Source organism: Mastomys coucha, unplaced genomic scaffold (assembly GCF_008632895.1).
Source record: "Mastomys coucha isolate ucsf_1 unplaced genomic scaffold, UCSF_Mcou_1 pScaffold15, whole genome shotgun sequence".
Taxonomy (NCBI): domain Eukaryota; kingdom Metazoa; phylum Chordata; class Mammalia; order Rodentia; family Muridae; genus Mastomys; species Mastomys coucha.
This window is the reverse complement of record NW_022196897.1, coordinates 159,344,545-159,414,102: the sequence shown is the minus strand read 5'-3', so window position 1 is coordinate 159,414,102 and position 69,558 is coordinate 159,344,545. Positions and strand designations below refer to the sequence as shown.

Below are 69,558 nucleotides of genomic sequence, written 5' to 3'. Positions count from 1 at the left end.
CACCCTCCAGCACTCTGTCAGCATCTGGACACAACTGGATATTCTCTGCCTTGGACACCTATCTGACACAGGAAGGGTCAACCTCCCATGGGGTGCCGGGGTCTCAGGGGCGTGTCAGATGAGGAGCCCACCAGTTCTCAGACTCCAAGGATAGCCGGAATTCTGGATACATGAGGCTGGAGCTGGTGGCGGTGCTGTGGATGGCTGGAACTGCAGCTACTCTTTCTGGGGAGCAGGGGCCTTAAGCTCAAATGGCTTCGTGGGAATTGGGTATAAATCTCACTTCTGCTGACTGCCCAGTCTTGGGGCTCCATAAGATGAGTACCCACCTCACACCAGACTCTACTGGGCAGCTTACCTAAGCCATCCAGAGAAGTGGGACTTGGTAATTAGCCAGTTTATAGGAGATCTAACTATGGCTGGGTCAACCACCCAAGCATCAGCATGGCTGCTGGGCTCCAGCCCTCATGTCCAAGTTCTAGAGTGGTAGGGCCGGAGATGGCCTGCACATTGGCCCCTCCCACTGTATCCTAACTGCAGTAGGTCCTTGAGGTCGGTCTGAATACCTAATAGAGAAACGGGGACAAGAGGAAGGACTGGTCACAATGTCCCACCTGGCACCTGTGGGCGCCACCTGGCCAGTGGACCACAACATAGATGTATAGGCAGGTAGAAGGAGCTGAGCCTGGATCAACTCTGCCCCAACCCAACTCCCTTCAACAGAATCCATCACACTCCCAGACAAAGCTGGGTATGGGTGTGACATGCCACACTTGCCTGCCATGTCCAGGGCCCAAGTCCCCACCCTAGCTAGATTCCTGCAGCTCAGGGGTAAAAAGTGCTACCCCATTTTTTGTTGTCCTGGACCTCAACCAACCCATTAGCCTAGGCCGTCAGTTCCTCCTTCATAAATGTCTATTTTTATTTCATGTGTATCGGTGTTCAGCCTGCACATGTGTCTGAGGGTGTCAGATCTTCTGGAACTGGAGTTTTAGACAGTTATGAGCTACCAAGTAGGTGCTGGGAATTGAACCTGGGGCCTCTGAAAGAGCAGCCAGTGCTCTTAAATGCTAAGCCATCTCTCCAGCCCAGTTCTCTCTTCTAATAAGACTCCAAATGACCTCCTCGCTTCCAGTTGGCCTCCCTTCCAGCCACTGTGAACACATCTCTGCTCCTCCCATACATCAAACTCATCCCACCAGGACCTGTGTGTCTCAAGCTGTGGAGCCAAGACAGCTGGGAGAACCATGGGCAGCTACTGTCCCAACCCTGCCGAAGATCGCAATGCCTACTCTGGGACAAGGCAGATGTACGTTTGAGGGCCATCCTCTAGTGAGTGCAAAGGGGAAGGAGTTGGCTCTTGTTGAAAACAAACATGTGAGGACCAGCCTCAGGACAACTGAGCCTAGGAGCCTCACAGAGGTTACGGAGACCATTTGGCTCTCAGCTCTCCCTCATCAGCCTGTCTCGCCTCCCTGACTAGGGCTATCTGTTCCTAGCCTGCTTCCTCCAGAAGGTCCAGAAATCTGTGGCTCCTGTGAGACAGGCAGGGCCCATATCCACTCCTGGCCCAATCGCTGGGGTAGGAGTGTGACTGACTACTGCTCAGCTGGGGGCACTGGGTGGCAGGAGAAGGCCCCTTGACCCCACCCAACCAGTGGGCCCAGGAAGGCTGAAGCTGATGCTAAGTGGAGTAGGGTCAGCCTAGCTTGTGCAGAGGAAACTGAGCCCAGGGAGGAACTAGGAACACATACGTGCAAGAGTGTAGGGGACACATAGGCACAGGGGACAGAGTGAGCCTGGCAAGGAAGGCATCAGGAGGTGATTTCACAGCCACTGTGCACTGGAGTGCAGGACATGGATGAGTTAGGGGTGAGGAAGGCACCTAGGGCCACAGGCTCCAAGTGCAGATCTCCGGACCCTGAGCCTGCATGCTCCCACCCCTAGCCAGTCTTTGGGCTGCGGAAGGCCACCCTGAGAGTCCTCAGCTTGAGACACTGGCTAGAGGCAGACTCGATGCTTGGATGCCCTGCTCATACTGAGCCTCGAAGCCTGAACGACGAACAGGATCTGCCAGTGACTTGCACATCTTGAGCCCTGAGAGGCTCTTAGCGGTAGGTGCCCAGGGGAGGGGATCCAGGTGAGCAGGGGTAGGTTCCCAGAGAAAGGTGGAGACTGTGTGGCCCACCAATGTGGCAACTGGACTTTAGCTAAGCTCTGGGCTGGGGACAAGCATTGCGAATGATGCCCAACTGAACTTTCCATATAGGATAGCAGTGGGGCTCCTCCGCTCGACTCTTGCCTGATGACCACCTGCATTTAGCAAGAAGAAAAAGCTCCAGCAGGGAATAGCAACTAACGGGTCCTGCACAGAGAAGTCCAGTCCAGGGCCCTGGGTCCTCCCTTCCTCTACCTCCCAGCCAGATGCGGCTCCTCACCAAGTGACCCCAGCTCAAACTGTGAGTCCCTACCTACCATACAACACAGATGGCATACATGAGGCCTGTTCACATTATCCAGTATACCTGGCCTTGGGGTGTGCTGTTCTGCAGATAACGGCTGCGAGTGTGCACCGGAGCTGAGTCAGGTATGTGTATCCACATACCTGTGTGTGGAGTGTGTGTGTATCTCTCTGCGAATGCCCACCCATGGACACAAGTGCCACGTGTCCATGGGTCTGAACATCTGAACATGTTCTGTGGAGGATGAGCACACTAATGTGTGCTCCGTCTGTAAGCAAGTACTTGCATGGGTGTGGCACCTGGAGACACTAATGAGAGCAGTCCTGTCCTTGGGAAAAATCCCTGTCCTGGGACAACATGGCCTCTCGTACAACAGACCTTTCACCAAGCTATACCAGGGTTGATGGTGACTCTGCAGCTTGCCACCTATACCCAAGGACACCCATGGGAAACTGTCCAGTAGCAAGAGCAGCAGTTATCATTGCCTTCACTGATGGTAGTGTGGTATGCTCCTGGCTTAACAACGGCCTCCGACGTCTCTGAGGCTTGCTCTGTCAAGAGCCAGGAGGGCACTCTCCAGACCCAGGGGCTTCCTGAGGGCCTGCTCTGGTGCTGCCACCAGCTGATAAGAGACAGGAAGTATACTGGCTTCGAATGGCCTTCCTGATAACCCTGGCACTGCCCGCCACCCCTCCTGGCCCCACACTCTTATCAGCAGCAGCAAATGTCAGCTGTGGGTTGAGAGCCCCATGCTGACCTCCTGACCCTTCAGTGTTTGCAAACTGACACTCGGAGGTAGAGGCTTGGGATGAGAGCAAACCCAGACCTGATAGCCCAAACGGGCATGGGCCACAGGAGCAGGAAGAAGGCACATCTCAAAGTCAAGTCAAGGGGAAACCAGAACAGGTCCCTGAGGGATCAAAGGGACAGTGCAAGAAAGCAGTCCCAGGTCCCTTCTAAAGACTTGAGCATCAGGTCAGCAGTGGTCCATGCCCAGTCCTGACTCGGCAGATACCTACCTTATGGGGCTGGAGCCCTCCAGTTCAGATGGGCCGTACTGGGGCAAGCCCTGCTGGTCACTGAAGCTAGTGACCAGCAGAAGCTGAAGGAGAATAAGGTCCCATGAACAGCTGGCAAAAACCCTGGACACAGGGCCACCATGCCACTGAGAGAAAAACCTCAAACCATCTTTTTCTTTAAAGAAAACAAGTTTTATTTTTTATAATCAGAACATTCTAATAAAAATATTATTATAACATTACTCCCTCTGTCCTCCAGGCCTTGACTAACAGGCATGCTGTGAAGTGCCTACACACTGGCTCCCTGAGGTAGGTGTGGAGGGACCCACTGCCCAGCCTGCGGGCAGCCCATGCTGCCAGAGATGCCCACTCCTCCCCTCCCAGACGTGGGTGGACCTTCTCTCTGTGCAGCTAGGTCATGCTCCAGACTGGCACAGGTGACAATGGGAGGGTGGGTGGGCACAGAGCCTGCCTGAGGGGCACAGGGCCAGGAAGAAGGCCCCCATGGCACAGCAACAGACACCTGAGAATTCGCCCTGATGGGCACCTCTGCAGGTGAGGTGGGCAGCACCAGCAGACAGGAGCCCAGGGCCCTGCAGGGCTGCGGTCTGGTGATGGCAACCCTGTGGGGTAGGAGGAGCTCCATCAGTGACACCAGCACAGAGAAATACTGTCATTGTCTCCACAGGGAACTACTGACCAACGCCAGTCTCTAAGTAAAAAATAGGTTTGGGGTTCTTGGTGATGATGGTCTTGCCTGCATGGCAGAAAATTCCCAGCAGGACATGGCACAGTGCTTCGACTGAGGGGCAACTGGGAGGGGTGTCAGGAACCCGGTTCCACCAAGAGGACAGTTCCCAAGGAGGAGGGAGGACGTCTGTCCACACCCAAGTAAGGCACCTGGCAGGGCTGGCTGCAGAGCTTGCTCCTTGAGCCCTTCCTCAGGCAGGGCAGGCTGCAGAGGAGCTTGCTGGTGCCTTCAGGGCAGGGAGCCCGGGGCCTGAGGAGGAGACGCAAGTGGTGGTGGCTCCCGAGGCTGGCAGGTAGCGGCTGTGGCCCTGGGCAGGACGCACCTCACTGCATCCTGTCAGGCTGTAGCTGAGGTGCCTGGTACTGTACGAAGGTGCCTGCAGGTGCAGCAGCAGACAAGGCTTGGGGCATGGCAGCAGGGTAGCCGTAGCCCACGAAGCTGGTGGCCGCGGCAGGTGAGGCAGCGTACGGGTACTGGTCGTAAGTGGCTGGAGGGTACTGGGCGTAGGCTGGGCTGGCTGGTGTATACTCAAGGTAGGGCGAGGACAGTGACGGGACGGGGGTGGCAGGGATCACCACGCTGGGCTGCACAATGGCTGGTGGGTAGATGTAGTGGGGAGTCAGCCTGTGGGCCAAGCAGAGTGTCAGTGGCTGTCGGCAGAGTGGGAAAGGCCAGGGGTGCAGAGAGCATAGATCCGTGCCCTGCCCTAGCCTGTGTACCCATCTACCAAATAGATGCAGCAACACCTCAGGTGTGTGCCAACCCCAGGGTCTTTGCGTGGGCAGTGTCATCACTCCATAGGCCACTTAGCGCCAGTTCTCACAGTACCCTCCTCCTCAGACTTGACTCCCACTCTCCCACACTTATCTCTTGTAGAACCTACTATCCACTGTGCAACGTGGCCTTTGTTTAAACTGATAGGCCGAGGATAGGGTAGCCTACTGAGCACAAGACTGGTGGGAAAACCACTTGGGGAATGGTACAGCTCACATGCCAGGTACCTACCTACCCCCCCAGATGCCCACACTCCTTAGCCACCTTCCCGACAGCCAGCAAGAGGGCAGCACACCCACTGCAGTCAGGGGGCACAGGCTGGCTATTGCGCTTGCGCCCTGCTGAGCAACAAGGTGCCCCAGAGGCCTTATCTACTACCCTACCAGCAGGAACATTTTAAAATCAGGAAGGCCAAGTGTCCAGTGTCAGGTGACCACACAGGTCCTGTGGCTTAGGAGGGCACCTGTAGACTGGAGCCCCTCCCCAGACCCCACCTACTGTGGAAATGCATCGGGTGCCACTTGCTGCCCTTGGCTGTGGCCTCCCCGCAGGAAGCACAGCGCAGCTGCAGGAGGAAACAGGCTAGGCCACGGGAAATGACACAGAGGGCATTGGACTTACGCTGGGTCTGCTTGGCTGGCCAGCCTCCTGCTGAGCAGGCCCGGGGAAAAGGGCTGAGCCTCTCTGGGCCTCAGGCCTGTCTGCAGCAGCACCCCCACCAGCAGAGAGCCACTGTCAGAGCAAGATGCCACCAAGGTCAGCACACAGGTTTCTCTCATGACTTGTCTGAGCTCTGCCTCTGAGACACTGGGGCCTCGGCCTCCCTTAATATCTAAGATAGGCCTAGAATCCTGTCCAACTCCAGGGAGGCTGTGCTCTAAGAGAGAAAGCAAACAGCTCCACAGCCCTCGTGTGCAGCAGGACGTGCACATCTCTATGCAGAGATCGTTCCCAGAGAGGTGTGGTGAGCTAAGTCCCAGCAGCTTGTGTGAGAGCAGAAGTAATCAAGGTCACGCAGGGGACCAGTGCAGTGGCATCCCACACCCTTCACGGTGTTGGTGCCACTCCCCAGGCCAGGCCATTGCCCGTATAACATTGCTGAAAGAGAAACCTGCGACAGGTGAGGTCCGCGCTGAGCCCGAGCCAAGTACACCTAATACACAGGTCTGAAAGATGAGGGCTGCCCAAGGCTGTCCTGGGGGGGTATGGTGCAGAGACTGCCCAGCAGAGACCAAGGGAAGAGCTAGTACTGCTGAGGGCTCCCCAAGGCCATGATGATATGCATGAGTTAAGACCCCTACCCACCAGTGACAAGAGCTGCATCCCAGCACCCACCAGTCATAAGTAGGCTAGGGATATGTGGCGCGCGCGCGTGCGTGCGTGCGTGCGTGCGTGCGTGCGTGCGTGCGTGCGTGTGTGTGTGTGTGTGTGGTAGAGCATCAGCCAGCCATGGCCAGTGGGTGGCAGAGCAGCAAGAACAAGCAGCCCACAAGGAACAGTGGGGTAGTGTGTGCAGGGAGACAGACCACAGACGGTGGCCAGGTGTCTTCCTGGAGAGTCTCCATATTATATATTGAGGTAGGGTCTCTCCTTTGAATCTGGCCCTCATAGACTCTAATGGTCTAGCTCTGGGGACCAAGAATTGTCTCTTGCCTTTTCCATGGTGAGATTACATGTGAGCTGCCATACCCACCCAGCAGCTAGGTTCTGGGGATCTGAACTGTGGTCCTCACACGTGCGCGGCAAACACATTACCCATTGAACCACCTCCCTAATCCCAACAGCAGCCTCCGACAGCACATTTACCAAAGGCAGAGCAAGGCCGGGTGGGGCTGAAGTAGCACCGGGGTGCAGGCCGACACTCACTCTGTGCCCATCACCTTCACAGCTCCCCTCTCTATTATCAAGGTGCATGGGCAGCTGACCAGGTGTTGCCAGGATGACATGCACCAGCAGTGATTAGCACCCTACACATCCCATGGGCACAGACTGCAGCTTGAAGGCCAAAGAGCCCATGGCAGGAGCCCCAGGTAGCTGTGTGCCCTCCTGGCTGGCTGTGGTAGTCCCTTGATTGGAATAGCACTGTCGTGGATCCAAGCACTGCCTCTGAGCTGCACGGCACCTTCTCAGGTTCATACCAGCACACGGCCATGAAGAGACACATGGCTGGACTCTGCGGGACAGAAGTCAGAGCTCGGGGAGACTGCAGGAAAGTGGGGTCTGAGGGGACCGCAGGGAGGAAGCCCAGGCAGGAGTGTGACAGACTCCTCCCCCCCCCAGCATCACTCAGATAGCCCACCAGATCCTCAAGCCCTGGCTGAGACCAAAACCTGCACAGCAGCAGATTCCCCCTGCCTAGCTCGGACCCAGGACCACTGCCTGCTCTACTCACAGGCCTGACCCTCCTGGGTAGAGGGTGCTGCTGCTGCCGACTCCCCGCCATCAAGACAGGGTCCTAACTGGGTCTGAGGCCTTCCCAGAGAAGCACAGCCTATCTTGGTGCCCCTGCTTGGGCGTGTGTGTGAGGGGGAAGCCCCTACCTGGGTGGGTGAGGTCCCCAGCCCTAAGACTCAGAAGCATTCATCAGTGTGAGGCTTTGAGCGTGCTGTGCTCTGAACTTCCCTAAACATGAGTAAGAGGCAGGGAGACACAGCCTTACCCAATACCTCTAGGGGTGGAGTTTGCTAACGCCGAGGCTCTGTGCAAGGCCACCCCACAGCCCCATGCAAGGACATGTGCCTAGAGTCGAGGCTGGTTTCCTGTATGCCCTGAATGCTGGGGTCACCCATGTCTCTGCCTATTCACCTGAACTTTCTTTGAGGTCTTGGCCAGGTACCACTGTGGTGCCTGATACCACGCCACTCCAAGACACAGCACGGTAAAAGGCAGTGGCCCACGACATCACCCACCTATGCCACACTCCAATGGAACGTGGCTCTACACCATTACTTGTGCAGGATGGTACTGGCAGAGAACAGGGACACAGAATTACCCAGCTTCCAATGCCACATGCAGCCCAGTGCAGAGCGCACTCGCTGGAGGACTACACTACCACCGGAGAGGCAGCAAAGATCGCATGCTATGGCTACCACAGGCACTCAGGCCAACGGCAGCAACAGCGAGGACAAGGGCCTACACCCCAGAGAGCACACTGTACAATCACATTCTATACTCAAGTCACGGTCTGCACTCCAAACCCACCTGGGTCCTAGCCCTGTGCCCTGTCCAAGGGTGGCCCTGGTCCCAGGCTGCACACTACCACAAGCCCCAGCCCTACCTGCCGTGTGTGTGTGTGTGTGTGTGTGTGTGTGTGTGTGTGTGTGTGTGTGTGTGTGTGTGTGTGTGTGTGTGTGTGTGTGTGTGTGTGTGTGTGTGTGTGTGTGTGTGCCGCTCATTCAGAGATGGAGAGGTAAGAATGACAACCACCACCTGACCTTTGACCTTCATTATGCCCAGCCCAGCAAGGGCACCAACCTCTCCACCCACCTCACACCAGCGACACAGGGCTCTGCAGGACTCATTGTCCCCCATGTCTCAGTGTGCCCATCCACCCAATGCTCCAATACTGCACTTTTCTCCCTCCTTCTAACTTGCAGGGCCAGCTGACTCACCTACCTGCCTAGCTCAAGGAGCAGCTCACATACGATCTCAAGTGTTTCCTTAAAGATTTCAAGACCATGTCAGTGCAGGGCCCAGAACTCTCACACCTTCCTATTGGACCTAGGCGCAGATCCACATTGCTCCTGTGCTTCGCCTCCAGGGCAGCCCCACCTACCTACCACTCCATCTGAATCTCTACCTGAATGAATGCCTACTGCCCTGGACTATACCCACTCAAGGGCACTGGCACCTGGGGCACACAGCCTGAAGGTTTCTTCTAACACCATCCTGAGGGGCCTCTTGACCCTGCTTTTCTTTCCCATACAAAACCACCCCATCTCTTACTCCGTGTGTACCTATATGACCATCGGGACAAAGCTTGCTTGTATTCAGGGTCTCCAAGGGCCTAGCACAAGCATTTGTGGATACCTGAGCATCCTGGGCAAGCCAGAAGCCCCAGCCATGAGAGCGCAGAGGCTTAAAGACACCACTCAGTTGATGAGACACAAGGCTGAGTTCTGCTCGTCAAGTTCACAACAGGCAGTGTGACCTGTTGTCCTGTCTACCTGACAGCTGCCTGGTTCGGCCCTAGAATGTCCTTATCATGACATGCCCACAGGCTGCTGGATCCTCAACCCGTGTGGGAACCCATCCCCTTGGCAGCACTGGGGCCTGGGGAAGGCCAAGTGGACAGAGACCTTTCACACCCAAGGCTTGGGCAGGTACAACCTAAAGGCTGGGTGACCCACAGACTCCAGGGCAGCTGCCACAGCCAGCTCAGGGGGCTCTGCCATCAGCCTTCTGATCAGTCTCAGTCCCACCCAGGCCTCTGCTAAGTGCAGAAGCCAGCGTCTCCTCACACCCAGGGTTCTGTTTCCCCATCCTCTTCAGGGAACCTTTTGCCCTTTCTCAAGCCAGGGTGGCCCCGGACAATTAAGCCCACCACCCTATAGCAGAAAAAGAAAAGACTTTCTAGGCCAGAGACCACCAAAGGAGTCTAAATCCTAGAGCCTGGAGAGAGTCCTCCTGCCAGGGAGGCCCATGTGACACAGGGGAAGGATGACTGAGGGAGCTCTGGAGAGTCCTCCTGCCAGGGAGGCCCATGTGACACAGGGGAAGGATGACTGAGGCTCTGTTTCTCACTGGTCCTCAGTTCTGGGCAGCACCCACGCCACCACAGGCTGAGGGATGCACCCACAGTGGGCTGATATGGGTGCTGGCCAAGGCTGACAGCTGAGCCGTGAGAATCTAACCCACTGGGAGTGGTGGAAAAGGTGGCCTCTTCTTATACCAAGTCCAGAGTCAAGGTGGCAAATGGGCAGCCAGGAGCTCCTGGCTCACTGAGCCTACAAGAGACCCAGGGTTCAGATCCCACTGCCTGTCTGTTTCCCAACCAGTAAACTAAGACGCCACAGGACACCACAGGCGCATCCCCGGGCTCCTGGCTGCCTAGAAGAGGGGTGGGAACTCTGCAGTGACATTTGAGACATCTGTCTCCCCACCACAGCTACTACTGGAGCTGATGGTGAGCAGTGTCAGTAGAGGCCCTGGCCCTGTGCTTACCAAACTTAGAAAAAGGAAAAAAATATATCACTGCTGTAGCCCAGGGGGCCACTTCCCGAACACAAAGCCACCGCTGAAAATAAAAATGAAAAAGGCAAATGAGCCCATTTCACTTTTTCTTCTCCCTGGAGGCCTTACACCACGATGCTGGAGGCAACCTGGCAGCTTACCAGCAGCCCTGGTCTTGGGGTGGGGTAGCAGCAGCATGCCTGGCAGGCCTCCTGGAAATCTCCTGTGATGGGGCACCAGGCTCCTGGGGGTTCAGGCAGCTGTGAGTGTTGGGGCAGGTGGATGCAGACAGGGAGAGGACAGGCTATTGCGGGAGGCACTGGGAGCAGCAGGTCCACCTGAGCCTGCCTGAACTCCACCTCCTAGCTACCTTGCAAGTTGTACACTGTGATAGCCTGCCCCGCCCAGGCCAAGGCCATCCCGTTGGCATCTTAGTCCTTCTCCCCACTGTCTCAGGCTGGAGAGCTGCTGTCCCAAGGGGAGGCCTTCTGGCTCAACTCTGCACTAGAGGGAAACCCTCAAAACAAATCCAAAGTCTAGCCCTCAGGAAGCAGGGGGATGGCTCTGTAGCCCAGGGACAGGGAGGCTTGTCTGTCTAGCATGCATGCAGCTGGGCTCAAGAACCACCTCCAGAGGAAGCAAGAGAGGTGGAGGCAGGAGAGTCAGGGAGATGAAGGTCTGCTGGGCTATAAGACTGTCTTAAAAAGGAAACAGAAAGTGATGGCACACACATGCCCTTGATCCCAGCACTGACAGAGGCTGAAAGAGGCTCACTGCCGCCTCAAGACTAACCTGGGCTACACACCAAGACCTGTCTCAGAAAGAAAAAGAAATCTAGACAGACCTGTTTTCTCCTTAGCTCAGCTCTCCCAGAGTGGGGGGGTTGTCTGTTACTGAGAACCCCCACACTGGTCCCTGCTCTTCTTTACCATCCTATGTTCTGTCACACCATGCTGCCAGCCTGGCAGGGGCACTATGGTCACAGCAGGGGACCTTGGGTCTCTGGCCTGACTCTGCCAATTCTCTGCGCATTCCCAGCTGACCACGGAGCCTAAAGGAGGGCAAAGTCATGGGTCCAAGGGACATCTAAACTCCTGGGCCAAGATCCATCGTGGGCAGTGGGCCACCGGGTGGACTTCCATGCCATGGACACATCTTTGGGGCTAGTAGCCTCCACAAGCCATGGCCCCTCAGCCTGGGCTTCAAAAGAGGGCCTTCAGGCACCTGGCCATAACTGAACTCTGAGGGGAACCTAAGGGGCTGGAGGCTAGCTTCTGTCACAGCAGACAAGGACAAACAACAGGTGCTGCAGCACAAGTTACATGCCCCTGGGAGGGTCAGACAAGACACAGCCCTCGCCTGCCTCCAGACAGGCTGACAAACAGGAAGTGATGATGGGGGAGCAAGCAGGGCCACCCCTAAGACACCCCCCAGGTACCCGGTGAGCGTGCTCGCACCTGTTGCTCTGGGTCTGGCTATGTGCCTGTCTGCACTTCCAACCCTTCACTGCCAGCAGCCCTAGACAGGCCTCCTGAGACAGAGCAGGTTACACACCTGCTCTACTGCGGCCTCACTTTTCACTGTGCTCAGTGAAATTAGGAACTCTCTCTGAAGGCATAGAAACAATGCCCCGCCCCCAGCCTCCCCTCTACTCCATGTACTGTCTGTGCAGGAAATGCCTGGCCCTATGGGACTCGTTTATACTGGTGCCAGTGTGTGGCACAACTAGCCAGTCAGATTCAACACACAGCTCTGCTCATTTCCCTGAGGAGCAGCCCAGCGGCACCCTGTTTAACAATGTAGTCCTTGCTGGGCTCTGGGGTGGGCATAACCATCTCACTCAGAGCGCCTGAGTCAACATGCGCATTCTCACCACCACCACCCTCCCCCAGTCTTTGGGGGACAGACTGCTCCCCGAAACCTCTCCACAATCCTCATGCACAGGCCTCGTGACATGGCATCAGGACGGACACCCCTGTCTGTGTACCAGGCCCATCCCACAGAAAATGAGGTCTCAACAACACCTGCAGGGAAGCCCAAACCAGGGAGAGGGTCCCTGGATGGTGTTGGTCTCAGAGACAGAACACAGTTCATCCAAGAACTGTCCCGTGAGGGTCTAGGAAGGGAGGGACGGGCCTGAGTGGCCCTCAGGAGAGAGCAGGCCACTCATCTGTGGCTCCAAGCTTAGGCCAGCAAAGCTTGCTGCTGGGCCTGTTGTAGCACCCCAGCACAAACCTTCCACGGCTTTGGGGTCAACACGCTCCATACACCACGATCCATTAGTCCTTAACGTGGCCGGGCCACCATCACTACCCTACAGAGGTGTAGCCTGACACCCAGGACCTGGAGACCATGACCTGACCTCAGCCCTCAGGACCTGAATCCAACATGAGGAGAAAGTGAGATGGGATAAGCAGGCATCTTGCCACAGCAAGGTTCCTCTAAGAGCAGAGAGCAGCCTTCTGGAGTGAGAGGCCAGGAGAGGCCCTGACGGCTGCCAGGCTGGAGACAAACCCCAGCTCCCATGAGCCTTAGGCTGAATATGGACTGACACCCTTGACCGTGGGAGGCCCCGACAAGCAGGGCGGGAAAATCCCCACTGTGCTGCCCTCCCTTCTCAGCTCCATCACTGTGCCCCAGGGCTGGCAGAGACCCCCTTGCTAGAAGGCCCTGAGTCACTTATCCCGCACAGGCCTGGAGGCTGGAAAAAAGCTCTTTCAATGGCTAAGAAGGCTTCACCAGATATAGTTACATGATGGACAAGCACAGGCTGTCCAGCCAGCGAGGCCTATTCCACAAGCAGGCATGCAGCAGGCAGGTGAGGACAAACAACAAAGCTGGACTCTCTCAGAGACTCTCTAAGCTGACGGGGGGTTCTGACCAGACAGAGGAGGGCTCAGTGGTTTGGCCTCCAGGTTGGCTGTGGGGTCTTGATATAGCCAGGCGCCTGCTGCCAGGGCAGCCCCAGGATGACCCGCTGAGTCAGGCCCATCAGGGCAGACCAGATTGTGTAAAAACAAAGGGGGCCGCCTGCTTGCTGGCAGCTCAACTCTGCCTCCCAGCTGGGCATTAACAGCAACTGGCCCAGGCAGCAAGGCCTGACCACACCACCCGGGCTCCCCAGAACCTGGAAAGCTCAGGAGGTGGGGTGTTCCTCACAGGACCCCAAGGATCACTGGCAATGTAAACTGGCCAGTCCCTTGTGCCCACCTGTCTGTCTGTTTGGGTCTACACTCCTTAGCAACCTAACCAACACTGTAAGGCCACTTTGTAGTCAATGTTAGATGACCAGCCTACTAAGCTAGTTACAAATCACTGTGGCTCGACTCATGGAATCTGTCTACCCCTAAAGACAACACGTGTGGCCCTGAGTTCAAACCTCAGCCCTGGGGAAGTCACTAGCCATCTGAGGAGAGCCTTTCCCTGGAGACTAGAGCATGCTGTCCCCAGTCTCCAGGTAAGAAAAGGCAAGTAAAAGGGGCTCAGTCAGATCTGAGTAACAGATCAGACCTGTGAACCCAGGCCTGAGGGGTCACAGAGGCCAAGCACTAGCGCTCCTCAGGCAGTAGCCACTGTCGGAGCCAGTGGGAGGCCCTGTCCCAGGGTAGGCAGCTGTCTGCTCCTACACAGCTCAGCTAAGCCCAGCACTAGCCTGAAGCTCAGCCCCAGGAACACAGCGAGCCACCGGAGCAGGCACTCTCCTCAGAGCCAGTAGGGAGAAGCTAACATGAAGCTTCCAAGGCTGGGGTGTTCCCACACTCCTTCCAGACAGCCATTACACATAGGAAACAGATCCTGGGGGGCGGGGGGAATGTGATCTGGAACAATCTGCCACAGCAGCACCCCAAGCACTTCCCCAAAAGAACCCCACGGCAGGAAACACAGGCTGGGGCCTAGACCACAGTTCCCCATAGGTAAACTCCCCAAGGACAACTGTGGAGAACCCTGGTGCCACCCCACACGACAAGCACCCTCTCCAGTCATCTGCTGGTCAAGCTCAGCTCCAGTCCCAACAGACACCCAACTCTACCCCACTCCCCAACCTGAGACATAAAACCCAGCAGCCAGGATTTGACAAGATTGCCACTGCAAAAGGTGGGGTCTGTGTCAGAGTCCCCACCCACTGGCCCACTCACAGCTAGTCTACACTGAATAAACAGCCGGAAAACCAGGGTCCAACTTCTGTGTCCCTTAAGCGTGTGAGTCCTTCCCCAGGCAGCTAGCAGGCCTATCAGTCTTTTCAAGACAGAAGGAGGAGGACACAGAGCAAGTGTCTCACACAAAGTTACCCAGTGGCAGGCACCTACTATGCCATTCACAAACCTCTCAGCGGGTACAGACCTACAGCAGCTACTTCGTGGCATCTGCCCACACCAGAAAGCACCCTGGGAAGAGCCCAGCCCAGCAGGTCCAGCCTTAGCATATACTTCAGAAGAGCGGCCCCTACTACAAATGGGCCAAACTCCCCAACTCAAGAGCTAGAAAAGCTGTCCCCACATGCACCGCACAGGTAAGGGAGTGGAGGCACAGGTGTCCATGTGACACCTGGCTGAGGAGGTGTCCCATAACTGGGGGCAAGGTATGCACCAGGCTTTAAGACATGTGTTCCCCTTTGGGTTAGAGAAAGGCAGTGGGTCTTATCTCTTCCTCCACACCCCCAATACACAATCTAATTTCTGAAAACAGCCATTCCCCAGCCTGTGGGTCTGAGACTGGGAAGCTCACAGCTGTCCCACCTCAAGGCCTTCCCACCCACAGCCAGCTATAGCCACTCACCCGTAGGTGCGCTGGATCAAGGTGGGGTGTAGCTGCTGCACACCAACAGCAAAGCCTAAAACAAGAGGGCAGTTAGGAACAGCGCGCTGCATGGGTAAGGGCCCAGGGCCACACACAGGGAGGGCAGACTAACACATGCCACCCTCCTAGTCACCAAGGACAGTTAGCTTGCTCTCCCGTCCTAGCCACCTCCTCTGTCCCTGCTAGTGAGCTCTCAAAGAGCATCAAAGCACATTAAACCCACAGGCTGTATCAGCTTCTCTGGATGTCCCCTGCCTGGTCGGTGGCGTCTGACTTCTTCCCTCCCCAGGAGTAGGAGACTTTGAAAGTTAGTATCCCTGGGACCATAAGCTCCCGAGCTAGGGGTGGCTGCCCCGGGCTGCCTCTGCAGACACATGACTGCTGGCTGCCACTCTGGGACAAAGGGGGAGTGGGGGCAGCGTTTTTCCATCAGACAGATACCAAAGCTGAATATAGAAACAAGAAGGGCTGTTAAGAAAACCCAAACTCTCACCCGTCTGCAGGCTCCTAGGCTTGGCACCCAGGTAGGCCAGGTTCACATTGGCCTTGCGGCCATCGATGATAGGGTTAGGGTCTTTGCAAGCCCTATCAGCTGCTGCCCGATCTGCCATGGTCACCTGCAGGAACACAGAGGGTCAGGGGCTTCGGGGGCTGGCTGAGGAAAACAGGGCCTGGCATCAGGCCATCTCTGGGGCTTTCCTCCCAGAACGGTAATCTGGTGTTTAGGACCCTTGGGAGCACCGTCTCGTCTGCCTCTGGGACTGCAGCTCCTTCCCCTAAGTTCAAGTGCTGAGTGCCTCCAAGGACAGTGACGATCCCCTGGGAAGGGGAGTAAAGTGAACCCTAAGGGGGAGTCCTCCCCGCCCCCACCCTCCAACCCCCGCTGTTCAGGCCATCAGTAAGTACCGTTAACTTTCTCGGAGAATTAGTTTGGGGACCCTAGAGTGGAAGGAAGTGGGAAACCGTCCTCAAGTCGCTGGCGCCGAAGCTTACGCTTCTTTGGGGCAGCTGGGAAGTGTGGGGGAAGGGCCGACGGCCCCGGGAAGCCCCGGAGTCCCGGCTGCGCGCGGCGGGTCTGGGAGGCGGTGGGGGAGGGGCGGCGGCAGGTGCGCGCGCCGCGGGCACTCACGAAGCCGTAGCCGCGGGACTTGCCGGTCTGGCGGTCGGTGATGACCACGGCCTCCTCGATGTCTCCGAAGCCCTCGAAGTACTTTCTGAGCGATGCGTCGGTGGTGTGGTAGGGCAGGCCGCCCACGAAGATCTTGGTGAACGTGGTGTCCTTCTGTGAGCCGTGCATGGCGCCGGGGGCGGCGGACGGCCGCGGAAACACACTCGGGGCGCACGAGGGCTGCAGCAGCATCGGGGCCGCCGCTACCGAGCCGGCCGGCGCATGCGGGGGTGTCGCAGGCCGAAACCGAGTTCCCCACGCCGTCCCGCGCCGCTTCTCGGTCCGCCGCGAAGCGACTACTCCGCGCCCTGCGAGCTGCCGGCCGTCTTTGTAGCCGGCCACGCCCCGCAGGCACGCCCCCTCCCGGTTAAGACACGCCTTTGAAAGCGGGGGCCGCCGGGAATTGTAGTTCTAAATAGGTCCCTCGTGCCGGGACGCCGGGCCGGCGAGCGAGGTGGCTTAACCCCTGTGTGCTCGCCGGTATCGGCTTGTGTGCCTCGTGGGGCGCACGGTCCGGTAGATTCCAAGAACTGCTTGAGTCAGTGGTTTACACCCGAGCGACTAGGGGTGCAAACGTACTTGTTAAAAGGTCCGGAAAAAAAAAGGGTCCGAAGGACTGCCTCAGCCACTCATGCACGAACCCTTGTGTTTGATCTCCGCATCACAAAAACCTGGCTGGTGGCCCACACCTGTAAACCCAACACTCAAGAAAGAGAATCAGTTCAAGGCCACCCTTGGCTATATACTAAGTTTGAGGTCAGCTGGGCTAAATCATACCCTATCTCAAAAAAAAAAAAAAAAAAAAAAAAAAAGCAAAGTGGATTTGCCATGTATATAGAAATAATTCACGCCTACTTTGGAGGTCCTGTGGTGTCAGGCATTCTACGCTGGGACGTCAATAAAGGCATACCCGGAACACTAGGTATTCTGTGAAAATGAGGGCTAATCGATAGTGAATACACCCTTTACAGTCTTGTAGAAAGCTAAGAGCCATGACTGTGGGGGAAGACAAAGGCGGCTGGGCTCCCTTGTCACTGGCATGGGACCTCCTGTGGGGTCACCCTTAGCAGGAATACAAGCAGAAGGCATAGCCTAGCGTGTGTAGAACGTGGGCCAAGGCTGGGACCAGGATGCCAGACTGTAGAACCCTTGTCCACTAGCGCAAATGCAAACGTGAGGCCCCTTGTTAAAGAGACATGAATTTCAAACAGCCCAGTGGAATACACCCTGGTGGTCCTGATACTGAGGACCCGGGAGGTGGGAGGGCTACGGATCCATCCCCTGCTACACAGAAAGTCAGAAGCCAGCCTGTATGACAGGAAACCATAAAATAGAAAAAGGAAAATGGGAATTTCAGCACAGAAGTAGGCACGATGCTTAGCCTCCGGGCCAGAAGCAGCCCTGATCCAGCGTCCTTCGTGTCCCCATCTCTGGCTATCACACTGGGACCTGAAGACCTGCAGCTTTTAGTGGGGTTAAAACTGGCCTGGCCCACTGGTCCAGGGGGGACAGTAAGGCAGGCAGGTAGGCAGCCTCTGGGTAGGCTCAGCCCCATCAGTCTAGCCCGTTCACACAGAGCAGAAGGCCGCGCCTGCTAGGGATACCCCTGCCCAGCCAGTGCCCCACTTTCTTGGCTTTGCCCTCCTCGCTTCAAGCTTCCCTTGCGGTGGGGTTTGTCTTCCCCCATACGCTACCCAACCGGGGCTTCTTTTTGGTCTAAGGTCTTCTGCTGCTGACTGAACTCTCTGGCAATTGGGCTCTAGCAAGTTTTGCTCAAGTTGTAGGGATAGGCAAGAGAGGCACCTCCGGGACATGCCTGTTGAGTGAATCCATGGTGGAACGTAAAGAGGAGGGGGACTCCAGACCAAAGACCCCTTAAGAAGCGCCTCTTGAAAACTGGTTAAACTGTGTTTTTCACTTATTCCTAAAGCGTTGAGACTGCCTGGCCCTGAAGTCTTGAGCCACCTCGATTCCTTCCTGGGGCCTCAGTTTCCCCAGCGTGTCACACTGCAGCTGGTGGCAAAGACTGTTGCTTTCGGGGCTCTTCGCCTACAAGTCCCAGCGCCGCCCCTGCCACTACCCAGCCACGCCCCTCCGCTTCCCAAGGGCTCCGCCCCAAGAAGCTCGCTGGGCGGACGCTGCAGGCACGTGTTGGGCGGGAGGAGGGGGAGGGGATCCCAGAACCTGCGAGAACGCGGCGGACGGGCGTGACCCCTGGGGGCAGGCTAAGCCTGCGAGTTTGAAACTCTGGCTGTCGGAAGTCGGTCCCCGTTCGTAGCTCCTCCTGGTTCTTTGGGTTTTCCGTATCACCCACTTTTGCACCTGTTCAGGGTCTCCACCTCCCCGCGCGTCCATTCGCCTTGCTCTGAGAGCACAGACGCTCTAACGGCCGCGACTCCGGGCCAGCGTGGCTATGAATGGGAAGCAGACAGCCGCCAAGCTTTCATTCCCGAACCGCGCAGCTGCAGCAAGTCTGCTCAGGAAAGCATGCCCGCTAGGCACAGTTGCCCAAGTGGGTACTTAGGAGGGGACAAAGAGGGCAGGAAAGAGCAAGCACGGCCAGTGGGGAGTAGGGAATGGTGGCTGCAGAGGCCCAGAAGTGACAGCTGCAGCTACTAACGAATCCCCACCTCCCTGCCGCCTCTCACTCTGGGTCTCATTATGCAGCCCAGGCCAACCTCTAACTTTCTGTCCTCCTGCCTCAGCCTCCCACGCGCTGGATTACAAGCCTTGCACCTCAGTGCTTGACTCAGTGGTATGTTTTAAGTGCTGGCAACTGCCTCACGTATCACTAAACACGAAGTTCATTTGGCCTTTGTGGTGCTTAATCACTGAGGATTTCCCTAGATCAGGTGACTTAGCCCAGACGCAGCCTTATACCATTATGGTCAGCCTGGTTCTCAGGTGGGGTGGACTGAGGTTCATTCACTCACAGAGGATCCTAAGCCAATTCCACTCCAAGGCCCCACTTCATCCTCCCGATCTCCTTTAGACGCTGCCCTGGTCCCCTGCTGTGAGCTCTGGGAAGACAGAATCCCAGAGAGGTGGGCGCCTGCTCAAGGACAATACAGCCAGATTGGGCAGAGTCAGGATTAAAACGCAAGAGTCAGGGGGAAAACTTTGACACCTCATCCTCCGGGCTAGAGTGGCATGCTGTTGGCCTTAGCCCAGCTGGTCTGAGTGTCAGTTGATTAAGGTTTCTCTAAACCTGTGTGTGTGCTGGGCCAATAGCACCTGACAAGGAGAAACTCTTCTCTTAAGCTCAGAACTGACCAGGCTTGGGCTGCCCCATTCCCCAGCTGGCAAGGAGCTTTAATGGTGTAGGCATAGACAGGCTAGACAGCTAGCTGGCCCTGAGAAGGACAAGGGGCGGGACTGGGGCTGGCCAGTCCCTGGAACCCTCCTGCCACCAGGGGATAATTATAACTCTCACAGGGTCAGCACCTCTGGAGACAGAGCCCTTGGCACAAGCCTGAAACCACCATCAGTGCCCTGATGCTGTCAGCGCTGGCCTGTGCTGTGGTGGATCCCGTTTCAGTGGGGAAATCCTGCCCCGGGAGCCAGCAAAGGAGACCGACTGACCAGAGATTACACCATAAGGAAGTGGGAGACAGCATCTTGGAGCAAGCCAGTTTTTTGAAAACCTTTGTGGACCTAGGGGATCAGCAAAGTGACTCAGGAAATCAAATGTGCTTAGCTGAAAGCCTAGAGACCAGAGTTCAATCCCCAGAACAGGAAAAGGTAGGAGAGAACTGACCGGACAAAGTTGTGTTCTGACCTGCACTTGGATGTGTACACACGTGCACACACACACACACACACACACACACACACACACGCATGCACACACACAGAGCTTCTGAGGCCAATGCTTCCAACAACAACAACAACAACAAAACAGTTAAAAAAACAAAACAAAACAAAGCAAAAAACAACAACAACAAACCAGGAAAAAATTCTCACACACTGTTCTAGAGACAGCCTGAATGTGAATCTCTGCTGCTGCTTTTCAGGCACCTCAGACAGGATGTGGGTGGCATCAGACACCAAGGCAGTGGACATGAAGACCTGTTGTGAAACCTTGCGACTCTGGGGCCGACTGACAACGCCCCAATCTCCTTCCTCTGTGGAGCACTGTGACAGGAGAGGCTGAGAGGATGCAGTTACTTTCCCAACTGCTGTGGCTAGGGAGTCCCCCGTGGAAGTCTGTCGGGGCCCCGAGAAGCTTTCCCCTTCCTGACTAATGCCATCAGGTACTAGGCAATACTAGACCTTGGCAATCATTGTTTTCTTTTTCCATACTTTTTTTTTTTTTTTCGGTTTTTCGAGACAGGGTTTCTCTGTGTAGTCCTGGCTGACCTGGAACTCTGTAGACCAGGCTGGTCTTGAACTCAGAAATCCACCTGCCTCTGCCTCCCAAGTGCTGGGATTAAAGGCGTGTGCCACCACCACCCGGCTCCATGCTTTTTTTGTTAAGGCAGGATCTTGTGTAGCCCAGGCTACCCGCAACTTTGCTAGTAGCTAAGGATGACTGTGAGCTCCCATCCTCTTACTGGGTTTGCAGGAGCTGCACCACCACACTTGGTTTACATGGTACTGGAGAACAAGTTCTGGGCTCTGAGCATATGAGGCAAACACAGTCAACTGAGCTCTGCCTCAGCCAAACCTTAGCATTCTTTCTGTCCTGAGTATGTGTCAGATGTCCGGAGCGCCGAAGACGTCTTGTGACCACGAGGCAAAGAGCAAGATGCAATCGTACTGACTTAACTAAACACAGAGGCACCCTTTATAGTCCCAGCTTGGTGGGGGTGGGCGCCGGGTAGGATATACTGCTGTACCTGGGGGCAGAGGTCAGGGTGTTTCTGCATCGTGGAGTGGAGGTCAGGGGTGGTGCTCTGTCCTGGGGATGGAAGTCAGGGCCCCTGGGCCTGGTTCCAGCTCTTCTCCCCACAGCTCACTTAGCTGCAGTGGCACAGCCTGGGGTCAGCCTGGACTCGGATCTCAGCCCCGTTTCTTACGCTCTCAAGCCTCCAGTGACTGGTCGATGGGTTGGTTGGTTGGTTGCAGGGCTGTCTTCTGCTCTGGGGTTGGGGGGATGGAAGTAATGTGCACAGGTGTGGAGGCTTGAGTGTCCCATGGCGTGGGACACCAGTTCAAAATCCCCTTCTCCCCAGAGGACAGGCCTAGACTCGTGCTCCAGATATGGCAGATGAATGTGGATTCCAGTGAGAACCCACTGCACTCCACCTAGCTGCACGCCACCTGCCCCAACCTCGGCCACCCTGTTCGCCAGAGTTCTGGAGGAAAATAGCATACTGGCATGTAGCAGAGGGTGCCTGCGAGCCTCAGAGCTTGGACTTGCAGGAGGAGGCACAGCCTGACCCTATCTGTCCCTCCTGTCCCCTCGGGTCCTGGCAGGGCACCTCATCTTCTGTTGGTGGCATTTCCCGCTAACCACTGGTCAGCCTCTAGGCTCTCGTGGGCAGAGCACAGGACCTCTCTCGCAGGGCTTTTGCCGATGGTTCGGGGTTGCTCTGAGAGAGCATCCAACTTGTTCTCATCTGCATTAGGAGTAACAACTCATTAATTTGTGTCCCCTCCCAAGTCCTCCCAGGTGCCAATGAGTGTCCCCTCCCAAGTCCCCCCAGGCCCTGGAGCCTGGAGCCATCCACAGAGACTGGAGGAACTTTCTCAGCATTGTGGCTTAAAGACTCAAACAAAGGCTTCTGCGTGCAAAGGAAACATATTAAAAACCCAGCTGTGAGGGCTGGGACGTGGTTCAGTGAGTGGGTAGAGCACTTGCCCAGCATACATTAAGTCCTGAGTTCGAGCCCCAGCACTGCATCCCAAGTATGGGGCTCCTCCAGGGGACCAACATCCTCTTCTGACCTCTGCGTACATCTGCACGTGTGTGGCATAACACATACTTGAGAACATAGTAAGATTTTAAAAATAATATTTAAGAAAGTGTAAGATTCTCTTCAGTCACATAGCAAGTTCAAAATGAGCCTGGGCTACATGAGACACATCTCAAAAAATTAAATTCAGTTGCTGTATTAATCTCACATTGTATTTCATGTTACTATTCCTAGTTCACATTAATGAATAACTTCATTACATGTGTGATGTAGGCACGTATGTGCTCTCATACTCGTGCATTATAATGGGGTTAATGCATTGTATCAACCACCATGTCACCACGTTGGTGATGGATGCATACTGGAATGCAGCCTCATGCTTCTTCTGTCTGCCAAGGCACCGGTTCAGCTGAGAGTGCCGGTGTGTGTGTGTGTGTGTGTGTGTGTGTGTGTGTGTGTGTGTGTGTGTGTGTGTGTGCCACACGCACACAATGATCCTGGGTCACTTGAGCTCTGGCTGGGGAAGACAAGGCTCTTCTCCCACCCACATCCATGGGTCTGAGTGCAAGAAGCTCCTATATACCTCTCCTGTGCCCTGTTACCAACTGCCATACACCTAAGGGCTTAAAGTAATACCACTTACCCCTCTCACCATCATGGAGGCCAGGAGTCTCTGAGAGGAGCTGTGACACCTCGGTATAGAGGTTCCTTGACAGTGAGCTGTCCCATGCTCTCACTGGCTCCAGACTAAAGTTCTCTGGCTTCATGGCTTCTCACCGGCTCTGTTGCGAGCCCTGGTCCCTAGTGGGCCTCTGGGCTACGCAACTGCTCCTTGTTGGCCATATCCAAGTCCCTCAACGGTGGATACTTTGGAAGTAGCGGAGGGGGAAGCTATCCTGCCTCCTCAGTACTTTTGGGGGTGCTTTTCACCTGTTGGTTCTTCAGTGTGCTGAAGGCACAGGAGCTGAAAATGAATGGGATCAGGCCAGTTGTTTGACAGAGAGGATCAAGCTGGCTAAATCTGGTCCCTGAAGTGATGGTTAGCTTTGACAGTTTGACACATCTAGAATCACCTGGAAAGGGAGCCTCAGTGAGGGGCTGTGTAGATTAGGTTGGTCTGTGAGCATGTTCGTGGGGGGTTATTACGAATGTTAAATGATGGGAAGACCTGTTTGTGGGGGCGGCACCTTCCCTAGGTAGGGGATTTTGAGGTGTGTGAGAGAAGTATGCTGAGCAGACATGCATATATCCACTGTTTCCTGATTATGGATGTGATGTGATAGACTCCTCAGGCCCCTGCTATGATTTACTGTAACTTACAACTGTGAGCTAAAATAACCTTTTTCTTCCCTAAGTTGCTTTTGGCAGTGTTTTATCATAGCAACAGGAAATGAAACTGACAGTTTCCATGTTCACCCAGTCCTGTAAGCCATGTCACTCTTGCCAGCTCCTCTAGCTAGGCAGGATCATGGGGGTCCAGCAGCCACCCAGGCTGCCTCTGCCCACCCCACTCCTGGCCTTCCAGGGGCCAAGGCCCAACCCTATACCACTACTGTCGAGCCACCCTGGGAAGGCTCTCCATTAGAACATAGGTCCCACAATCTTCATAGCCAGCACCTGCATACATTTATGGGCATATATTTAGCCACAGAGGCCACAAATACTTAAAACACAAAGCTTTGCATGTCAAACACATCTTGGTAATTGTGCAATGAACCTAGGGCAGACCCACAGTTATGATCTTGTGCCAAAGTGCTCATGTGGTGGTTTAGCCCATCTCTAGCACTCTGAGACAAGGTCTAAACTGAGTTGCCTGCCCGACTCAAGTTCTACCTCAAGATGAGTAGCTGGGACTTCAAGGGCACCCCAGGCCAGTCACCTGGGATCCACTGTCTCCCATTTCTGTGGGATAACTGAGCTATGGAAGGAAGACCCCCAGTGCTGGGAAAGATGGCCTCTCTCAGGACATCACACCAGCACCTTCCCTCAACACTGAGGCAGGGGTGGCGTGGGCTCACACAGCTTCTCAGGAGCTGACAAAATGATGAGAAACTTGGAACACAGCATTGATTCTGGGATTGATGGCTATTTCCTGAGGAGTTGAGGAAAGTGATGAAGGGGCAGGCCATCTTCAAAATATTTTATTATAAAACACAACACAGAGCTCACCAACAGTTCCCACCCAACACTGTCAAATACACACTGCTGGACATAGTGCCCTCAAGAACTGACTTCAGTAAGAATCTCAGAAAAACCGCAGCAGGGAGCGGAATGGAGACAGCAAGTCCCCGGGATGCTGCGGGATGCTGCGCTGATGCTCAACAAGAACACAGTCCCTCCAGAGAAGTGGAGACCCAGTCAGGGCTATGGGCCACCCAGAGCTGGAGCCCAAGTTTGGGCAGAGATGAGGTGCAGTGGAGATGAGACTCCAACAGTCCCAGCTTCAGGCCACTACTTCTTATTCCTTGGCTTTAGCTCTTCAGCTGCATTACGCAAGAAAATGTAATTCTTCTTTTGGGGATTATAAAACTCATGTCCCTAAAGAAGAAAAAACAAACAAACGACTTTAGTATTAAAAGCAATAGCCACACAAACATCAAGTCCTGCTCTGAGGAGGCAGAGTAAGAACAGAGAGGAGTTGACGGTTCTGTTACACAGCCTCTTCCCTCAGAGAGGAGTCAGTGGTACTCCGTCTACGATGTCACTGTCAAGGCAAATGCTCAGGGTCTCAGGCTTAGCATTAGCCCTGACCAGAGATTTCACAACAGGCTGAACTCATCCATGATGCTTTAGGGTAAGGGCCTATTCCACAGAAGGGACGGCTCCCAGGAGAGCAGTGTCTGTGGGCATCACTGGGTGGGGCCGAGAGACACAGCCAGCCTGCACAGGCTATGAATGCTGGGCACACTCTTAATTAAGATCCCAGAGTGAGGAGGAGAAGCAGCACTATCCCAATCAGGTGAGGTGAGACTTGGGAAGGTGTGGCCTGGAGAAGTGACACAGCTGCAGCACTCTCTTGCTATTTACAAAGTTCTATAGTGTGTCAGTAGTCAACAGTAGCTTATCACAGGATGTGCAGTCCAGCTTTAGGGAATGGCTATGTCCAGGCTGCACGCTCATCTATGCAGCCACGGCTACACAGCGGAGACAGATGCTCCTGTTCTGAGCGGATGACTCCTGGACCTGTCCACCCAACACTGGGAGCCCACACACTTCCAACAAATTACAACCTCAATTGGTTTTTCACTTTTGGTTTTTTGAGACAGGGCCTCACTATGAAGACCAGGCTGGTCTTGAACTCACCGAGTCCACCTGCTTCTGTTTCCCCAGTGCTGGGATTAAAGGTGTACTCAGCTGTGACTTCAGGCTCTGGTCAGCACTCAAGAGCATAAGCATTCTGTGGCTCCCAGGAGGATGCAGGAAAAAAAAATTTTTTCCTAAACATTTCTTGTCTTTGGTGGTGCTGGGGACTGAACCAAGGGCCTTGCCACAATGCCAGGCAGCACTCGGCTACTGAGCTATCCGCACAGATGCTTCAAGTCTGAGGAGAGTCTTGCCAAGGCACTAAGGCTTTGTGATCTGTCCACCTCAGTCTCATGCTCCTGAGTGCTGTGACTGTAATGGGAGCCATCACTCCAGAAAAATGCAGGTGTTTTTTACAGCTCTGTTTATGTGTGTGCCCATTCGTGTTGAGCGTGTGTACGTGAACTCCATGGCGGAGGGTGAGAAGAGGGCGTCAGACCCCAGAACTGAGCTACAGACACTTATTAGTTGCCATGAGGGTGCTATCCCAGTCGTAGTGGCCATTCCTGGTTGTCAACCTGACTACATCTGGAATGAACTACAATCCAGATTTGGAAGGCTCACCTGTGCTCCTAATCTGGAGGCTGGGAGATACATGTTTCTGACCTGGAGATCTTGAGGCAGAGCGGCTATGAATCTCAGAAGACTAAGGCAGAGGGACCTCTGAGGTCAAGGTCATCTGGGACAAAGCAAGTCCCAGATGCAGGGGTGGTGGCACACACCTTTAATCTTGGCCACGACTTCTGCTGGAGACCTACATAAGGACACTGGAAGAAGGAAGATTCTCTTCTTTGCCTGCTTGCCTTGTGGGACTGAGCAACTGCTAGATCCTTGGACTTCCATTCACAGCTGCTTCTGACCATTGTTGGGAGTTGGACTACAGACTGTAAGTCACCAACAAATTCTCTTACTATACAGAGACTACCATAAGTTCTGTGACTCTAGAGAACCCTGACTAATACAGAAGTTGGTACCAGGAGTGGGAAGGCTGGGAGCATAGTAAAGAAATGAGCAGAACAGCCAGGAGGCAGCAGCTGTGCACTAGGACTTGTGCCTCGGGACAGAAACAGCTAAAGAACCCCAGGGCACCCTTAACTGGAGAATGGCTGGCAAGCAGTGGTGTAAACAGCCTCCGAAGGATGCTTTAAGCAGCTGTGGGAAACATAGTGAAAGCAGGGATGAAACAGAAGGAGGCTTCCAGACCAGACAGGGACAGGGAGGAAACTGGGTGCATCTCAGCACTCCGGCCAGTGAGTACACATGTGCACACGGGAAGGCAAAGCCTAGGTAGGGCTGAGCAGGTGGGCATGCAGACTCTGCCAATGGCAGTGAGAAAACTGTAGAGAAGTGGAGTGAGAAACATGGGGTAGAAGGGGGCAGCAAAGGTTGAGACAGATGGAGAAGCCACCATGGCAAGGCTGGGTGGGAAAGGGAAGAGAAATGAAATCCATGAGGAATGAATTGGAGCCATCTCCCCAGTAGACACTTCACAGAGAAGTTTGTGTGATGGCCGCAGGCCCACACTCTACTGCCAGCAATGCCTCAAGATTCAGCCAGAACCCCATCAGCTCCCTGCTCAAACCAACCAATGCCACTGGAGCAACACCTTGGCGGCCTGGACCTAGCTTCATCCATGTTCATGTGTTGTGTTCAAGAACAGGGAGGAGCTCATGATGGTTCTCCCTGACATAGCACCCTCCCTCCCCCATGCAAGGTTAAACCCCACATCAAGAGTCAGGTTGCTGCCCACAGGGAGGTGGCAATGGCCTGGGGCACACATGTCCACAGAGAATCAACTCAAACTTAGGCCTTTGACCCCAGAGCCTGAAAGGGAGATCCCAGAACTGGTCTGGAAGTTCTCACCTTGGACCAGTCGTAGCTGGAAGCATAGGCAAATATGTTTCCGTTGTGATTGAAGCAACACGCTGCTATGGGCTGGTCTAACTGTTCTGACGTCTTTAGTTTGGTCCTGGCATCTTTGTCCCAGAAGCTGAACCTACCATCAGAGCCCACAGTGGCAAGGGTGCCATGGACAGGATGGAAGGCAATTCCGTTCACCTGTGAAGGGGAACACAGATGGTGAAAGGCAGAAACAGGTTCCTGTAAAGTCAGGAAAACTAAGACCTGGGCACATTTCACTCCCCGGCCATGCTGCCTGAGGCAACCAGCAGTTTAGACCTAAACCCAAGCTCAGGTGCTCCCCAAGTAGGAACACATGTTTGCATCCACTGGCCACACTGAGCAGCAACTTCAGGAATAAGCGTGGGATTTCTTTTAGCAGACTAACTTCTTGACCATCACTATGTGTGGAAATTGTCTATGGACACCACAGACAAGTTGCAACCTCGCATTCCAAGCACATCAAGAAAAGAGTGAGTCAGTGGGTTTGTAAAAGAGCACTGAAGTCTACAAACACAAACACAGGCTCTCCTTTGACTCCCGGTCCCAGTGCACTTGGATAGCCAGCTCCAAGTCTGCTTCCAGGGGGTTTCTCTTCAAGATAGAGTGCTGCTAAAACGTACCGCATAGATGTCTTGAGGAGCGGAAGTGTTGGTACCGTTGGATCGATGGCATTTGAAGGTGAAGTTATCTTTGGCCCTGAAAAGCAAAGGCGTGTGCCTCAGTTTCCTTCAGAAGCAGTTGGAGAGAACCCCAGGCAGTGGGAGGCACTTACGGGTTTGGAGGGTTGATGTAGTGAATGGCAACTCTTCCCTCAATGCTCCCCAGAGCAAAGCCAGTCGGCTTGTTCTGTTTGTCTTTAAAGATAGCCACACACCGATGCTACGTTAAAATAAAAGGGGAGGGACCATCAGCAGCACGTAAGTAAAGATCAGAAGATCAGTTAACACGAACATAAGCGTTACCTTATTCTTTTTTTTTTTTTTTTTTAGTTTTTCGAGACAGGGTTTCTCTGTGTAGCCCTGGCTGTCCTGGAACTCACTCTGCAGACCAGGCTGGCCTTGAACTCAGAAATCTGCCTGCCTCTGCCTCACAAGTGCTGGGATTAAAGGCGTGCACCGCCACGGCCCGGCACCTTATTCATTCTTAGGTTTTGGAAGAACTACATCGTGACTCAGAGAGGAAGGTGTTTTTGTTCTCAGCACGTGCTACTCTCCAACCTTCTACAGCCCCAACCCCAGGACTCACGTGTGCACACACAGATGCCCTGCTCAGCACAGCCCCTTGGATTAGCAGGTACCTACAGATCAGACACCCAGCGTCTGTCCTCTTTCCCTCAACAGGCCTGGAAACGGTGTAACAGCCTGCCATCCCATTCCTCTTACAGGGAATGCTGGATAAGCTACACACAACAGAGCCAGTGTGGTGGTTTGTGTAAGCCTGGTCTGGGAGTGGCACTATTAGAAGGTGTGGCCCTGTTGGAGTAGGTGTGTCACTGTGGGTGTGGGCTTTAAGACCCTCATCCTAGCTGCCTGGAAGCCAGTATTCTGCTAGCAGCCTTCAGATGAAGATGTAGGACTCTCAGCTCCTCCTGTACCATGCCTGCCTGGATGCTGCCATGACCCCATGATGATAATGGACTGAACCTCTGAACCTGTAAGCCAGCCCCAATTAAATGTTGTCCTTATAAGAGTTGCCTTGGTCATGGGGTCTGTTCACAGCAGTAAAACCCTAAGACAGTATTTTGGCTATCACGTATAAGGATCCAATTACACTAGGTCTTCTTGCCCTGGCTCACTGCACTTAGTATACCAGACTCCAAGTGGTGCCATGATAAGCTCACTTCATTCTTAGGAACTGCTGGTCTGACAGGTCTACGGACTGTGTCTAGTAGAGGAACCTCAGGTACTTCAGGCCACTTCTAACATGCAGGAGGAACTTTCAACACACTCTCGCCAACACTTGCTATCTTACTGTTTTATTTGTATTTCTTGTGTGTGTTCACACATGTGAATGATGTGGTATAAATGTGCAGACATGAGAGCAAATGCACAGGAACCAGAGGAGGGGGTAAAGTGTCCCCTGTCACTTTCTGTGTATTCTCTCAAGGCAGAAGTATCCACCCAGGGTTACTCCTGTCCCCAGCTCCCACAGAACTGAGGTTACAGGAGTGCACTGAACCAGGCCCATCTTGTCACCTGAGCAGGCTCACCAAGTCAGCTATGTGCTGGGATCTGAATTTAGGCCTTTTTTTTTTTTTTATTATGCATCCCGTGCTCTCAACCATGGAACCATTCCTTAGAGCCTGCACTAAGTTCTGAGTTTCTCAAAACGATGTGTGAGGTGCTGTCTGCGAGCTTTCCTGGGATAAAAAGAAAACACTGACTGCCTTCACATACTCACTGGGCAGGTTGTTACCTTCAGAGTTTTTAATTGGGTCATTAGTTTTGCCAAAAGTTCTTTTTTTTTCCTTGTTTTTTTTTTGAGACAGGGTTTTCTCTGTGTAGTCCTGGCTGACCTGGAACTCAGTCTGTAGACCAGGCTGTCCTTAAACTCAGAAACCCGCCTGCCTCTGCCTCCCACCACTGCCCAGTACTCAAAGCTCTTTATACTCTTAAAAGGCAACATGTTAGCACCTAGACTCCTCACTAGTCTCTGTTCCCTGCAGTTCTTTATTGCTGGCTGCTCCTTCCTGTGAGGGTCAAGTCTGCTGTGGTCCTGCTGGGTTATTATTTCTTGCCCACTTTTTCTGGTGTCAGTGTGCAAGACTGTAGTGCAAGGACAAATGGCAGGAAGTTTTTCTCTAACTCCTAGAAGACTAGGGACTGGGAGTGGCAGGTAGACAGAGAAAGGAATGAAGCCTGAGGGCGAGAGGTGGGGGGTGGGGGGAAGAGGTGACTCAAGCGTGACCTCTAGTCTGAAGGGCAAAGGAAGTCTGGCTAGAGATGATGACCACCAGGACCAAGGTGTTCTGGAAAATTCTGCTGCTGCTGCTCTAGGACTTACACTGAGTGCTATGGGTGAGTCCACAGGGGACAAAGAGCGAAGAGGGGGAGGTGTGGAAGGATCACAGGCAGCCCTGGAAGGGCAAGGATGGTGTTTCCCAGGGTCAACCAGACCAAGCACACTTGGGTAAAGTGCTAGACACGTCTTGGTGAAGGCCTACGTCAAAGGCTGCAGGGCAAGAGGGCGCACCATGGAAACGGCCTCCAAAGACCCGTGGTCAGCACCTAGCAGGGAAGCTGCAGCAGGAAGGAGGCATGGCTGGCTAAGCCTCCCTCCTCTGTTCTGACAGGACTGATCCCTTTGCTGAGATGTATGCTAGGAGACTTAGATCAGGAAGCAGGAAGGACTCAGCCCTGCGGCCAGGGGAGGACTGAGCTGGAGGAACACCGAGAAGCCGTGAGAGTGAAGGCAGAGCAGAAGCTGAAGGGCAGAAGCAGTCCGCTCAGACGGGCTGGGAGCACACAGGAGCACTACGCTACTCCGGGATGTTTGGGGGACAGGGAAGTCTGGCTCTGTCGTGCTTATGGGGAACTGTGTTTGCTTCTTTAAATTCACCTCCTCTCAACATAGCAGCAACCTTTTCTTTTCTTTCTTTCTTTCTTTCTTTTTTTTGGTTTTTCAAGACAGGGTTTCTCTGTGTAGCCCTGGCTGTCCTGGAACTCACTCTGCAGACCAGGCTGGCCTTGAACTCAGAAATCCGCTTGCCTCTGCCCCCCAAGTGCTGGGATTAAAGGCGTGCACCACCACTGCCTGGCTAGCAGCAAACTTTTCAAGAGAGACACTGCATACCTGTGTGCCACACATACAAGCACCACCCTGCATGTGGCAGGTGCTCAACGTATGCTTCTCAGTGGTGTGTGACCCACCTGGTGCTTCAGGGGAGACTCTATTCGCCTGAACTCAGAGGGCTGATTCTCTAACTGATACACAATCAGGCCCCTCTCTGCAGTGGCCACCACAGCCATCGGGTATATCTAGAGAGAGAAGACAACACACTTGACGTAAAGACAGGGCTTTCACACCAAAGTATTCCGTCAACATTTTAGTCATGAAATTCTAATGTTTTAAAAGTTTAATAATTTAGTGATATCCAAGTGTTTGTGAAAACCTAGAGAAGCCCCACCTGTAAGCAGAACACCCATGGACTTACTTAAGACGCTTCATGCTGGTGGTAAGGATTTCTACGCGGCCCAGTGTGATCTCTTATGAACCCTAGGTCCCAGGCTTTCCTTACTATGTGCTTTACTTTTTTTTTTTTTTTTGCTTTTCGAGACAAGGTTTCTCTTTATAGCCCCTGCTGTCCTTGAACTCAGAAATCTGCCTGTCTCTGCCTCCCAAGTGCTGGGATTAAAGGTGTGCACCACCACTGCCCAGCTTTTTTTTTTTTTAAGATTTATTTATTATTATACATAAGTATACTGTAGCTGTCTTCATACAAGTCAGAAGAGGGCATCAGATCTCACTACGGGTGGTTGCTAGGATTTGAACTTGGGTCATTTGGAAAAGCAGTGCTCTCACCTGCTGAGCCATCTCACCAGCCCCACTTTACAGTTTTGTTTTGTTTGTTTGTTTGATTTTTGAAGATTTATTTATTATATATAAATACACTGTAGCTGTTTTCAGACACACCAGAAGAGAGCATCCAAACTCATTACTGATGGTTGTGAGCCACCATGTGGTTGCTGAGATTTGAACTCATGATCTTCAGAAGAGCAGTCAGTGCTCTTAACCCACTGAACCATCTCTTCAGGCCCCTTTTTTGTGTTTTTCAAGACAGGGTTTCTCTGTATAGCTCTGGCTGTCCTGGAACTCACTCTGTAGACCAGGCTGGCCTTGAACTCAGAAATCTGCCTGCCTCTGCCTCTCAAGTGCTGGGATTAAAGGTGTGCGCCACCACTGCCAGGCTTCCACTTTAAGTTTTTAAACTATACAATATGGATATTTAAAAAGTACACTGAGTCACCAGTGAGAATGGATGGTCACCTCCACTCTGTCATATGATGTGTTTCAGTGATTTCCTCCTGTCCTTGACACCAGGTGTCTCTTTCATTCCTTCCTTTGTTAAGACAGGATCTTAACTGTCAGACTCTTGCAAGCCTGGAATTGCCACTATAGAGGGGGCTAGCCTAGAACTCAGAGACTGTCCTGCCTCTGCCTTACAACCTGGGATTACAGGATGGGCAATCATGCATGGTCAGGCATGTTTCTACATGCAGTTTGTGAGTGTCAGCCCCTACCATGTACTTTTCTGAAGATGGATCTCCTCATTGTGGAATTACTGGGGCAGTTGCTAGAAACCCTTAAGAAACAATCAAGACACTGAGAAAGCACTTCAGTTTCCACACCACTCAGAGGCATGCCCAGGCACGCACGCACGCATGCGCTATCTGTCCAATCACACTTCGCTCCCTCCCCACTAGGGAGGACAGGTGGCTAGTGCGCATGTTCAAACAATAGCCAAAAGTCCAACACTTTCATCTCCAGACTCAAAGACAACAAAGGAAACTGCCCCAAACTTAACACTTGGCACTTTTAGGACATGCAGCCCCCAAATGTCATGTATGAACAAGTCTGTTGAAGTTGAAGGATTTAGATTTCCTATAAACGGCAAGGTGCCACATAAGCCATGCTCAGTTGACTGTTGAAAAGGAAGTGAGATTCCTTACCACATCTGCACAGTAACAGCGTTCAGGGAGTTGCAAGACCATCATAGGATTTGACGACCGGGTATCCCAAAACTGAAAGCAAAGAGGAGCAGCAGTAAGAGACCACTGAGGGCTGAAGTCTGTGTGGACCCAGCGATTCCAATCTTCGAAAGGCACAACCCCTTAAGCACACGCATACCTTCAGCGTCTTATCCCAGCTCCCGGTCATCACGCAGCTGTAGTTTGGGGCTTTGATCCAGTGTATGGTCTTCACAGGAGCGTCATGCTTTTACAAGATAAGAATCAGGGGACAGCTCAACAACTAGCACAACAGCTCTAGTTCTGGAAAACCAAAGGAACTGCCTTCTTCAACACTGGTTACATTCAACACTAACAAAACCATAGGGCACTGCAGTGTTCTCTCTGACCCCAGGGCTTAGCCCAAGGACTTGCCCCATGTGCTGCTCTGACCCCTGCTCACCCTCACTAATGATCAGTGGTGATGACCAGGTCCTCACCAGGGAACCATTGGGAACTCTGAGGGGAAGCACATCTGTCACTAGGATGCATCCATCAGAGACTCCCTGCAGTGCAGGCGCTGCTGTGAAAGTGCTTCAGGAGCCTTCCCACCCTCACCTAAGATGGACTCTAGGACCCTTTCACCCACTACTTAAGTGGTCTTCGCACTGAGAAGCAGCCTTCTGCTCCTCAGGTGATGTGGTGGTCTGAATGCACATGGCCTCTGTAGACTCACAGGGAGTGGTTGTGGCTTTGCTGAAGGAAGTGTGTCCCTGGGGGGTGGGCTTTCAGGTTGAACTGTAAGCCTGCTCTAATGAAATGTCTCCCTTATAAGAGCTGCTACGGTCATAGATCTTTCACAACAACAGAGCCCTAACTAAGACAAGTAATAAATGTCCCATGGGTACATGGTGTCCTAACCCGAGGACGCTGCCCAGCACATGGCAGACACTTGACCAACACTTGCTGAATGACAAGCAAACACGTGTAACTGACAGAGGCCAGTCACACACCCACGCCAAGAACTCTTGTCTACAGATCTCGCTGTCACTACTCCCATCATTACCTTTGTGTACATGGGAGGGTTGTGGCTAAGTGCTCTGAGAAGTAATAGCACAAATGTGGGAGCTTACAAAACATGCTATGAACACTCTGAAGAGGTTTCCCGGGCTGTCTAGTAAGCCCACACAAAGGCCTCTCACCTGTGCTATCTGAATGGCCTGGTTGCTGTTCAGGTCCCACATCTTGGCTGTCTTGTCACATGATGCTGTGAATACTTTGCTCCCATCCTAAAATAAAAGAGTCTGCTGAGTGAAAGTAAGTCTCCATGCTCGGAGCTGGGTTAAGCATCTGCGGTGCGTAGTGTTTTCCTATTACTGAAGGCCAGCACACTGCAGACTAGTTCCACAGGCAGTACACTCACAGCTGGAAGCTGGGCACTCAGCTCAGACAAACAGGATCTCAAGGGGTGGGGGCAGTGCAAGCTTTAATCCCAGCACTCAGGAGGCAGAGACGGATCTCTCAGAATTGAAGCCAGCCTGGTCTACAGAGTGAGTTCCTGGATAGCCTGGTCTACAGAGTGAGTTCCTGGATAGCCAGGGCTACAGAGGAACCCTGTGTCAAACAAAACAAAACAAAACAAAAAAAAAAAAAAGAAGAAACAGAATCTCTAAGAATTTGAGTGGCTTTGAAAGCTAGCACATGAAAACCAAATGTGGCTAGCGAGACACTCAATGGATACTGGTCACTGCCAAGCCTGACTGACTGATCACATGACCCTCACCTGTCACATTTCAGGACATTGTCAGGTAACCAACAAGTATCTAGCTTGGCCTCTATAGCTCACACTGTTATCTAAGTACCAAGTCTGAAAGGTTCTGCTCTCTTCAAAAACAACACAAAAAACATACTAAGAACCCATAGTCACTTTATATTTAAACCATAACACACATTATTTAAAAAACAAAACAAGCTGGGTAGTGCCATCTGCAGCAGTTGAATCTCTAAGTTTAAGGCCATCCTAGCCTACAAACAAACAAACAAACAAACGAACAAACGAAAAGCCCAGTCTCAAAAAACAACAACAAAAAAAAGTCTTAGAAAACCAGGGTGGCCACTCCTGTCACAGAGCTCTTATCTAGAGCGCAGGCCCAGAAGGGGAAAGGCCCACCTCTTCTCCGCCATGAGAGGGAGAGGGAAGCAAACCAATCTTTGGTGAACACCTGGAAGTGCAGACTGCCCACCTCAGGGTCACACCCTTAATCCAAAGTCACTGGCTCCAAAGCACTGCCACAACCAAGTGCTTACTAAAGTCCAAAGCTTTGGAAACCAAGACACGTCTGACCTAAGCCTGTTGGTACAGAAAACTGACTCTTAGCTGAGGTATTAGGAGCTCAGAAAGTTGAGGAACATACAATTCTGTGGTTTCCGTACCATCCAGGGCTGCTCTGTGAGAGAATGGCCCCTATGGGCTCTTACACTTGAGGTTTCCCAAGGGCTTCCTCTGCCTCCTCCCTGCAGATCAGGAGGAGAGCTCTCAGCTGTTCCTGTGGCCATGACTCGGCTCTGCCATCATGGACCCTAACCCTCTGAAACCATAGGCTCAATCCAACACTCTCTTTTATAAGTAGCCTTGGTGTTTTGCCATAGCAACAGAGAAGTAAGAAATACAAATCTTATCTCAAAAGAGGAAACATGACACACATCACTCCAGCAGACATCCAGCACTGGCCCGGTGTGCATCTGCTGGGCCTTTGGAATGGTTTGCCCACTGTCTTGCACTTCCCAGCAGCGAACCTGTAAGAACAAGACAGATCAATGAGATCAGGGCATTTCCCAATCTCTGCTGTGCACTCGAATATTACAGCTTACTGCAGACTTCTTGCATAAATCTGATTATCTAACTTCAAGAGCAAACTAATCAGCTGAAACTCACAAATGGGAGCGCTCACACCTACACTGTAGCCAAGCTGCTCGCTCGGCAGTCACTCAGGCCTCAAGAGCAAATCCACCTCTCTCCTGGAACGTTTCCCCTGTCACTTCCCTGTTAAAGTAATGCATTTTGCAGATTTTGTAACTATAACAAGAAAATAAATTCCACCAGGGAGAACTAGTTAAGTGCCGGACGCATTTAGTCTTCCTTCAATGCATGCATCCTACAGCCAACAAACCAGAGAACTGGAACTAGAGGCCAGCTCCTGCTGCCGCTGTGGCTCCCCTCACTTCACGCTCACTCTGTCCAGCTCTGAAGATGCTTCTAATGTGGCTTATTTATTTTTCCCAGACAGGGTTTCACAATAGCCCAGGCTGGCTTCGAACTCATTATGAAGCTGAGGATGACCCTGAATGTGATCCTCCTGCTTTACTTTCCAGGGGGTGGAGAACAGGTTTGTGCCACCAAACCTAGTTTTTGCCCAACACTAAGTGAAATGAGGAAAGACAGGCCTGCTCATCCTTCCCGTGCCCCTCCATCCTCACCGTTGCAGGCCAGTTTAGAACCCTGCCCTAAACACTGTGGAGAGGGTGTGCGGCTGAGTCTGGTCCCACACAGCAGGATCAGGCAGAAGCCGACTACGGACCTTAAGCTTGGACTTTCTGTGGGATTGGGAATGGAACCCAAGGCCTCACACACCCGGGTGAGTGCTCTGCCTCTAGAGCTGCAATCCTGGACCGGGGGGTGCCAAGATCAGCAGATAGATCCGTCCTAGTTTCACACACACCCATGTGAAGCCACTGTCCCGAAGCATGGACATGAGCACTCTCAAACTCTGGGGATGTGAAGGGCAGTATCAGGCATTTTCCCCAGGTCCTAGATGCAGAGTCAATAGAATGAAGGACTTAAGTGGAGAGACTTCTGAGGAGCTGCTCCAACTAGCCTGACTACTAGCAGGACTGGAAGGCTCTGGCTTGTCCCCTCACACAATGTCTCCATCAGTCACTATTCTTGCTAACTTCATGGGGGAAATGAGTGTAGCATACATTTCTTTCTGATCATGAAATTAGCAGAGTGGTCTAGAGCTGCTGGGCTGTGTGGAGCCTCCTGACTGACATCCATGCGCATGCCAGACCTTACAAACTCCCTTTGTGCAGTCACTGAGCTCACTGTTCAGGGGCTGATGGAACAGTCTGTGAAGAATCTGCCCTACTAGCTAAAGTCTAACAAGTTCAATATTCATCTGAAGAACAGTTTCTGAGTGCCAAGAAAGGCTCTTAACAAGCAGTATAAGTAGTGCCGATGAGTCAGGTACAAGGACCCCGGAGCAGGGCCTGGCTATGGTGCTACCACTCAGAAGGATGCAGTTTCTACACTGTGTCTTACATGTGATCAGAAGACCACACATAAGCCTTAGCCTCAGTTCACTCACAGACAGAATGGAGCTGAAGGGCAAGCTAGCCTTGCCTACACAGCAGTTGCCTGAGATGCACTTACATCATTAGCCCAGGATCCTGCAATAAGGAAGTTGCCTGGTAAGGTTGGTGGGCTGAAAGACAGACAACCGATGCTGTCATCAGGAGAAGACGTGACTTCAATATCCTGGGGAGGGAAGGACAGGGTTAAAATGCACACATCATCACCATAAGGTACCTTTCTTTCAAACCAAACACTTTGAGCTCTTTGCCTTGAGACCTAACTGGATCTTATCTTTCCTGTGTTTCTGATCAAACACAGAAGCAATACACAGGTCAAGGAAAATATTAGAGCTGCAGGCTTCAGAATGTGCTAAAAGGCACCAGGGCAGCACTTGCATGAGGCAGCTCCCACCTGCTCCAAGTGTCTGGCCAAGTTGCCCCACCCCAACCCCATCCTAGCTTTCCTGTGGTACAAAGAACAGTGGATATTCTCCAGGGCTGCTGTGAGAGCCACACCAAGTTACACAGCAAGCTGACCCCAGCCCAGGAAGCTCTGGCTCTCCGAGGTGGCTTGGCAGCTGTGATGAGCTACAGGACACTAGTTCTGTGTGCAGTGTTCCTCAGCTTCATCCCGCCAGACCCTGAAGCCAGGCAGAGGCACCCACCCGCTTCTCTTCACCCAGCAGGAGGCTCCTTGGCTCTCTGCATACCCTGTGGGGGATGTAGGTGATACCTTCATCGGGTTGTGGTTATCTGTGGCTGTGCTCCCAAACATGCTGGTCCCACCAGTCCCAAATCCAGAGGTTGATCCAAACAGACTCATGATGGCTGGAAAACACAAAGTGGGAGCCATTAAGCACAGGCCCCTCTTAGGTGGGACAAAGCACACAGCAGAAACTAGCACTGTGATGCTAAGCCAGCCTTGCTCTTCAGAGAGATTTAAGTATGCCACAAGCAGAATGCCTAATAAAAGGAGCCTTTGTGCCCACCATAGTATAATCTGAACACTAGGGCAAAGGCAGGAGGATCTGAGTACCAGAACAGCCTGGTCTACATACTGAATTCTAGGCCAGACAGGGCTACACAGAGCACACACACATACGCATACCCCCCCCACACACTATTATTTTTAGAGCATTTTTAGTCTCTGGAAGCTATGAAGGAAGACTCTCCTACATCCACATCCACTTTCCTCTACTTACTGGAAGGCACCCACACAGACATGGCACAGTACTTCAGTCAGCAGCTAGGAAGGAGGTTATCACTCCACAGAGTCACAACTGTACACTGGGCACCCAGCAGTAGGCAGGAGGGCCTCCTGTGCCCAGGGTCCACTCTTGGGGGTTCCCCTTCCTCTCTATTTTAGGAGTCCCAAATACTCTACCAATTAGGCCAATGTCTGCATGAAGCTACCCAGAAAGAACAACCAGTTCTGGCAGTTGTTCCACAATTTCTCAGGGCTTTAAGAAAGCAGTCCATGCCAGGCAGTGATGGTGCATGCCTTTAAGTCCCAGCATTTGCAAGGCAAAGACAGTTGGATTTCTGAGAGTTGAGGCCAGCCTGGTCTACAGAGTGAGTTTCAGGATAGCCAGGACTACAAAGAGACCCTGTCTCAAAACACCAAAAAGAAAAAAAGAACAAAACAAAGCCATCTACTTTGGCCCACTGAGTACCGAAGTTCTGATGTGACAGTGTAGACTCAGAGCCATCACAAGTTGGCACTGCTTTCCTGAACATGGCGGTCTACCAGGCCCACCTGTCACTTGTCATGCCTCATCTTCCCGCTGTGCTGAAAGGACATTCTCCAGGCTCCTCTGTTGCTGGCAAGTAGGCTCAGGCAGTAAAGACACCTGGTGTGCAAGCCTGGATACCTGAGTTTGACCCCCAGAATCAATAGAAAGGTAGGAGAGAACTCAAAGCTGTCCTCTGACCACATGTGGACTGTGGCATGCATGGCCACATACACAACATGCAGGTGAGAAGGCACCGGTGATCTCTGCACTTGGGAGGCAGGGTCAGGAGGATCAGTCCATCCGTGACTGTACAGAAGTCTGGAGACAGCTTGGTCTACAAAAGAGCCCACTTAAAGAAAAGGATCTGCACGGTCTAGCACTGAATGTAATAAACTGTGTCGTTGCCAAGGAAACCATCTGTGCACTGTAACTCCAGACTCGCATATGCTTTTGCTACATTTCAAACTGTTACTAAAAAGCTAATTCTTAAAACCCAGAATCCTACCAAGTCAGCCACCTTTCCAAAGTGAGGATAACGCCTGAGCAGTCCGCTGCCTAACGGGGGTCGCTTGCTTAAAAAACACAGAACGGCAAAATTGCAAGTAAGTTTGGGAACACATCTGACTTATGCTGGCTTCAAAACAGACGCGATGTGTCAGAGTCACAGTAAGGAGACATCCACCTCGGGAGACAACTCTGGGGTTGACGTCTCCGAGCCTGTCTGGACAGGTAGAGAGACGCACAGACACACAGGCTTCCTGCCGGGATGAGCCCGGAAGGACTGGGCTTCTGCACAGCTGTGTGTCTTGGGAACGGGAGTTAGTCTTGATTTTCCCCACCTTTAAACCGGAATTACTAAGTCCTCCTTCCTGGAGTTAGGAAACGAAAAGACCCCCAGTGTGTGCTTGAATTAGCAAGCTCCTCTACAGTATAATCTCCTTTAACACTTGTATGCGCACGTGAGGCCGATAGAGCAAGAGCGTCTCGGATCCCCTGCAGCCGGAGTGAACAGGCCTCTGCGGAGCCATCTCTCCAGCTCGAACACCTCTGAGGGGTCTTCTTGAAACAAGGACTTAGCGCAAGCTGGCTGGGAACCCACTCAGTTAGCTCAGGCTAGCCTTGAACTCCCGACCCTCCGCCGCCCAAGTGCCTGACCACGCCCGCCGGCTCGGCCGCGCCCCTCCCATGTGCGCAGGTCGCGGGCACCGCCGCCGCCCGCCGTGCCTCCCTCACCGTCTCCCCACCTCCGAGGCCTGGGCGGCGTGCGCGCGCGGAATGGCCCGGCCTACCTAGCGGGGCGCACAGGGTCCGGCTGCAGAGAGGGGCTCGGTTTCCCCACGCGGGCCCCGGCTCTCCGGAGGAGGGGGCGGGAGCGCGGCTGGCGGGGACGGGGCCGCGACGCGCGGCCGCCCGAGGACCGCGCACGCGGCGGGGCCCGAAGCCACGAACCTGCTCTGGCGCGGGGCGGAGGGGGCGCAGCCAGGAGACCCCAGACCTCCGAGCCGCCTCAAGCCGGTGGAAACCGCCCCGTTACCACAGAAGCACCGCGCACGCGCCATGAGCCGCTTCCGGGACTGCCCGGAAGGCGTCAGGGGATGACGTTCCGCCCGGCTCAAGGCGGGCGCACATGCGCAGAAACCCTGCTGAGGTCGAGAGGAAGTCTCCAGGCCAGCAGTTTGCGGGTTGGTGGAAAGTCGGCGCAGTTGCCAGGCAACTAGTTGAGAGAGGGCGTTGTTTTCGCTTGTGTATCATTATATTTATTGTTGTTTAAACGTCTAAAGATGGTCGTGGAGCTAGGAGATGGCTCAGCGGCTAAGAGAAGAAGACCCAGATTCTATTCCCAACACCTACTGGACGGCTCACAGGTCCAAGAGAACCAACGCCAGTTCCTGGAGACCTGGGCATAGCACGCAGTGGTGCTTAACCGTCTTCAGGCAACACACTCATACACGTAAAATAAAAATGAAAGCCAGGCAGTGGTGGCGCACTTGGGAGGCAGAGGCAGGCGGATTTCTGAGTTCAAGGCCAGCCTGGTCTACAGAGTGAGTTCCAGGACAGCCAGGGCTACACAGAGAAACCCTGTCTCGAAAAACTAAATAAATGAATAAAAATAAAAAAAATTAAAATGAGTTCACCAGCTCAAGTCTAGCGCTGTCTTCTGAGAGGTTGCCTACCTGAAACATCCCAAGTGGTATGATAAGGGGAAGAAGGTGCCTACTCCCTGTGCATGGATGTTTTCCCTGTGTGTATGGATGTGCACCACATGCATGGGGAGGCCAGAAAATGGTACAGGATCCCCCTAGAACTACCCTCTTCAAGAGCAACAAGTCACTTAATTACTGAGTCCCATGTACTAGTAGGTCAGTATTAAGCTGGTCTGAAACAGAAGCAAAAGACTCACTCTATGAAAGATTCCACATAGAGTGTTTAAGGTGTCAGATAAAATGACAACACAGTTAGCTAGATTCCAGAATGAGGGTTCCAATGAACCAATCAGGGAAAGTGGTTTTTAGAGAGAGAGAAAGGACACAGGCCAATGAGGAAGAACAAAATGTGATTGGTTGCTACAAAATTAGTTTCCTTGTTGGGCAACCACTGGCAGGCTTTCTAGTCCCTGCACACAGGAGGTAGATCTCTGTGAGTTCTAGGCCAATCAGAACTACACAGTAAGGCTCTGTCTCCAAAACAATTTTTAAAAATTTAAGGCAGGAACAGGGTTACAGAACAATGGAATAAAAACTGACTGCTGGCTACCTGTTTTAAGGGACCTCAGTACAGCTGGGCAGTGGTGGCCCAAGCCTTTAATCCCAGCACTTGGGAGGCAGAGGCAGGCAGATTTCTGAGTTCGAGACCAGCTTGGTCTACAGAGTGAGTTCCAGGACAGCCAGGGCTACACAGAGAAATCCTGTCTTGAAAAACCAAAAAAAAAAAAAGAAAGAAAGAAAAAAGAAAGGAACCTCAGTACAATACAGTGGAAAGTGGCCCCTTAGGACACCTAATTATCATCAACTTACTCCCCGTCCGCCGAAAAGTCAAATACCGAGTATTAGTTTGGTTACATAGAGTTTGGTTTGTAGTAGCGTCCATTCCCATTGGGGCGCAGGGGAGAGTGGGGTCCACACTAGTGGGCTCCTTTAGTGTGGTTTCACAGGGAATTGTTACTATGACTTTCCCAGGACCACCAGGACCAGTGCAGACAGATTCCTCTGTCTCCCCAGCCTTTGTGATCACTGTCTAAAGAATTCCTTAAGTAGCACGCACAATACACTCCCAGTGAGGGCAGCTGACAGTGGCCAGAGAGGCTTTCCACTAACATCCACAACCATTAAGCAACAGCACAGCTTCCTCTAAGGCCATGGCCCTCAGTACTGTACTATAGTCCTGCAGGATAGTCTGTGCTGGATAGCTTTATGCCAACTTGGCGCAAGCTAAAGTCATCTGAGAGGAGGGAACCTCAATTAAGAAAATGCTTCCATAAGATTAGACTGTAGGCAAGACGATAAAGCAATTTCTCAATTAGTGATTAATGGTGAAGGGCCCAACCCATGCTGGGTGGTACCATCCCTAGGCTTGGTGGTCTTGGGTTCTTTAAGAAAGCAGGCTGAGCAAGCCATGGGAAGCAGACCAGTCAGCAGCACCCCTCCATGGCCCCTGCATGAGCTCCTGCCTCCAGGTTCCTGCCCTGACTGCCTTTGCTAATGGCCTGTGATGTAGAAGCCTAAGCAGAATCAACCCTTTCCTCCTCAGCGTGCTTTGCTTACGGTGTTAATCATGGCTGTAGAACCCGGAACGGAGACCTATGGAGCCTGTTTCAGATACTTATCCTCGAAGGCTCCTGGGAGATCATGTCAGGCAGAGAGGTCATCTCTCTTCCCCAACTTTAGCACTCTTTACCATTTGGGCCCCTCCAGCCCCTTGTTTCATGGACTGTGGCCTCAGAGCCTCAATGCCTGCTAGTTACTGAGGGCTACTGAGCACAGTGAGGCTGCTTATGTGTCCTGGGTCCTCATGACCTTTTCAGAGAGCTTTAGATTCATGAAGGAAAATGGAGATCCGGTAGGCCTGGGGCAGGACCCATATTTCTACTACCTTCTCAGCTAGGGTTCTTGGACTGAAGACCCCACCAAAGAATTCCAACAAGGCTATTAAAATCACTGGGAGCTTTAAAAAAAAACCTTCACGCCTGGGCTGCACTCACAAAGACTCTAATTTCATAGGTCTTGGGTGGAACTCAGGAAATCATTCTTTCAATCTCCCCAGAGGAGCCTGAGATACAGCCAGCATCCCTGCTGTTCAGGGGACTAGAAGGGACTGGCTGCCCTTGCGTGTCCCTCAGTGCACCAACGGCAGTGTCCTACCTAAGCACAGCAGCTCACATTCCGGGACCGTCTCTAAACTCTACTATGCAGATATAATAGACTTTCAGTGAATAATCCCACTTCATCCTCACAACGGTCCTTTAGGGTCTTCCTTGTTGCTATTGCCATCCTTGTCAATGCTGTGAGCTGGAAACCAGATCATAACACGCCCCCCTCCACAGAGGCACTGAGTGAAGAACCGCAAAGCCTGGACAACACGAGAGGCAGTGTTGTCTCTTCCCTATGCCTAAACCCCAAAGGGAGAGCAATCACCTATGCAGTCGGTATGGGTAAACACTCACACAAGAATCAAAATACTGGAATTCTGGCTGTGAGTATCACATTACCCTTATTGGTGGAGTCTTGAGGAAAACTCAGGATGCACTGCAGTTTATAGTTCTCTTCCAACTAACTGGGTGTGCTTATAACTTTTGTTTTAGTTAATATTTCAACTTAAATGATATTTAATTTTGATGTTTTATTTGGTTGTGTTAATGTATGAGTACATTACATGTACACCTGCAGGCCAGAAGAGGGCATCAGACTCCATTACACATGATTGTGAGCCACCATATGGTTGCTGGGAACTGAACTCAGGACCTCTGGAAGATCAGTCATTGCTCTTAACCACTGAGCCATTTCTCCAGCCCCCTAATTTTGATACTCTTATTGAAAATTTCTCATAGGCTGGCTTAAGGTTTGCAACCAGTTTGGAGAACAAGTGTGGAACCTTGGGATTTGGGGCACCTGGAGCCGATTAGCTCATGAGGCCTGAGAAGTGCTCACCAGAGGTCTCCTGGCCTCCTACATTTTCTTTTTAGGAGTCTTGCACTTTCCTATCAAGCCCTCTTAAAAGTGACTTGGAAATAATTTTAAGGAAATTACTACTTAAAGGAATGGAAGGATTTGAGTGCCCAGCAAGCTTTGGCCAGCAGAGGGCAGCCTTGGCTTGTCTTAGGTAGCTGTCACTGTGGCGTGTGCCTGGGGGCGGGGAGGGGCAGCCCACTTGCTGACAAAGTCATCGTTGCTCCACACCATCTTCTGCAGACATCCCAGCGTATCTGTGGATGTACACTTGTGGCACAGTTTTCAGAGTGTCTGATCTCTCCAGCAGCACCCTGACAGATACCTGTCTCACACTAACAGTCAACCAGGAGGTCTGAAAGAAGCCAAGAGGGACAGCCAAGAGCATTTGCCTCTGTTTGTAGGACATGCACTGATTGTCTCCCCACATGAATCATGACTTCTGAAATCACTTAGCATCACCGGTAACGACAGTTCAATTTCCCAGAAAATAGGATGCTACAGCCAGCTTTTTTTTTTTTCCCTTTGAAATGAGGGTCATTATGAGCCCTTAAGGAAAAACACAGAGTCTCTGAACATCTCTTGTGGTCCTCATGCCTCCCCACTCTAACTATAAACAGATTCCAGTCCTGTCTTCTTGCACATGGGTCAGGGTACCTTGAGGGCATGTCTGTTGCCAGCTGCCATCAGAAAGAGCTGTTGTGCAGTAATGCTTTCTGAAAGCAGGTTTTGTGAGCTGGAGCTCTAGATGGTCCCCAAAGAATCCGTCTCTCATGTGCATCCAATAAAGGTGGGCAGCAGAGCCAACTCCAGTGTGGCGGGTCTGCCATTTCCGAAATAATGGGAAATCATTTTAAGAAAATTTCCAGTCATAAACTTTAGATGATTTAATTAGACGACTGAATCTGCAAGCCATTTTGAAGTTTATTTCCAAATTTTCATGACTACTGTAGTCTTGTGTCCCTCCTATTTTTGACAAAATAGCCTAACCCAGATGTTCTTTGGGTTAAATATATTTCCAGCTTGATATTTTCCTTTTTAGCTTGTCAAAATTCATTGACATTATTGCATATTGGTACTGGGTATAAATCTAAAGAAAAATATTAATTTACAGAAAATTAAAATGTTTTATGTCTCACAAGGAAGTCAAGTCAACAGCATATTAAATGTTCCCAAAACAAAGCTTTCAGTGTGTGCAGGGGCCATCCTAACACCATAGGTATGATCAGAGACTTTTATTTAGCACATGGCTTAGACCTTCCCCAGGCAGTGTGCATGAAAGCCGCATGGGAAGCACACTCTATGTCCCCTGTGGACGTGGGACAGTTAGTCACCCCCATCCCCTCATGCATAAAGTGGGATGGTGAGTAAGGTACTGTACTTACAGAACAAAACAAGTCAGCATTTGTCTAGATGAATACCTTACATGTGATGCATATTGAGTCTATGTATACTATGTCTGTGTGTACTGGGTCTGTGTGTGCTGGGTCTACATGTACCTGGTCCCTGGGTCTACATGCACCTGGTCTGTGTACTGGGTCTGTGTGTACTGGGTCTCTGTGTGCTGGGTCTACATGTACCTGATTTATGTGTTCTGGGTCTATGTATACTGAGAATGTGTGTACTGGATCTTTCTCTCTCTCTCTCTCTCTCTCTGATTGTCACATTGCCTCATTCAATTTTACTATAAGCTCTTGGGCAGGGCCAGTGTCATGGCTCTGCGTCTTGTACGGAGTCATACAGGACTCAGTTCACCTTGAATTCTCTGCTGCTGATGTCTTGGGACTCTAAATTCTGAACAGGGCTGCCTTCTCCACTTCTCTGTAGCCCTTGCATGTTCTGTCATTTGTCCACCGAGGTGGGTGGGATCATTGTCTATGCTACAGTGGCCTTGGACAAGTAACACCTTCAAGCTTTGACCTGTGAACTACAGAGTCATTCCTCAGAGTGAAATGAGTGCCCGTGTACACACTCACACTTGCAGAATGGGCCCTGTTCTACCTGCTGCTGCAAGCCTACAGACTAAGCAGCATTCCCCATCTTCTGGAAGTGTGTGGCTTGCAACAGCTGAAGCTTCTGTCCCTGCGGGGGTAACTGAGACCATAAAGGTTCTTGTCTGACAAATCACAGGTAGAGCTAGAGCTAGGGCAGGGGGTAGAGCCTAAGAGAAGGCCATTTGCAGTAAATCTCAGCTCTCAGGGAACAGGTGAGCAACGTTGTGTGGTGGGCTCTGGGATGGTGTTCTGGGTAGAGAAGCACACTGAACTAAATAGAAGACAACATGGAACACTCACCAACATGAATATTCATTTATAATAAACTTTATTAGTTTCACAGGTACAGCAGCAGGGCAAGGTACCTATACCATACGGCAAAAGAAAGTGCCAGAAGAAAATACCTTGGGGTTCCTCTGCGAGCTCTCGAGGTCACTTGCTGCTTTTGTCTGCTGCTAGTGAGACACTTCATGCTACACTGGCTATGTCGCAGGAAGTAAATATTTTTTATAGACTTTTATGATCTGTAACAGTTTTTCTAATAAAAATTTAAAATCAAATAAATTATTTTATAATCACTGTAGAACATAGAATAAGAATCTGTCTTTACATAAGATCAAACCTTCTAAAGTACACTATGAAGTTTGCTTTGACAAAAATATGTTAATATAAAATTATTTTTACCATTGCAGAACTAAGACTAGATATTCCTTCCCCAAGTGTGTGTAATTCAAACAGGCCAATAGAGAGCTCTGGTGGTCCACGTTCCCCGCTGTGATTCTATATCCATCCTCCAAACCTCAGCTTGTTGGGTAGGTACACTCTGGACAGATAGTCTGACGACAGGAGGGTCAAGGCTTGGATCTCTGCCTTCATCTTAGAGTCTGCCATCATTTCCATCTGCCAGAAGGTACCACAGCATTACCAGCATGTGTCAGGCCTGTAGACTAGACAGTCATCAGACCCACTAGGGCATCTAGAGTGCCTACTGATCAAGAGATAAGGTATGGCCTCAAGACTACAGTGCTTTTGTTTTAAGACTTTCACAGTTTTTCTTTTTTAATCCCATAACCTCTGATGTTATCACTCCATCACTGATAAAGTGACACAACTGTAAGGAGCACAGACAGACATCTTCATCCTGCTGGCCTCCTCTGTCAGAGCTATTCATGGGATGTGACTCCAACACACTATCATTGCCAAACTATGCTGGGATCGTTGTTGGAGACATAGAATTTCAAGAAAATAAGTCAGACTCGGAAGGACAGGTTAGAGCATGCTTTCTTCCATGTGTGGAGTCCAAACTTAAATATATTCATGTAGGACATGAAAACGGAGGAGGCGCTAAGTCTGGAGGAAGGTTCTCATTGGGGGGTGGGGAGGAACACTGGGGGGACCGAGCTGGGAGGGAGGGAGGGAGGGGAAGACAAAGTGCTGCATGTCTCCTTTTCCATATGGACTCTAGGCCTAACATGTAGGTGTGTGTGAAAGCAGAAATGCCATAATAAAACCTGTTATCGAACTGAGCGCATTAATTAAAAATCACTAACAGTGATAAAAACTGAAACAGAAGTTCACGGATGTGCTGAAGGTATTATGTGAACAGCTACCATGACAGTGAAAAGAGAGTTTTATAAAAACACACCATCTACCTCCTTTTTCCAGAAGGGCTGGTAGGTAATGTAAGGCCTCCTCAGGATACTGTCCAGCTTCATCTGGTCATGTTTTGTCAGTGGGATCAAACTATCCTTAGGTATATTTAACCTGGAAAAAATGGATTGGAATGAGCAGTAATAAAACATGATATTCCTGTAACACATCTATTTTGCCTGAATTTATGATGTTACATCAACAAACTAAGAAAAGTAAGGAAATCAATCCATTTACTCCCCCTTAAGCCCAACATCTGGGGGCTCTGAGACATAGGCCAGGATGTTTTTCAAGTTCAAAGTAAAAGTTTGTGTTGTTATAGCAACAGCTTTGCTTTCTTCCCCTTCTCCCCCTCTTTCCTCTCCTCCACCTCAAGAAATGACTACAGATTGGCAGCTACTGGCTACTGAATGAACACATCTAGCCAAGCCAGTCAGCATGGGCAAGCCCGCTTTCTGTTCCTGCAGCCATGGCTGTGGCAGGAGTGGCCAGTGGCTGGTACTCAGAGCCCCAGAGAAGTCAGGAAGTGGCAGCCGATAAGCACTCAGGTCTCAGCACCGAGGACACATATGTTCTTTTCTTGTGCAGGATACACACTTAGCTAGCTGAGGTGTGAAAACTGCAGAGCTCTCTGGACTTGTGAAGGTTTCTACGTAAGCTGAAACTTAAGCCTTCCTCAAGTGCCCCATCACGACCAGCATTTGCCAGTGGCAGTTCCCACCTGGAGGACAGGAGCCTAGTGCCTCTCCTTGAAGCCTCTTCCCTTTGAACATGGAGTGGCTCTGAGGGCACGAGAGGGGTTTATGAACCACCACTGGAGTTCCTTCAAGACCTCTACCTTAAAAGCCATTGGGTTCCACCTTCCAACTCTGTTTGAAATTGTCTTCACGAAAAGAGGTCACTCCCAGAGATCATGACTGTGATAAGTACACTGCATTGATGGAAACTCTGCTTCTCTTTAATGGAAACATTTAAAACTCCAAAGGAATGCTGCTTCCACCTCGCTTGCTCTGTAGCTGTACGGTCCCTATGTTCAGGAAAGAAGCATCTACAAAGACAGCCCGCTGCCTCAGCAAGTCCCTCACACATACTCAAGTTCTTCTCAAGGGAAAGAAGAACAGCAAGAAGGTGCTGGAGGGGCTGGGGGCTGGGCTGCCTCGGTGGTCAAGGGTGCACATCACCCTTGCAGAGGGCCCATGCTTGATTTAGCATCTGCCTTAGCAGCTCATAAGCGCATGTAACTCGCAGCTTCACGGATTCCAAGGCTTTGGGCATAGTACCTGCACTCCCATGTTCATGTCCTCAGTACCTGCACATCGTTAAATAATAATATTTTTTTTTTTTTTGGTTTTTCCGAGACAGGGTTTCTCTGTATAGCCCTGGCTGTCCTGGAGCTCACTCTGTAGACCAGGCTGGCCTCGAACTCAGAAATCCACCTGCCTCTGCCTCCCAAGTGCTGGGATTAAAGGCGTGCGCCACCACGCCCGGCTTAATAATTTTTTAAAGATTTATTTTTATTGTATATATGTGAGTACACTGTAGCTGTCTTCAGACACACCAGAAAAGGGCATCGGATCTCGTTACAGATGGTTGTGAGCCACCATGTGGTTTCTGGGATTTGAACTCAGGACCTCTGGAAGAGCAGTCAGTGCTCTTAATCGCTGAGCCATCTCTCTAGCCCTAAATAATTATTTTTAAAGTATTTGAAAAGCAATGCCCCCCCCTCATGGTAATGGCCAGGTGGCCCACTCCAGGGAGAACAAATCAACAAACCTATTGAAGTCAGGGGAAGCCTCAAAAATGCACACACACTTTGTCCCACTAAGTCTCTGAGAATCCTCAAAGACATCATAAAGATTCAGGTAACTACTGGAGGACCCTTTGATCTGCCTATCATCTATCTCCAGTCTCCCAGAGTACCTGTGAGGAGTGGCCTGAACAAATGCTGGCACAGGAGTAGGAATTGTTTTCGTGAGGTCACAGTAAAGAATATATTTATTGGTTCAAAAAAGTGATCACATTGTGTTGTGTGCAAAAACCAGATGACAAAGAAACAGTTGAGGACCTTGAGGTTTCTGGAGAAAGGTCATGGCTGTCGGCAGAAAATCAGCAGCCACCCAGGACTGCCCTGTCTCAGATGACTCTCTACTGTAAGTGATGAAAGTTCTCAAACTCTGACCCTAAGTGCCCTGAGCACAGGATTACAAGTATGTTGCCACATCTCTCCATGCATTATGCTTTTACATACGAGAAACTTGTACAAGGGATTTAACCATAATCCCTTGTAAAAATTGTAAAAATAACTGTAGCTAGCTAAAAGTGAAATTAACTAAATTCATTAAGCTGCTTTGTTTTTGTTTTTTGAGATGGGGCCTCTTTATGTACTACCATGCCTGGACTTTATTAACTGTTTAAATTTAACGCATGACTATAGACAGCAAGTGACACCAGACACCATCTTACCTTTTAATATCCGAAGGGAGGAGACCAAGCCATCTGACTGTTGGGATAGTGAGACTGTGGGCTTCAAAAGACATGGACTGAAATAAAGAGCAGAGCTGTGTCAGGTGGCTTCCGCTGGCAGCAGGGTGGGTGCTCTGGGCCACTTCTCTCTAACCTTTCTAGCCTGCACTCCTTCCTTCCTCCTTGCCCTGCCACCCTCTGCTATCCACTCCTCTCTAGTCTCTCTAGCCTGCACTCTCTCTAGTCTCTCTAGCCTGCACTCTCTCTCTCTAGTCTCTCTAGTCTCTCTAGCCTGCACTCTCTCTCTAGTCTCTCTAGTCTGCACTCTCTCTAGTCTCTCTAGCCTGCACTCTCTCTAGTCTCTCTAGCTTGCACTCCTTCCTTCCTCCCTGCTCTGCTATGAGTTTGGCTGAGCTGTGATTTAGGCTCAGCCACTTTGGAGGGAACCAGGATTTGTAGCTCTACAGGTTTTAAAGATGTGCTGAATTTGGTCACTGTAGGCTTCAGGGAGGACTTGATGGTGTTTCTCTTCTCTCACTGTAGCATTCCCAATGGCAAAGTCAAAACTGGAAGCTGCATGTGACGTTCGTGGACTATCTCGTGCTCCTTCGGAACACAGGCAGGATGGCTGACTTGCACATGACTCACCTCTCCAGTACCTGTGAGGCAGCTGCTGAGAGTGCAGCTCTCCCCACTGAGGCACAGGCTGGCTCTCGAGGAGATCACCATCTCCCCAGGGCATTCTGGAAGCCACCCCAGTGGATATACAGTGTGTGTGGAGGCAGAAGAGCAGATGCACTTCTCTGTACTCACCATGGATCCATACTTATAGATGCACATTATCTCGATGCCTGTTGAGAGTGAGCTTTAAGGTTAGACTCAGATCTCAGCTATAGAATCTACACTCTCAAATTTCATCTAACATCTAAACCTTTTATTTCTGTAGACATTACCAATGAAAACATTATGTTCTCAGTTTCATGTTAAACACCACATTAAGTAATTACAGCCTTTAATTTGACGTATTACTAGTCTCTTACATTGAACCTAGGACATCATGCATGATAGGCAATAGAGACCACTGAGATTTCCCCTGGTCCACAAAATGTATTATGTAAATGCTCTAAAAGCAGAAAAACACATTCACAACACAACACAGTCATGACTATTATCCCAGACTGTCCAGGAAGGATTACCGTAGGGATCAGCATCTACCAGTGTGAAGACAGGAATATGAAAGGTGTCCCACAGCTTCTTTACCAAGAGCCTCGTGTTCAGATCTGGAATGCCCTTTCCCTGAAAGCAGACAGAATCAGACACTGTGACCCCAGAAGAGGAACTGGGTCCATTCTGCCCATATTTCATCAATGCTGACAATTGGGACCCCATCTTGACTTCCAGGTGGGGGAGCCTGTGCTGATAGTGAGGAAAATGTACAACAGGGAAAGAGCCACAGGTCCACACCTCTGCTTGGGTGTGCCTGTTGGAGGACCCCATCCCAGGGAAACATTTCTTCAGGAACAGACTTATTAAAGGGCCTACACACTTAAAGGTGCTCACTGTAGTGTGCAGATGGCAAAGGGAGGGCCAGTGAGGTGGTTTAGCAGGTAAAGCCTGATGACCCATTTGAGGAGAGGAAAGATCAACAGATCAATTGCCAATTTTCAATCTTCTATATTGTTGCTTGGCTTTTGCAGCTAGGAGGCCACTAGGATTTCCTGCCATCACCCCAAGGTACCCTGCGTCAAAATCACACTAGGAACTTCTATAAAGAGCTGAGTGCTTGTGTCCTCCTGTGGCTCCATGGTGACACTACAGTAAGTGCTACAGAGACTGCGCCTCACAGTCAGCAGTCACAGTCCTTCACGCAGTCCTCTTGCTCAGTCACCGGCTTGCATCCTCACAAGAGATTAGTCTAAACCTCCCAAGAAGTTATCTGACTGTCCTTTCTGCCACCTGATCCACAGGAGGCCATGTAAGCCATACTGTGCAAAATCTCCTGTGAGCCTATCTCTTTTGCTCCGAGTCAGGATGCTATGGGACAGGCTAGACCTTGCAAGGCTCCCCAGCTCCCGACAGCTCCTCTTGGACCCTCTCCCTGCTCCGCTGAGGCTGCGCTCCTGCTCAGTCTAACAACCCAGAGCACCGTGACAGCTGTCTTCTCCAGGGAGCAGGTTCTACACCTCAGTAACGGCAGCCTGGGAGAGAGCACCGAAGACGGGAGCCCGGCCCACTCTCTCACTCCGCAGCCCCCACAGCTGCGGCTTTCTTCCCAGCTGAAGCCTGTTCCTGTGGTTGCTTAGGCTCACAAACCCCATCACCACATCACTCTATCATAGGAAGCCAACTGCCAACAATGGAACAATACTTTTCTCCCTCCCAAACATATCAGAAATTTATCCTTCCATGTGAGTTCAGGAGACAGGGCTTTGGGGTCAAGAACAGAAGAGTGGGACCCCTTGAATGGATGAAAGCCCTTATGCAAGGGAACCCGGAAAAGCCTTCCCCTGTCTCTGTCTTCCTGCCTGCTGTGTTTCTGAGCAAGCTGTGGCTGGCTGAAGCACTGCCTTGTGCAGAGCCTTCCTGAAGCTCCACTATTGTCTCTACTGCTACACAAGGATGTCTGCAAAGAGCAAGCTCCTTTGGACTGCCCCAGGAGTCGCCTGGGATAGAAACCCATGTGAAGAGCAGGGCGGCGGTGGTGGGTGGTGATGGGTGGTGGTGGCACACGCCTTTAATCCCAGCACTTGGGAGGTAGAGGCAGGCAGATCTCTGAGTTCGAGGCCAGCCTGGTCTACAGAGTGAGTTCCAGGACAGCCAGGGCTACACAGAGAAACCCTGTCTCAAAACACCAAAACAAACAAACAAGTGAAGAACAGCAAGCAGGGGCACTGTGAGCTACTCAAGCCCAGGAGAAACATCCAGCAGCAGGAATGGGGGTGGGGAGCACAGAGAAGCATGAAAACAAACGCTGTTTTGGAAAACTACTGGTGTTTAAGAAAGGAGACAGTGGTCTGAACCTCACTGGCTTGAGGACATTGAAGTAAGCACGTGAACACTCCTGCTCTGTGGTGCTGGATAACACATTATATTTGACAGGGACATGGTGGAACCCTCTTTACGGGCACCGCGGTGGTAAAGTAAGGTAGGTACCCTACCGTAACCATGATGCACGGGGACATCCTGCTGCAGAAGTTGTCGTCCAGGAGCCGCTGAAATGTTGCATCTTTCTCAACTATTAACAGAAACTTCGCATCTGTGATCAGATCTGTGGCGCTAAGGCTAAGAAACTACTGTCACAGCACCCAACGTAGTCACCAACGTAGTCACCCGATACATCACAGCACTGTGCTCGACTCCCAGCCCGCTCTAGGGAAGAGGCTGTCATTTACCCTCCAACATCTATATCCACACAGGTATACAGGGCCTGGGCTTATTCCGCAGTGAGCTCTTGGGAGCCTCAGCAAGGGGACGGTGGCTGTTTGTCTCTACAACCTAACTTGCTTGTTGCACAGCAGGAGGGCAAAGCTCACTGAAGGACAACCAGTTTAAACAGTTTCACAGGACAAGGATACTTTGCATTCCTTGAATGTTAGACGGCACAGCAGTAGCCTGAGTTAAAAAACATAGTTTGTAAGTTGAATAAAAGTAGGTGTAGCTGCATTTTATAATCCACCCAACAATCCTATGCTTTTACTTTCCTTTGATGGGTACTCTAGATTCTGCTGCTCAGGGAGGGGCAGACCAGCTCCTAGGAGAGCAGACACACAGTCCTGTGGCTTCCCAAACAGAGAAGGTTGTGGAAGCTTTACACAACTGTGCTTTACGCAGACAAGATGGAAGAGAGTGTCCCGATGGGGACCTCAGCAGCACTGCTGTGCCCTGTCCTGACAGAGCAGGATAGGGACGAAATGTGAAATGCATTCACTTCAGAAGCACACAGATATGTAAACAGCCATTCCAAAAACCACAAGCTACATGAAAATAACAGCATGTTTCAAAAGAAATGTGTTATTTGTTTATTCCGATATGGCAATTAGTATAAGAAAACTGTGTGCTTAATGTAGACCCTCCCTCCCCATAAAGCACACACTGCCATCTGTTGGTTTTATCTTAAAGTCTCTGGGTTCAAGCACACTGGCTCGGTGGGTCAAAGTACTTGCCATACAGGCCTGATGACCTGAGTTTGATCCCAGCTGCGCATAAGTGGAAGGAAAGAACTGTTTTTGAAAGTGGTCCTCTGACCCCTGACCTCCACACTTGTGCTGTGGTACACTTGCACCTGTGAGCACACACACACACATGTCATGCTCATATGCACACAATAATACAATTTTTTAGCCTTAAAATAAATTACACACACAAAAACAAGGAATGAAATCCAATTCAAAACGGAAGAGTTGTGAGTCTCTGAGCAGGTGAGATGGAAGGATGCTCACCGTGGCACTACAGGTGCACTGGACTTGGGTACCATCTTCTTCCATGTATCTCAGGTTGCCAGCAATCAATCCCTTGGATGTAGATAACTGGAAAAAGTAAGGTATTTGAAAATATCCCACAATCTATTTGGTGCTCCAAGGCTGTCCTCATGCTTACCTGTTAAGACACTTGTTTTTAGCTTAGACCAAAATCTAGGTAGAGATGAAGGAGAAAACGAGTAAGGGCATTTAGGAAATAAAAATATTTGATAAGGTCCCTGCTTTGGTTCATTCGTCCAAAGAACACATTGGGAACAGATTAAGGTTATGTTGAGAAAATTTAGTATCAAATGATGTAAAAAGGGAAGAGAACTTGTCTCCAAGTCAAGACTTCACTGTGTGGCCCCGGCTGACACCTCTACTTCTCTAAGACTTTGCTCTGGGACTAAGGACAGTTCCCTTTTTGTTTTGTGGCAGTGTTTTGTACTTGGAGTGGCTCACCACATGCAGACTCCTCCTGGGTACTTTCAGCATACAGGAAATGTCATCGATAATGCTGTCTACCGCAGCCTGGTTCCCAAAGAGCTGGCTGTCAGTGTAGTATATGTCTCTATGCAAATGTAAGGTCAACACTGAATGAGTATGTGCTCCTGGACTGTGACAAACATAGAACACCATGGAGAACATGTACTGCAGGAAACACTATACAAGGAAAGCTACTTATTACCCGGGGTCCAGGCTTCATGACTCCTCACAGCATATTTTAAAAGTTAATGGGAACTGGGGGCATGGCTCAGTGGTTAAGAGCACTGGCTGCTCTTCCAGAGGATCTGGGTTCAATTCCAAGCACCCACACAGTAGCTCACAAGTATCTGCTGTAACTCTTATTCCAGGGGAACTGACACCATCTTCTGGCTCCTTCAGACATCAGGAATACATGTGGTGCACAGGCATGCAGGCAAAACACCCATACACATTAGATTTCAAACTAAAAAAGTTAATTTAACTAAATCCCACACTGCATTACATTTTTTGAAGATGAATTTGCCAAACAATATATTTACCTCTTGGTTGCATAAGTGTTGCTCTGTATTAATTTATAAATCATGGACAATATTTTCATAATTAGAGCTGGAAAATAAGACATAGGAAGCAATTTACTTTCTCTCTCTCTCTCTCCCTCTTTCTCTCTCTCTGTCTTTACCAATTTGAAAGATAATGTTATCAAAAACAATTTTTTTTTTTTTTTTTTTTTGGTTTTTCGAGACAGGGTTTCTCTGTAGCCCTGGCTGTCCTGGAACTCACTCTGTAGACCAGGCTGGCCTCGAACTCAGAAATCCGCCTGCCTCTGCCTCCCAAGTGCTGGGATTAAAGGCGTGCGCCACCACCGCCCGGCTAACAATTTTTTTTTTTTTTTTGAGACAGGGTTTTTCTGCTATCCTGAACCTTGATTTGTAGACCAGGCTGGCCTCCAACTCACAAAGATCTGCCTCCCTCTGCCTCTCTCCCAAGTCCTGGGATTAAAAGTATGTGCCACCACGCCTAGTGGTTATCAAAAATTACAACTGCCTCCACTGTCTGCTATACTTTAAAAATTATCTTTCTAAAAGAGAAAGGCCAGGTAAGCATAATTGCCCAACAAACCAGGTAAAACCAAGTGCTTTCTGAGGAGCAATCCAGAGCAATCCCCTAAACATGGACCTAGAACAGCATGCTGACTTTGAATGCAGCATGTTCTCAATATTACTGACAACAAAAAGCTCTAGAAGTTTATGTTAAGGTCAAGGTACCTACTAAAGAACATGTAAAGCTATCCATCTAGAAACAGCTAAGCTCTAGAAACAACCAGAGATTGATCATTCTTTTTTCTTGATCACTCAATGCCATCAAAGATTAACTTACCAAATTTTTTAACTGATTTTGGTGAATCGCTTTTGATTTTTCTTGTGGTACACTGAGGTTTCATCTGAAGGCCGACAGAATCTTCAAACCTGTAGTTTTGTTCAAAACAAAGGAACAAAATGAGAAGGACTTAACTCCTGAATAGCAAACACACACTCAGGGTGACCGTCTGCATATCGTGTACACTTGTGCAGAGGCCAGAGGCCGGCCTTTAGAAGCATTCTGTGGGTACCACCCATCCTGTCTCATGAGACAGTCTCTGTCTCCTTGTCCTGGAGTTTACCAGTTACTGTAGACTGGGTGGTCTGCAAGCCGCAGGGCCTGCCTGTGTCCACCTCCCCAGCCCTGGGATTACAGGCACATGCCAGTGTTAGCTTTTATGACATGCGGGGCAGTCTAACACACTCACAGTCTAACACTGCTCCCACTCACACAGCCAATGCTTCAGCCACTCAGCCACCTCCCACATGGCTTCTGTGTGTGGACACTGGAGCTTAGGAACACGGGAAGGTTTAAATCACTGTAGGCAGTTACTAGGTGACTAGCTAAGGGTTAGGTGTTCTAAACACACTTCAGTGTGGCTCGTGTGTATAGTTCTTTGTTGGGGCAACAGTGTATATTAAGTACTTACACAGACTTTACTATTATGTATTTTAATCATTTTGCCACTACTCATTCTCAGTTAATAAGTTGACTCAACTTAATAACTTTTGAAATATGTTATTTCACTTTACCCACCAAGTGACATTGTGTGAACTACTGACATTAACTTGTTAAACCGAACCTCCCAGGCTCTCCTAAAGGCGGCAGAAGGCACCAGGCACATGGCAACTGCTTGGAAGCTGTGTGAAATCTATTTGTCAAAGGACACTGTCCAAGTGTACAGCTATGCTTTAAACTAATACTTACAAAGGGCCTCCTCACCTGTTCCTCTACTTCTGTAACTTTTACAAAGGCTGAGAACCTTCTGTGCTTTGGTAGAGAAGTGATACAGGCTGGAAAGGCCAGTCCTTCATCGCTAGACTGGGAGCTTGCGTAAAGCTCCCAGAGGAAGCAGTGCTAGGACAGAGAGGAGGACTGGGCCTCATCCCTGTGCTGAGTTCAGAAGGCTTGCCCTGTGGTCTGCATGGCCACAGCAATGGCTGGCCTTAGCAGACTGGAAGACAATCACACCAAGGGTGTCTCTCTAGTGCTGAGAAGTCTGGCTGTTCTGAACTAGGGCAAACAGACTGTGAACCTTTCCCTCCCTCAGAGCAGCTCTCGTTGCTAACCTGCTTGTCTTTGCCTTATCTTTCACACTGACTTCTAATTTATATAACCCTCCTGTGGAGCACGCATTTTGTAAACCTGCTAATTTTTATGGGGCAAGCAAAGAGGATAAAAAGAATAACGTGATTGTAGCTCTAATTCAAACAAATTGAAATAACAACATGGGTATTTAATTTTAAAACAAAACTTCCAGGCTGCAGAGATGGCTCAGAGGTTAGCACTAACTGCTCTTCCAGAGGTCCTGAGTTCAATTCCCAGCAACCGCATGATGGCTCACAACTGATGCCCTCTTCTGGTGTGTCTGAAGATAGCTATAGTGTACTCATATAAAATAAATAAATAAATAGCTTCAGGGGCCAGGCATAGTGGCACGTTTTTAATCCCAGCACTCGGGAGGGAGTGTCAGGAAGACTTGAGGCCAGCCTGGTCTACACTGTGAGTTCCAGGCCAGCTAGGGAGTATGGTAAGAGCTTGTCTCCAATAAATAAAACGTCAGGGGCTAGAGAGCTGGCTGGGCAGCTAAGAGTGCTTGCTGCTCTTGTAGAGGACTGAGTTTCAGTTCCCAGGACTGAACATCAGGTAGTTTCCCAAGAGTCTATAATTCCAGCTCCAGGAGATCCAACACCCTCTTTCGTGGGGACTCATAGGCACACGCACTTTCAGGTACACACACACACACACACACACACACACACACACACACACAAACAGGAGCACAGACACACATCTTTTTAAAATGTAGAAATAAAATTGCAAAATGCCCACATTATGTTTCCCCAGCTCGATCTGTTGTCTATTGTGAAGGCAGGCACTTCATTTCTTGCCAAGCTTTTGATTATGTCTTGGATAATATTTTCTATAGATGTAAGAATCTCAGAACTGAAACAATAAACACACTGTGTTTCAATTTTATACCACGTGACATCTCCCAGATAAATACAAAGACAACCTCCCAATCCCCCAACCCCAACAGGATTTCTCTGTGTAGCCCTAGATGTCCTGGAACTCATTCTGTAGACCAGGCTGGCCTCAAACTCAAGAGATCTGCCTGCCTCTGCCTCCCAAGTGCTGGGATTAAAAGCATGGACATCCACCACCTGGCACAATTTCTTTATTTCATTATATTTTTGTTGTTTTGTTTTGTCTTGCTTTTGGAGACAAGGTCTCATGAGATAGCCGAGGCTAGCCTGTAACTCACCATGAAGTTCAGAATGGCCTCAAACCCACAATCCTCCCTTGGTCTCCTGGTGCTGGGATTGCAGGTGTGGACCACTACACCTTGCTTCTGTTTGTCTTTTTAAGCCTTGGAAACACATGTCAATAACCATCTCTCTTACTAAATTCTTACCTCAGCATGCATTCCAACAACAGTTCTCATAGTGGTTACTTAGAAAAAATTACATTTACCTGCTAATTCATCCTTCAAAGAACCCCTTTGCATTAATGACGTGCTAATATAACTTACAAATACATTTTTTATTTGCTCACATTAACTTACTTCAATGTCGCTGAACTTCAATATAGACTTGGCTTGAAATACTACTGTAAAATGTTTTAACTGAGGATGATGTAAGACTAGCTTTGAACTTTCTCCCCAAGAATGCAATGCAGAAACATTAACCCATATACGCCTCTGCAAGCGTGTGTACACACTTTCTTGTAGCACATTGCCCTAAAATTGATATCATGCCTAAAAATTAGCCACTTTTAAATTTGAGTGATTCAAAAGGAAAAATTTTAATCACTAGAAAAGGAAAAAAATGATTAATTTTGTACTAAATGGTCGACTTGGCTGCATAAATCATGCCACTTTACCCCAAAATATCAAGGCTGAACCCAGCTTTCTCCAGCTGGCTGTTAATTTCACAAACCACCAGTTTAAAAAAAAAATCATTTTAAGCAACATTGGTGTATTACCTAGGGAGGAAAACCAAGTTAAACAAGGAAGATGGGCAAAATGTTGAGTTTTGACATTTACACAATTTTCAACATTTCTACTAGGGGGAAAAATAGATCAGAAAATGGATTTTAAATCATTTAGAATTTTCTAACACATTTTTTTTTCAAAGTTTGGAAGAGTTTGGGACAAATACTGAAGGCTAAGGTATAGTCAGGTGAGCCATAGAAGAGTCTCTGCAGTTGATTGTGAAGAAATCACTTACAATATGTTCATATGCTCCCTTCAGGTCAAAAAAAATGTATTATAAATTTCTTAAAATGTGTTGATGTCCTTGTTAGTTCTGACAAATTGGTGGTAGTTCAGAGAGTAAACGCTCACACCAAACCTATTTATTATATATATATATATATATATATATATATATATATATATATATATATATATATATATGTATTTAATTTTCAACACGGGGTTTCTCTGTCCCTGGCTGTTCTGGAACTACTGATGACAAACTCAGAGACCTGCCTGCCTCGGCCTCCCGGGAGCTGGGATTAAAGCCCATTCATTTTAAAAAACGTTAACAATAAAACATAAATCCAAACCTAATCTCAAGCTCACTGACTAGAAAGGATACCGATAGCCCTAGGAACTGAGCCAGAGGGACTTGGCTGGAACATTCTAGAAAGCGTCTGGTGTGTACGGGAAGTGGCCCCAGCAGGCTCGGCGAGCCTCCGACCCTCTCCTCACGGGCCTTCTTCCCGGGCTTTCCGTGGCCCTGCCGAGCTGCTGTACCTAGAGGCCACGTGGGTGGCCCCGGCAAGGGTCCCCCCTGCGCCTCCCTTCACCATGGCCAACAGGGAAGCCCTGTGCCGATCCACGGCGTCGAAGAACGAGGGGTCGGGCCCCATAGGCGCGAACGCCATGATGGCGGACTCGCTGGGCCACTCTGAGGCCTCCCGCCCCTGAGAACCTTCGCGCAGAGCTCTGGCCGCGCATGCGCACTGCACCACGGACCGCAGGACAGCCCACGGAGCCGAGTGCGCAGGCGCAGGGGCCTCTGAGGCCCCATGGGACCCTTCAGGGAGGACATGAAGCTCTCAGATGCACATCTAGCCAGCGTCGAGGACCAGTGTGGTTGACGTTTCTTTGGTCTGATAATTTAGGGGAAATAACATTTGCAAAGCCCCCCCCCGTTTTTTTTGGGGGGGGGGTTGGTTTTTTGGTTTTTTGAGACAGGGTCTCTCTGTATAGTCCTGGCTGACCTGGAACTCACTCTGTAGACCAGGCTGGCCTTGAACTCAGAAATCTGCCTTCCTCTGCCTCCCAAGGCGTGCACCACCACCTCCCGGCACAAAGCCCTTTTGTGGGGTCATTTGGGGAGATAATATTTGCGACTTTTCACTAGGACGGTCATGGACCTGGGGTATGTCCAGGAGAGGGGAAACATTCCTGCCTGGTTTAGCTTCCTGCCTCTGTACCATGTCCTCTCCACCTGTCCCCTAATGTTTGGAATTTGCTTTTATCTAGAAAACTGTTGTTGGGAAAAGCTCAGCGTTAAGGATTTTAATGCACTTTAGTGAGCCTAGGTTCATTCGTTTCTTAGAACCCCCATCAGGCAACTCATGTCTGCTTATAACTCCAGCTTCATGGGACCTCATGCCCTCTGGCCTCTGTGGGTTCCCACATGCATGTGGTACACACACATAAAAATATTTTTAAGAAAGAAATGAGTTCTTTAAAATATATAAAAAGTTGTTGCTTATCTGAAAATAGTATTACCATCCTAAGCCTTAACAGCATTAATATCACGTTCTCTCCTTGCAGACTAGAGAAGACGCGTCTCCATTTACTCTCTGAGCCTTCTAGAGCAGAAGGCGGGGTTTCTGCAGCCCTAGCGGAGCCTTGACTTTTAGAACCATTTCCTTTACAGAGAGAGACTGGGATGGGATAAAACACTGACTGGATCCAGGTGGCTTGAATCAAGGTGTGTGAGGGATGCTGGGATTGATCCCATAAGAGCCACTTGGGGATGCCTCTGTAGTGTAGAATAGAGTTTATTTAGGGCATGGGGAGGGGAGTTGAGAGAAAGGCAGAGGGGGAGGAGAGGGAGAGAGATAGAGGAATAGAGGAGTAGAGGCTGGCCATGAGCATGTGGAGAGAGAGAGGGGAGAGGAGGAAGAGGGTAAGAGAGCAAGGGCAGGAGAGCAAGAGAGAGAGAGAGAGAGAGAGGGAGAGAGGGAGAGAGAGAGAGAGGAGGGGGCAAGTAGCCCCTTTTTAATTTTTATTTATTTATTTATTTTATGTATATGAGTACACACTGTAGCTATACAGATAGTTGTGAGCCTTCATCTGGTTGTTGGGGATTGACTTTTTTTTTTTAGGACCTCTGCTCACTCCGGTCAACCCTGCTTGCTCAGTCCCTGTTCTCTCTGGCCCAACGATTTATTTATTATTATAAATAAGTACAGTGTAGCTGTCTTCAGATATAGCAGAAGAAGGCATCAGATCTCATTATGGGTGATTGTCAGCCACCATGCAGTTGCAGTCGGTGCTCTTACCCACTGAGCCATCTCACAAGCCTCCCCACCCCCCTTTTTTAGTGATTTATTTGTATTGTCTCAATTATTTTTCTTTTTATTTATTTATTATATGTAAATACACTGTAGCTGTCTTCAGACACTCCAGAAAAGGGCATCAGATCTCATTACAGATGGTTGTGAGCCACCATGTGGTTGCTGGGATTTGAACTAAGGACCTTCGGAAGAGTAGTTGGTGCTCTTAACCACTGAGCTATCTCTCCAGCCCCACACAGTCCCTTTTATAGTGAGTCAGGCACACCTGGCTATTGCCAGGTAACTGTGGGGTGGAGCCTAGACCAAATGTGTTAGCATCAGGACGTCCAAAGCCTATGGCGATGCATGGGTGGGTCCACAGACCTGTTGCCAGGGCAACAGCCACCATATTCCCAGAATCCGTTGGGCTCACCTCCCACTTTTACTTGTGGCTGTACATCACAACCCATATATATATATATATATATCTTTCTCTCTCTCTCTCTCTCTCTCTCTCTCTCTCTCTCTCTCTCTCTCTCTCTCTCTCTCTCTCTCTCTCTCTCTCTCTCTCTCTCTCTCTCTCTCTCTCTTCCCCTCCTCTCTCTCTCTGCTACTGCCCCCTCTCTCCCTCTCAATTAAACCTCTTACATGTGGAACTGCTTGGGCCTAGTGTGGTATGTTCTGACGGGACCCGCCATTCTAACACATCAAAATGTCAACACTGTGTGTGTGTGTGTGTGTGTGTGTGTGTGTGTGTGTGTGTGTGTGTGAGACCTGTGTTAAGACCTGTGTGTGTTTCTTCATCATTATCACCCTGCTTCCTGTTGCCTCCCTGGTGCTAAGCAGCGCTGGTTACTGAGAGGTGAAGCAAGCTAGGTCTATGTCCTCAGGAAGCTTGCAGCCCAAGGGGTGAACCCTGGTTATGTGGACCAGGAGATAGGTACACTTGACATGAATCGACATCATTCTCATTTTCTGGATGGAGAGTCTGGGCTCAGAAACGTTGAGTGCTGCATGGGAGGCTGAGTGTGAACCAAAAGAGAGACTTTGATGGCAGGTTCATGTCAAATCCTGAGGGACCCAGGTGCCTCCAGGATCTGGCTCAGGGTGGACCAGGATTTTGTAGGGTTCTTCCTGGCAGAATTACCTTTTTGTCCTGGGTGGTGGGTTTGTGTTGGTTTGTTTTGTTTTAGTTTTCCTCTGGAGGACAACCACACAACAGGCACGCTTCAGAAGGGACTTGGAGAGGGAGGGCAAGGTGCCCGTCACAGAGACACCTTTCTTCTGGGTTTCACACTCCTGCTCCCCTTTTATGTCCCTTGGAGACAGACGTGTCTCACAAGTCATCTATAGACTCCACCAGAGGCAGCAAACTTGTCCTCTGGGACTTGTGAAAAGGCGAGGTGGCTGGAGGGCTAGGGAGGAGCTACCAGCTAGCAGATGAACAAAGATATTTAAACCTGCTGTTCCTTTGCAAGGTAGGGTGCCTGGCAGGGGTCCCCACCTCCACAAAGGTGAGGGGGAGTGTTCTGCCAGCAGCTGCAGCCTGCCCCTGCCCTGCAGGCATCCTGCCTGGTTCAGAGAGGAGTCGCCAGGCAGCGCCGAGTGCTTGCCGCAGCTGTTTCCAGCACCTGCACTTCAAAGGCAGCCCCACGACGACGGGAGACTAAACCAGAAAAACACAGTCGGCTCCAAGCAAGCCTCAGCCAGCGTTGCAGGCGGGCGAAGAGAAGCTGTCTGCTTGTTTTCCCCCGCTGAGACCTTTTCATCCCCTGGTCCTCTGAGCATTCCCCAGGCTCTGTCAGGAAGAAGGTCTTCGTTTCTTTTCCTGTTGCTACAATGAAAACACCTCCACAAAAGCAACTTGAGGGAGAAAGGGCTTGTTCTATCTGGTAGTTCAAGATGATGCGTTAGAATGGCGGGTCACGTCAGAACATATCACACTAGGACCAAACAATTCCACGTGTAAGGGGTTTAATTGAGAGGGAGAGGGGAGCAATAGCACGGAAAGAGAGGAGGGAGAGAGAGAGAGAGCAAGATGGAGGAATGTTCCCCATATACATATGAGTTCTGACGTAATGGCCGCAGGTAAAGGCGGGAGGTGAGCCCAATGGATTCTAGGAATATGGCGGCTGTTGCCCTGGCAACAGGTTTGTGGACCCACCCATGCATCTCTGCAGGCTTTGGATGTCCTGATGCTAACACAAGATACAGTTGGTCGGAGGAAGAGAGAAACCAAACAGCAGGAGCTGGAAGGAGCTGGTCACGTGGCACCCACAATCAGGAAACGGGGATGAACGTGTATGTGTAGGCTCAGTTCCATGAACCCACTTTATACAGTTCAGGATCTCCTGCCCAGAGAATGGACCTGCCCAATTAGAATAGATCTTTCTGTATCAATTAACTTAATCAAAACAATTGTCCCCCTGAGCTAGAAACATGGCTCAGCAGATTCAAGAGCACCAGCTGTTCTTCCAGAGGATCTTGTTTGATTCCCAGCACCTACATGGCAACTCATAACCATCTATAACTCCTGTTCTAGAGAATCCAGTGCCCTCTTCTGGCCCCTGTGAGCATCAGGCTCTCAAGTTGTGTACAGACAAATATGTAGTTATGCATATAAAATTAAAGAAAAAACTAAATAAATATGTTTGGAAGATAATTCCCTCTAAGCATGGCCAGAGGTGTGGCTCCCAGAGGATCTAGATCTTGTTAAGTTGACACTGTCACAAGAGTCCTTTCTGCTTGCATTTCTTCTAGGCTCCTCCCCACCGTTACCTGGCAACAGCCAGGTATGCCTGACTCAGTATAAGAGGGGCTGCTTGCCCCACTCCTCACTCTCTTACCTCTTCCTCTGTTCCCTCTCTGTCCCTTCTCTCCCAATTCCCCTCCTCCTCTCTCCACGTGTTCCTGACCAGCCTCTATTTTCTCTTCTCCCTCTCTGTCTGCATTTATCTCTACTCCCCACCTCAACTCCCCTCCACATGCCCTATATAAACTCTATTCCATACTATATCCCTGGTATGGCTATTTAGGGCAGGGGGGGGGGAGTTGAGGGAGTAATGACAGAGAAAGGCAGAGAGAGAGAGAAAGAGAGAGAGAGAGAGAGAGTAGAGGAGTAGAGGCCGGCCATGAGCACATAGAGAGAGAGCAGGGAGATGAATGGGGAGAGAGAGGGTAAGGAGTGGGAGCAAGAAAGCAAGAGAGAGAGAGAGAGAGAGAGAGAGAGAGAAGAGGGGACAAGCAGTCCCTTTTCTAATGAGTCAGGCATACCTGGCCCCATGTTTTCAGTAGTATATGTTACATGGGTTTCATGATGACACTTCATGCATGTGCACAGTCTACTTCCGATCATAGCCTAGAGTGACTTCCTGTGCAATCCAGCTACAGGGGCAACATCTCTCTGCGACAGGGATGTTGCAGTAAATCTCCGACCCAAATGTGCCCCAGCAATGAAAACACAAGTCAGTTAATGTGAATGCATGTTCTCCTGTGAGGGGCTGCAAACAAGGAATGTGTCAGCACTCAGGTGATTTCCTGTAAACCTTCCCACCTTACAAGGAGGACAGCCAGGCTGCGCAATGATGGGAGAACGTGGAAGAGCCTGAGGACCGCACAGTCTAGCCTCAGACTGTGCAGGATAACATTCCTCCTAGGAGAAGATGCTGCGTTCTCACCATTAGTTCGCCTGTACCTGGCTGACCTTTGACACCCCCCCGCCCCCTGCACGCTACCCGGAGTCTGACTGATGCAATGAGTGCAATGAGGAGAAGCTTGTGTCCTAAACGGTGTTTACAGAGTCTCTCCAAACTGTGCCTGTGGATGTTGACGGATGCTAGCCAGGGGCTTGCTGGGACACAGACACCCCAAATTGTGGTCACTTGGAGTCCCTCCCAGGACTCCTGTCCCATGTCAGCCTTGGAAGGGTGTCTGAGGCCAGTCTTTCATAACCTTCATTTCACCCACTGGGAAGCTGAGGAGCTTAAGGAGCATACCTGAGAATCTGTAGCAGGAAAGAAGGGGAGCTGAGACCCAAACCTGAGCCTCTTTTTAGAATGTCAAAGCCTTTCCATTCCGTAGGGACGGACGGACGGACGGACGGACGAACGGACACACACACACACACACACACACACACACACACACAAAGAAGGGGAGCTGAGACCCAAACCTGCGCCTGTTTTTAGAATGTCAAAGCCTTTCCATTCCGTAGGGACGGACACACACACACACACACACACACACACACACACACACACACACACATACAGGAGTCCCACTGGCAATCTTTTACCTGGGAACGAGATACTGTGTTGGAACCGCAGATCGCCCCCCCGAGGGGCGTGGCCTTCCGTGTTGGAACCACAGATCGCCCCCCACCCCGCCCTGGAGGGGCGTGGCCTTTGGGCCCTTTCTGCCCTTTGGTGTTTTGCTCATAGAAGCTATGCTGCCAGGAAGGCAGGGAGAGCCAAGCCCTGGCTGTCCGTCCGTCCGTCCGTCCTCACTAATAGAGTTAGGCTGCTCCTTCCTGCTGGGGAGGGTTGCTTTTGGAGGGGGGCAAGCAAGCCACGTACTCAGCTGCTTGGAGGCAAGAGACAGGCTAGGCTTTGGCAGCTGAGGTGTCTTGGGTCTCAGGGCACGGTAAATGGACAGGAGGTCTGTGAGTGGCATTCCAGGTCACCATCATGGGAAGAGTTCACATCAGCTGATGCCCTGAGCTTCTTCTGTGTCTGTCCTGTCCTGTTTCTGAGCCAAGGTCAGTGGCAGCTCCCAAGACCACAGTGCTGAGAGCTACAGACCACATGTGGGTTTCCATCCTCTTTGGAAATCGTTTCATCTGATCAGCCAGTGAAGGGGATAGGAGGTACCCTGAGGGGGAACTCTAAGGAGGACCCCTGGTGGTCTCCTCTGATCTCACCACCCCACCTGCTCAGATGAACCACTGGCTCTGTTTGCTTTTCAATTCCTCCCTAGTTCTCTTTGCAGATGTCCTTGGCTAGCTTCAGCTTGGACGTTACACAGTGGACTCCTGCTGGAGCAAAGAGCTAGAGGCTAATGAAGTCACCACCAGGCTCCCTGGAGCCTTCTGGAGGCAGCAGTCATGATCGGCAGCCTTATCCAACAGCCTGGAGTCACAGGCTCCCAAGGGCTCTAGAGTCTTGTGACTCCGGGCAGGAGATGAACACTCCCAGATTTGTTTCTTTCTCTTCTTATCCATGAATCTGCAACTGTACACCCTCCAGGGTCACGTGCAATCAATCAGTGTAGATGCTGCCTGTCAGAATGAGCCTCCTGCTCTGTGTCCAGACAAGGGCCCCAGCAACTTCTGCACTCTGAATGGAGGAAGGTCCATCCCAGGCTACAGGTTCTCACTCTGGTCTCAGGTAAATGGCACTAAGTCTGAGGTCATGCTGATCTTTTTGACTCTGGCTCAGTGTTATGCAAAATCCAGATGTGATTGGCCACTTCCCAGGCTGCCTTGAGAAACACGAGGCTAGTGTCAGCTGGATGCTGCCTTGAAAGGAATCTACTTCCAACCTGGGTTGCCAAGGCAGCCATCTCTTTCCAGTGCTGGTTCCAAATTTGTCTTACCTTCACTGCAGTGTAGTGGCACCAAAGTGTGACAAGGTCACACAGGTATTAGGTTCCAGGCTTTGCTCATTGCCCCTCCCGCTCAAGAAAAGTACATATTTCAAAGAAACTAGAACGCATACCCTTTCAGCTCTTGACCTATCTCTCTCCCTCTCCTTGGTTGCTCTATCATCTGTCTGTATATCACCTGTCTATGTACTATCTATCTATCTATCTATCTATCTATCTATCTATCTATCTATCTATTTATCTTCTACCTATCATGTATTGATCATCTATTTCTATCATCTATCAATCTCTCTATCATCTGCTGATAATCATTTTCATCATCTATGTATCATCTATTATTACTTATCAATAACTATCTGTCTGATATCACCAACTCTTAATCAGTTTTTTATCTATTCATCTATACTATCATCTATGTATGTATGTACATATATGTATGAATACATGTATCTATCAATCTATCATCAACCAACCATCCATATCTATATCAATATATCTATCTTTCAGTCATCTATCTATCATCAATCAATCATCTATGTATCTATCCATCACTTATCAATCAATCAATCAATCAATCACCTATCTACCATCAATCTGTTCTCCTATAATCTATATGTCTACCTATCCACTCTTGAGTGGATACCTTGAGTTTAATTATGAAAATAAAGCAACAAACAAGGAGTTTGACTTGGGACCACAGAATTTCCAACGATTTTAGCCACAGTTTCAGGCACAGTTTCATACCTCAGGTAAAAAATAAATAAGGTCATCAATATGCAAACTGCTTTTGTCTTTAATGAATAGTAAAATTGTATGTGTAGTATGTGTAGCAAGAATTTTAAAAAAATTTAAAGCAATTTCCTTCTTGAAAAAGATTTGTATTTGTTATTTTCAATCATGTGTGCCGAGAGGCCAGAGGTGCCGGCTGCCTTGGAGCTGCCATTACAGGAGGTGGTGACTTCTGGAGTCCTGTAGGTTGCCATCTGGATCCCTGGACTCCGTGCTTTTAAAAGAGAAGCAAGGGACTGGGAGTACAGGATGTGACTTCGTCCCTCCGTCTGGACCTCCCCTCTTGCTTCCACCACTACCCCCTAGAGTTATCATCTCACAAATCTGTCAAGGGTGACTTCATCGGTGAGCTCAGAGCTCTCCTGTCCCAAGCACTTCCCGACAAGCAGCTCGTCAGCTGACAACTGCGCTATGACAGTTAGTGGTGGCTGTCACCTTGGTAGGACCTTGACTCTCCCAGGAGATGAGCCTCTGGGTGTGCTTCGAGAGGACTATCTGAATTAGGTAACGGAGGCGACAGGACTCATCCTGGCCTCCTCATTCCGTGGCTGGGGCCCTGGACTTCATGAAAAGGAGCCGAGGAGCCGAGCACCAGCTTCATCTCTCTGCTTCCTGACTGGGCGTGCAATGTGACCTCACACTCCTGTTGCCATGGATTCTCCACCAAGATGGGATGTCATACAGTCAAACTGAGAGCCAAAACAAACCCTTCCTCAAGTTGCTCTGCTCAGATATTTTATAGCAACAAGAATAATAACGGATGCACACAGCTTTAGTACAGGAGTCTCCTGGAGCCGTACCAAACCAGGGCTAGGCCTTGTTCCTGCAGTCACGCCTAGATGGTGGAGCTTGCAAACATCACCATTATCATCCTTTCTTACATCACGGCCCTGATCCCTGCAG

The 69,558-nt window shown here is 50.6% G+C and overlaps 3 protein-coding genes across 9 annotated transcripts; all 3 read right to left on the bottom strand.

Annotated features, from left to right (window-relative positions):
- Window positions 1-3,651: 3,651 nt before the first annotated feature.
- Window positions 3,652-16,492, bottom strand: Rbm38 (RNA binding motif protein 38). Its single transcript, XM_031372905.1, has 4 exons — window positions 16,105-16,492; window positions 15,469-15,592; window positions 14,955-15,009; window positions 3,652-4,856 (listed from the first exon to the last, which is right to left on the bottom strand). Exons 1-4 carry the CDS (start codon window positions 16,333-16,335, stop codon window positions 4,556-4,558), a joined length of 711 nt encoding a protein of 236 aa, XP_031228765.1. The 5' UTR covers window positions 16,336-16,492; the 3' UTR covers window positions 3,652-4,555.
- A 7,635-nt stretch (window positions 16,493-24,127) lies between these two features.
- Window positions 24,128-40,534, bottom strand: Rae1 (ribonucleic acid export 1). 3 transcript variants are annotated; one of them, XM_031372903.1, is made up of 12 exons: window positions 40,245-40,534; window positions 37,956-38,050; window positions 37,302-37,406; window positions 35,576-35,668; window positions 34,075-34,161; window positions 33,054-33,140; window positions 32,876-32,947; window positions 31,076-31,183; window positions 27,979-28,085; window positions 27,827-27,902; window positions 27,168-27,362; window positions 24,128-24,539 (listed from the first exon to the last, which is right to left on the bottom strand). In XM_031372903.1, exons 2-12 carry the CDS (start codon window positions 38,043-38,045, stop codon window positions 24,453-24,455), a joined length of 1,107 nt encoding a protein of 368 aa, XP_031228763.1. In that variant the 5' UTR covers window positions 38,046-38,050; window positions 40,245-40,534; the 3' UTR covers window positions 24,128-24,452. The 3 variants fall into 3 exon arrangements, with proteins under 3 accessions (XP_031228763.1, XP_031228762.1, XP_031228764.1); XM_031372902.1 differs by having other exon boundaries at window positions 40,405-40,530; XM_031372904.1 differs by lacking the exon at window positions 40,245-40,534 and adding an exon at window positions 39,795-40,134.
- Window positions 40,535-46,416: 5,882 nt separating this feature from the next.
- Window positions 46,417-60,680, bottom strand: Spo11 (SPO11 initiator of meiotic double stranded breaks). 5 transcript variants are annotated; one of them, XM_031373778.1, is made up of 14 exons: window positions 60,348-60,617; window positions 59,312-59,355; window positions 58,579-58,692; window positions 56,545-56,633; window positions 55,707-55,773; window positions 55,144-55,252; window positions 54,664-54,750; window positions 53,800-53,836; window positions 53,383-53,492; window positions 51,421-51,520; window positions 51,038-51,075; window positions 50,225-50,301; window positions 47,764-47,875; window positions 46,417-47,011 (listed from the first exon to the last, which is right to left on the bottom strand). In XM_031373778.1, coding segments are annotated over exons 3-14 (948 nt in total). In that variant the 5' UTR covers window positions 58,581-58,692; window positions 59,312-59,355; window positions 60,348-60,617; the 3' UTR covers window positions 46,417-46,891. The 5 variants fall into 5 exon arrangements, with proteins under 5 accessions (XP_031229638.1, XP_031229635.1, XP_031229639.1 ...); XM_031373775.1 differs by lacking the exon at window positions 59,312-59,355 and having other exon boundaries at window positions 60,506-60,680; XM_031373779.1 differs by lacking the exon at window positions 60,348-60,617 and having other exon boundaries at window positions 59,312-60,041.
- Window positions 60,681-69,558: the final 8,878 nt, after the last annotated feature.

Excerpts from the sequence above, each read along its gene's own strand:
- Rbm38 (XM_031372905.1), bottom strand. The coding sequence starts at position 16,335 with ATGCTGCTGCAGCCCTCGTGCGCCCCGAGTGTGTTTCCGCGGCCGTCC. Across the intron at positions 15,010-15,468 it reads GCCTAGGAGCCTGCAGACGG|GCTTTGCTGTTGGTGTGCAG; the intron begins GTGAGAGTTTGG and ends CTCTTGTTTTAG. Across the intron at positions 4,857-14,954 it reads TTGATCCAGCGCACCTACGG|GCTGACTCCCCACTACATCT; the intron begins GTGAGTGGCTAT and ends CTTGGCCCACAG.
- Rae1 (XM_031372903.1), bottom strand. The coding sequence starts at position 38,045 with ATGAGTCTGTTTGGATCAACCTCTGGATTTGGGACTGGTGGGACCAGC. Across the intron at positions 28,086-31,075 it reads AGTCTCCCCTGAAGCACCAG|CATCGGTGTGTGGCTATCTT; the intron begins GTGGGTCACACA and ends ATTTTAACGTAG. Across the intron at positions 27,363-27,826 it reads CTCCTCAAGACATCTATGCG|GTGAACGGAATTGCCTTCCA; the intron begins GTACGTTTTAGC and ends TCCCCTTCACAG.
- Spo11 (XM_031373775.1), bottom strand. The coding sequence starts at position 60,636 with ATGGCGTTCGCGCCTATGGGGCCCGACCCCTCGTTCTTCGACGCCGTG. Across the intron at positions 55,774-56,544 it reads AAAATCAGTTAAAAAATTTG|CTCTAATTATGAAAATATTG; the intron begins GTAAGTTAATCT and ends CTTATTTTCCAG. Across the intron at positions 53,837-54,663 it reads AGTGCACCTGTAGTGCCACG|GCTACTGCTGTGCCGTCTAA; the intron begins GTGAGCATCCTT and ends TTTTTAACTCAG.